Source organism: Equus asinus, chromosome 3 (genome assembly GCF_041296235.1).
Source record: "Equus asinus isolate D_3611 breed Donkey chromosome 3, EquAss-T2T_v2, whole genome shotgun sequence".
In the NCBI taxonomy this organism is placed as follows: Eukaryota; Metazoa; Chordata; class Mammalia; order Perissodactyla; family Equidae; genus Equus; species Equus asinus.
In genome coordinates this window covers 107,897,378-107,969,466 of record NC_091792.1, presented here as the reverse complement: position 1 = coordinate 107,969,466, position 72,089 = coordinate 107,897,378, and the positions used below count along the sequence as shown (strand labels likewise).

At 35.2% G+C, this 72,089-nt stretch overlaps 1 protein-coding gene across 1 annotated transcript; it reads right to left on the bottom strand.

The window, feature by feature from the left end:
- Positions 1-16,315: 16,315 nt before the first annotated feature.
- LOC106826094 (UDP-glucuronosyltransferase 2C1-like) lies at positions 16,316-46,622 on the bottom strand. The gene is made up of 6 exons (XM_014833249.3): positions 45,859-46,622; positions 39,294-39,442; positions 33,403-33,534; positions 26,656-26,743; positions 25,078-25,297; positions 16,316-20,845 (listed from the first exon to the last, which is right to left on the bottom strand). The coding sequence occupies exons 1-6, from the start codon at positions 46,577-46,579 to the stop codon at positions 20,566-20,568; spliced, it is 1,590 nt and encodes a 529-aa protein (XP_014688735.3). The 5' UTR covers positions 46,580-46,622; the 3' UTR covers positions 16,316-20,565.
- Positions 46,623-72,089: the final 25,467 nt, after the last annotated feature.

Here is a 72,089-nt window from a genome sequence, read left to right as displayed (position 1 = left end):
GATAGAATTTATACAATTAATAATTTATTAATTTCATGCTGTTAATAATCTGTTGACCTGAAATGAGAGGTGTATCTCTCTGAAAACGAATTTGAACATCGATTCTAAGCAAAACCTTACCAGCAGAATTGAAATATCCTTCGATCTTGGTAATGCCTTTTGGTGGATGTTTTAATGTGTTACCCAGATTGTCCTCTTGGCAATGTAGAAATTATTCCCCAGCTGATCTGAAGATTATCAGCTGGCACCCCTCTTCTACCTGCATTCTTTGAGGGCTGCCTATGCTGAAGAGAACTATCTAGTCTAAAGTGATGTCTCCTTCCCAGGGAAGCCCATATCCAATGCCTGGTCTCCTCATTTCAATTTGGGCCAACTCTTAAAGGTGATGTTAGCTTCAGATCTCTCAGTGGGATGGTGAGGCCCATGCTGAAGCATTATTATGTCCCTATTTTTTTCACTATCCAATCTTGTTTCCTACCCTTCACACTCATAGACTTTGTTTCCAACAACACACCTTAGTAATCTCCCTGCAAGCTCATATCCAGCTCAGACTCTGCTTCCTGGCAGCATTCAACCTCTGATAATGGATACCAAGGAGAGAGTACACCATGAGATCAGATTTCAGAGTTGGATCATTCAACACCAGCTGTAATGACCCTATCACTGGTGGTAGATGGGATACAAATAGCCTTGGAAGTGTGGTAACTGAAGTTTTTACTAGTTTCAGTGATGGTGAATTGGGACCATATAGTGTTGAAAGGGAATTCTGCCGTGGTGTGATATATAAGGTATTTGATAAATATGGGAAGAGTAGAAATTATGATGACAATGGGGCTGGATTTTTATTTTTGCTGATTTCAAATTTTGAAGACTACACTGTAAAAATGGCAGCTATTATCCTTCAAATTAAGGCTAATCATGAAAGCCAGAGAGGACTTCTTCACAGCAAGAAAGAGATTCTCATCCTTTTCAGAGGCCAAAAAATTTCTGTATCGTTCTAAAAGTAAAACATTTCCAGTTCCACTTAAATTCCCAACCTAGTCTGATCTCTTACCAAGTTCAGGACGCTAGTTGAGAAAGAGCAGAATCCCAAGAGGTCTTGTAAATAATAAATTATACATGACAATTTTGAAATCCCAGATTTGTCTGAACCCTCTGAGTCCTCAGAAGTGGCCCATTCCTCTCTGTTAAGGGAGAGCACTTCTCCATTGTTTGAGGATGGTGTAGGGTCTTCTTCGCACAGGACATCACGTGCCCCTCTCAGGATCTGCTCTTATCTCCCTTCTTGGACATAGGCCAATAACCAGTGTTTAGTCACAGTCTAATACAGGCAGATATAAGTTGTTTTAACAAGGGAGGAAAGACGTTAAAACTCAAGGAGCTGAATGATCTAGCCAATATTTAACATCAAGAACTGAGAGATTCTATAGGGAACTGTACACTGAGGAACTGAATTATGAAAAATAGAACATAGAGTTCCATAAGGAAGCATAGTTTTATTTTGGAGAAGTCTCTCAGAACATAGGCTTTAATACCAGTGTTCAGACTCCAGGAGCTTGGAGTAACAGACTACTACGATGTTGTTGAATAGTGGAAAAGTGATGGCCCATACAGAGTGAAACTGGTGGGCTGGAAGTGCCATGGCAAACAGTGGGAGAAACAATCAACAGGCTTAGCAGTGCATATGTTAAGATAGGTATGTAGACCTGGAAAATCCAAAAGGTGATTGTTTACTGAAGTTATAAGGAGTGCTCAGTGTCGCTGTCCTCTGAGAGACAGGCTTTTAGGTAGTTATAAAACTCAGCTTACTGATATTAATCATAATCAAATACAAAAATAAAAGAGACCAAATGATGGTGATCAGTCATCAGAAATTAGGTGGTCACAACAGTCACAGAGAACAATAAGATCAGGTTTGCAGCCAGCAGGCCTAACTCATGAAAAGCTATGGATATGGTTATAGAACAGGAAGCCCTAGGGAAAAAGTAAGCTGCGAAAAAAGGGCATTACACAACATATACTAGCTGCATGGAATCTCTGGCAAGCCTAATGGGAGAACGACAACACAGCAAGATGATGCTACATAGACTGAAGAATTACATGGATTTGGAAAAACAAATCCTGGCATGCTTCAGGGCCCTGTTACAGATGGAACACTTGATCATGAAACATTGTGTTAATGCTCCCCAGAGAACATCTACCAATAGGTGCTAAACAATAAAGTAGGCAAAATAACTCAGCCAGGTGACATCAGTCAGCCTCTATCATCAGCTATCCCAGTTCAGACCACAAGAGCAAATTAGCAAAGTGGCCAAGTAACAGAGAGCCAAGCTATGTAGGGGCCCAAATGTATGTCCTCTTGTTTAACAAAGGTGATCTAACTACTGCTTAAACTAACTATCAAGAGTATCAAATCTGCTAGCAATAGAACCGAACACTGTGTCCCTGATACAGCATCACTGTTTGAGTAGAACAACTGGACACTTGGGGGCCAGTTTCCCAAATTGGATCCCTTCCATCTGGCTATATACTCTGACAGGATTAGCTACATATACTGGGAATCCTGTTATGTTTCTTATGTGCATAAATCAGATATGTAGATAAGAAAGAAAAGGTCACATTCCATTAACCTAGAATTTTAGCAGTTTGGACAGTTGAGAAATCTGAGAGATATAAAATTGATCTTAAAATCAAGATAGTTTAAGGCCAGATATGAAAATTGATTTTAGTAGGACAAAACAAATGCTTCTCTGAGAAGCTAAATTTACAGTAGAAAATAACGTGGGCTATTTTGAGATTCCAAGCTATGCACATTCAATACCAAATATCTAGTTTCCTCAAATTCCACATTTTTTTTCCCATTATGCAGTGATACCCCCACTTTTTGATGGAGATTCTGTTCCTTGCAATGTAATCTGGAAACTGGCTATACTCAGAAAGCTGGAGTGATCTTAGGGTTAACCTTATCAATTTCCTGTCTCTTAGTTATGACATTCTTGTGATGCCTAACGTTCGATGTCTCAAAATAGTTGTTATATACAATTTGTCCAGTTTTCTAGTTGTTTATGGTAGAGGGCTAAACTGACCACAGTTACTCCATGAGGACCAGAAATGGAAGTCAATATCTAACTCTGAAGCAGTTCAAACATCTTGGAATATTTTTGAATAGAAAAATTAAGGCAGAAAATGAACAAACTTGTAGCAAGAAGGGAATCTTCTTAATAGACAAGTTTAGTGACTAACTGAACTTGTATCTCAGAGAAACTACACCCTCTTGTTTTTCCAAATTATTAAAATAAAGACAATAAAATAAACGCCTTTTTCTTTCTAACAAAGAGCAAAATGACTAAAACGCTGGCCAGGAAGCACCCAATAACATTCAGAGACTGCTGTTGACAATGATTGAATTTACTTGTCATGGGTCAAATGTCTTTAGCCCTTCTGTGGTTCATAACAAATATAATCCAGAAAAATGCTTGATTTAGGGGTCTTTTAAAGTAAGACAGTAGCATTATTTTAAAATAAGGAAAATGTACATAGAAAGAAATACATTGTTTTCTTCTTCTTCATTACATATAATTTTCAGATGGCACAAACTAAGACATATAAACATGAAAGAAGAAAAAGATGATTTTTTTTCTTGAATGATTTTAGCACCTTTTCCTGATAGAGGAGGCAGTACTGTATATTAATAGAGAAATAAAGTTTTTCTAACAGCAAAAAAATTATGTGAGCAAAAGCACAAAGTTGGAAAAGCAAACTAGGTGATTTGAAATGCTTCACTTGACTATTAGAGTAATAATTGTTTCACATTTTTAACCCAGTTTTAGGGCACTGTGCTATGATATGTCAGATGTGGGCTGGTCAGTAAGATACATAGTCATGGTCCTCTAGAGCTTTTCAGGTTATCTGACTAAGACAAAGAAATGCAAACCACAATATCATGTAGTGACACGTGTGTGTGTGTGTGTGTGTATGTAGTTGGACAGAGATAAATAGGGTGCTTTATTTTTTCTGAGTTTTATGCCTATTTTGTTGTCTCTAGTGTATGGAAAATCTTAGGTCAGTTATCTTTAAGTGTGAATACATCTTTCATTAAATGTGCTGGTTCCTTTGATTTTGGAGTTTATATTCTTTAATAACTTAAATAATTTTGCATATATGTCTCAATCAAAACAATTTCTTAAAGCATGGAATTGGAATTTTGCCAAATGCGTCATCACTTTAGAAAGACAAGAAATGTTAAAAGATGACTAGTTAAGATAGTCCAATGACAATTTGACATTTAGAAGACATTCTTAAGCATAATTATTGGAAAGATCTTTAATGATCTTAATTGCAAAGAAAATATTAAGAAACTGTCCTGTATATTATGGATTTTATTTTAGTTTATGTTTGAACAAAATAATTTTTACTGATAATTTTAATTAGGAAATATATCATTATATTTTTCAGTTTAAAGATGTTATTTTACTCTAAAATTATCCTATAATTTTACGATGAACTCATACAAATCCCGTTGTTAAGTTTCCAGGCTGATACATCTTGTTAGTGTTGTATTTTAAACGAATTGGGCTGTGAGATGAAGACAATTTTGCTAGTCTAGATTTTAGATTAAAAATTTCTCGATCAATTGAGATATTTACATTTTTCTCATCATAGATCTCTCTTATCATAAAATGATTTTTGTGAAGAATTGTTAAAACTTTGTGAAATGGTTCCTAATTTTTCCCAATACTGGTAATCTTCATTTATAATTTTCTGTTTTTTCATTGATTACAGATATTTGTTACCTAATCTTAAAATGTAGAGGAAAAGATATTATTAATATCACCTCTGCTGAAGGACTCAATGTTTATGTATTAAAGTCATGAGAGAGAAGAAAGAAATGTCTTTGAGAAGATATAGAAAGTACAAGAAAAGATGATCTAAAGTTGTTTATGTGGAACAATAGCTTCATATATGTCTGTCTTTCTAAAACACTTTCAGTACCACAGCCAACCTTAAAGAAGCTAGACATTTCTCTTGTTCCAGTATGGGAAGATATAAGTACACATATATTTTGAAAGAATAAGCATTCAAAGACGTTAACCTCATAAGATAAACCGCATTTCAGAACATGCACAATCAAAGGTGATGGACAGAGGGAGAACATCAAAGTAAAGGACCTTTAAAGCCATAGGAAAAATTACTTTAAGTTGTGAAACAAGTGACTTTCTCAAATAGCTCTATTTTGTTGTAAAAAGCAGCCACATATCATAATAAAATGTAAAATATAATATAAATTTTTGTAGGAGGTGATTTCTTCTTGAAACACAAAATTCTGGCCATTTCCTTTGAAGGAATTTGCAGGGATGAAGAGTGATTCTAAGGATGGATGTAGTACCATGAATCTCTCTAAACCTAATGGAAGCTGGACTCTAACACTCAAATATAGAAAATCTTCTATTTATAGATTCGATGAAACTATAGGAAGTGAAGCAAAATTAATTCAAATATCTCAAACATTTGCCAACAAATACTGTTAAACTAATTAGAGTGCTTATACTTCAATAATCAAGACAAGTTCCACCTTGAGATCCTTTCATTCATTTCTTTTTAGTTTGGTTTTTAATGCTCCAAGTGCCAACCATCCACCCTTCTGAACTCTACAATGAGCTCCCCGTGCACGCTCCTGAAGGTAAGAGTGAGAGAGATTTCTGGTAGACAAAGACTGTATGCAGAAAACAGGCCAGGGACTATGGACGAAAGAGAAACCAAAAACCTGAGCAGCAGTGCCACCTTCTGGAAAACAAAAGAGAGGTTTCACAAAGCAGGTCTTGTGAGTTTTAAGATCAATAGAATACATACAAATATCAGCTTTCTGCCACAAAAGGGAGCAAAAAGTTTGAAGCAGGTGCATCTATACAAGCTTGAGAAAGCCCCAGATCTAAGTAGGACAAATGAAAAGTATTTCCCACCTGTAGGCAGCTGTATAGATTTGAGGAGGAGACCAAAACTTCAAATGCAAAAACAGCAATACAAAACTCCAAGAAACATGAAGAATCAGGGAAACATGAGATCACTAAAAGATAACAATAATCCTCCAAGTGCAAACCAAAGACTCAGAATTCTGTGATTTACCCAATAAGGGATTCAAAATGGTTGTTTTGAGGAAACTCAGTGAGCTACAAGAATGGACAGAAAGATAATTCAGTAAAATTAGGAAAGCAAAGCATGAACAAAAAAATAAATTTAATAAAAAGGCAGAAATCATAACAAAGAACCAAACAGAAACTCTGGAGCTTAAGAATTCTATAAATAAAATGAAAAATGCAATAGAATCAAAAGTAGAATAGACCAAACATAAGACGGAATAAGTGAGTTAGAGCAAATAAATTTTGAAATAACTCCACCTGAGAAGAAGAAAGAAAAAAAATAAAAAAGAGTGAAGAAAGAGGTTGTGATCCCTGGGACATCAAGAAAACAATATCTGAATCACCAGAGTTCCAGAAAGAGAAGAGGGAAAAGGAGGTAGAAAGTTTATTTTAAGAAATAATAGCCTAGACCTTCCCAAACCTCGGGAGAAATTTGGATATCCAAATTAACAAAGCTAACAGATCACTGCAATCCTGAAATTCAAAACAATCTACTCCATAACATATTTTAAAGAAACCATCAAAAATCAAGAACAAAGCAAGAATCCTAAAAGCATCAATGGAGAAGACAATTGTAATCTACAAAGGAAGTCTCATTAGGCTCTTGGCAGATTTTTCAGCAGAAACTTTACAGTCCAGGAGAGAGTGGAATGATATATTCAGAGTGGTGAAAGAAAAACATTGCCAGCCAACAATACTCTCACTGGAAAGTTATCCTTCAGAAATGAAGGGGAAATAAAGACTTCCCTAGACAAATAAAAGCTAAGGGCATTTATTACCCCAAACCTACCTTACAAAACATTCTGAAAGGATTTCTTTTGCTGAAATAGAAAGAGACTAATTATGTGCTGGCCTGGTGGTGTACTGGTTAAGTTGGTGTGCTCTGCTCCAGTTGCCTAGGGTTCATGAGTTCCAATCCTGGGAGTGCACCTACACACTGCTCATCAAGCCACACTGTGGTGGCATTGCACATACGAAATAGAGGAGGATTGGCATAGGTGTTAGTTAGTGACAATCTTCCTATAACAAAAACCAGAAGACAGGCAGCAGATATTATCTCAGGGCCAATCTTCCTCACCAAAAAAAAAAAAAAAAAAAAACCAGAGAGAGAGAGAAAGATTAATTAGTAACATGAAATCAGTTGAAAATATACAACACTCTGGTAAATGTAACTATACAGTTAGATTTAGAAAACATCAATTCTGTAATATGATACTATGTTTACCATTTTACTATAGGATAATGTTAAAGGAAAAGAGAATTAAATAAAATACAGCTACTATAGTTTGTTAACAAGATACAATATAAAAAGAGAAATTGTGACATGAAAACATAAACGGGGGTCTAAAAGTGTAGAGACTTGTATGCAATCAAAGTCAACCTGCTATCAGTTTAGAGGAACTATTTTATCTGTAAGATATTTTATGGAAGCCTCATTGTAACAACAAAACAGAAACCTCTGGTAGATTCAGAAAACATGAAGAGAAGGGAATCAGAGCACACCATCATGTAAAATCACCAATTCACAAAGATAGAACACAAGGAAAAAAGATTCAATGGAACTAAAAAACAGTGAGAAAGCAATTAATAAGATGGCATTATGGCATTACTAAGTCTCTATATATCGAAACATCCTCTAAATGTAAATGGATTGAATTATCCAGTCAAAGACACGGAGTGGGTGGATGGATTAAAAGCAAAATAAGACCTAGGTCTATCTGCTCACAAGTGATTCACTTTAGCTTTAAGGACACATGTGGGCTCAAAGTAAAGGGATGGAAAAGATATTCAATGCAAGTGGAAACTAAAAGAGAGCAGGAGTAGCTATATATCAGACAAAATAGATTTTAAGCCAATAAGAGAAAAAGAAGGTCATTATATAGTGATAAAGGGGTTGGCTAACCCAGAAGATAAAACAATTGTAAATATATATGCCGGAACATCAGAGGACCTAAATATATTAAGTAAACACTGACAGATCTGAAGGAAGAAATGGACAACACAAAAATAGTAAGGGATTTCAATAGCCCACGTTCTGCTATGGATAGATACTTCAGACTGAAAATCAACAAGAAAACGTTGAAATTGAACTATACATTAGACCAAATGGATCTAACAAACATATATAGAACATTCCATCCAATAGCAGCAGAATACACGTTCTTAAGTGAACATGAACATTCCCAGGATAGATCATATGATTGTCCACAAAACAAGTCTTAGCAATTTAAGAAGACTGAAATAGTTCCAACCATCTTTTCTCACTACAATGGTAGGTTATAAGAAATCAGTAATAACACTTGTAAAGTTTCTCTTGGCATGGATGCAAACATGTTCACAGATTCTGAGGATTAGCACCTAGCTATATTCAACAGCCATTATTCTGCTTATAACAGTCTGTCCTCCAGGCCCCAAGATTCATGTCCATCGCCCATGCAAAATATGTTCACTACACCCTAACATCCCTCAAAGTTTCCACCATTGAAACATCTAGTCAAAGTCCAAACATCAGCTCAAAAGTCCCTATTCCGGGGGCTGGGCCCATGACCAAGCAGATAAATTCACTTGCTCCACTTCGGCAGACTGGGGTTCATCTGTTTGGATTATGGGTGCAGATCTACATACTGTTTCAGGCCATGCTGTGGCAGCATTCCGCATAGAAGAACTGGAATGACCTACAAGTAGGATATATGACTATGTACCGGGGCTTTGGGCAAGAAAAAAAACAAAAAAAGGGGAAAATTGGCAACAGATGTTAGCTCAGGGACAATCTGCCTCACCGAAAAGCATATGTAAAAAAAAAAGTCCCAAATCTCATCATCTATGTCATCTAGATCAGGTATAGGAGAAGCTATAGGTATGACGCATTTTGGAGAGAAATTTCTTTTATGCGTAACTAAAGAATAATTTGTCTGCTCCCAAAATATGATAGTGATAGATCCAGGATAACAGTTATAGACATTTTGATTCAAAAGAGGAGAAAATTTTAAAAAGAGCAGATGCATGGGCTGACCCAGTGGTATTGTGATTAAGTTTGCGTGCTCCACCTTGGCGTCCTGGGGTTTGTCAGTTTAGATCATGGATGCAGACCTAGCACAACTCATGAAGCCACGCTGTGGTGGCATCACACATAAAATAGAAGAAGATTTGCACAGATGTTAGCTCAGATGCAATCTTCCTCAATAAAAAAAGAGGAAGCTTGGCAACAGATGTTAGCTCAGAGATAATCTTCCTCAAAACAAAGCCAAAAAACAGAGTTGATGGTTCAAGTCATTGCAAAATCCACCTGGGAAAATGCTACTAGATTTCAAGAACTGAGGATGATCATTTGTACTTCATGGCACTGTTGTCTGACCTTGTGACTCTCCCTTCGGGGCTATGTTGTCTTTTTCATGGAAGATAGCAAGTATTTGCAACCAAGTAGTTTTACTAGCCCATTTCCTGCATGCAGAAATTTGGACATCAGGCAGCTTTCTTTCATTTTCTACTGTCTTATGGTTGAAGCTGAGAGTGTCTCTGTGGGCATAAAATCTTCAATAACTCTGTGGGTCTCCTGTGTAAGTCATGGAGATACACTTCCTTAGGTAACAGGCTCATTCCTTCTTAGATAGATCTTTCTTAGCTAATCCTCTCTGTCGACTTTTACTGAGATGACTGAGGAGTATCTTCCCAGGTGTTCTCTGGATCTATTGAGATGTACCCTTTGATCTCTTCCAACAGTCTTTTGTGTGACTGAATACTCTAACCTTTTGATTTTTCTGGAGTGTTAGTAAAATGTTTCAAAGTCGCACCCTTGGTTTTTCCTCTAGAGCATGTTTTTCTCACAGAGAATCTCATAAGCTTCTTTAGCAATTTGGACAGACTATGAATTTTACGTATCTTCAAGCCCATTTTCCTTTTTATTTTATAGTTCTTCCATCAATTTATCTCTCTTTTCACACTTCACTATAAGCAGCAGAAGAAATCCCAGGTAGTCTCTTGAAATTTTGCTGGGAAATATCCTCAGGTAAACATATAAGTTCATCACTTGGAAATCCTGCTTACCATGTCATCATGAGACGCAATTCCCCAAAGCTTTCTCACTCTGTAAACCAAGAATTCCTTTTCCTTCAGTTTACAATAAGATATTTCTCATTACCTTGTGAGCCTTCACTGGCAGCAACGTTACTGCCTATATTTCTGTTTACAGTCTTTTTCGTGACTTAGGTATTCTCTAAAACAGTTTAGTTTTCTAAACCACAATCCGTGCTCCTACGTTTTTTTGAAGGAAGTAAAGGATGATTTGCTTATATTTTATTATCCATGGATATTTAGCTGAAGATTTATGTCTTTCTGTGTTATGTAGTCAATAACATAATGTCAGTGACTTAGGAGTAAGAAAACTCCTAACATGTATTCTTCTTAGAGAAACAGAAAAACTTAGTTTTTGTTACACAGTTGGAGGGAAACATTGTGTCCTAGAATATTGTAGACAAAAGTCATTGACTTGAGTCTAATGCTTTTTTGACACTAGATACCTAGTCACTTGTTTTCTGTGGTTTTGATGTAGGAAGAAGAAAAGCCCATAGAAACGTCAGAAATCATAATATTATCATTTACATGTCCACAAGAAAGAGGAGCTCACATTATAGTCAATTGACCATCATTAGCTAAAATGTGAAAATTATCAGCTTCTCCTATTAGATGACCTAATTTCACTTTATAATACAGAAATATTGAGTAGATCATGACTTTAACTAGAGCTTGACTCTGTAACCATATCCATGGAATAAATTCCAAGAAATCCCAGAATTTTTTAAATGATTGGCCCCGAAATAACATCTGTTGCCAAAGTTTTTTTTTTTTTTTTTCTTCTTCATGGCCTCAAAGTCCCCAGTACATACTTGTAGGTCCTTCTAGTTCTGCTATGTGGGACGCTGCCTCAGCATGGCTTGGTGAGTCGTGCTAGATCTGCCTCCAGGATCCTAACAGGTGAAACCCTGGGCCACCGAAGCAGGGGACGTGAACTTAAACATTAGGCCATAGGGCTGGCCACTGGAATATTTTTCTTTATGGCAGGTTGTTATATGCTATATGCCAGGTCAGTTCTCCAATAACACTGTGATAAAAGTAATGTAGATTGCTCGGAAGAAGTTCTGATCAGGCATGAACCTGGGCTGTAGCTCAAAGCAATGCAGGGCTGATCATATAGTTTTAGAAAAATTTTTACAAAAGGGGATTTGCTTACTTTTTTCAAGGTTAGACTTGATTCTGCCTACTTTTTTCCCAAATTTATACTTGCCTATTCCTACCCACCTGAGAAAGTTGGAATTTTCTTAATCTGATTATTCAGAAACAATTACAGTGATTAAGTCAGATTCTGAATGGGCAAGCGAAGAGACATTAAATTTAGGAACCCATGTCACAACACTTCTGTTGCTGTTTCCAAATTGAACCTAGAAAAAGTAATAGCTAGTTTTGGAAAGGATTTTGGTCTCTCTCTTCTGCTGTAGAACCAGAGTAAAAGAGGATTCATGGTGGCCTGTGCCATCTTTCTCGGGAGATACTGTAAGTATGCTATACCCAAATTGTTCACTGTACTCAGTTGGCAAAAAGAGGGAATAAGAGAAGGGATCGGAGTTGGAGCTCATTTTTATACCTAGAGTCACATCTTGTCAACTCAACATTTTACCAATTCTATACTGAGTAGCAAGTGTTTGGAATGATAGCGTGACTCCATCTGATGCTGCTTCAGGTGCCACACCTTATTTAGAAAATGCAGTGGAATAAATCCTGGTTGATGGATGAATCTAGAAATTGTTTTATCCTTGCCCGTAATATCCAAATTTCATCCTTAATTTATATTCATATAACTTTCTGAAAGCAATGCAAAGCAAGCTTTCCAAGATTTAAGCAATGTATGAAAATAATGCAAAATGGAAACAGGAAGATCTTTGGCTACACATGTATTTTGAAATTTTATCTCCTCTTTTCGAAAGTAATTGATAAACATTATAAAGAGTTTAAAGTTTATCTAACTCTCTGTTGGATGTGGGGAAGGGCCACTGTGACCATGTTTGTATATTTTTCTGTTAGATTTTTGATGATTGATCACAATGAAAACACCAGAATACCATATTCTCCAAAGTTCTGCACAAATTCTTCCATTTCCTGTAAAGAAAAAATTTGCTCATCCAGATAAGAAATGCATTAGAGATATATTTTTTTTTAAATTGGTGCCTACAATTGAAAATGGAGATAAATTGATAATAAATTGCTGCCTTCTAACTTTCCAAACCATTGGACACCTTCAGTTGAAATGGCTGATATAAAATCTCTATCCCTTTAAATATAGATAAACATGACTAGTGGAAAAGTCAGGGAAATGAACCAGATTTACCAGGAATTGATAAAGATGAGTTCTAGGTGCTTAAAAGCAGGAACAAGAGATTGTCCAAATTCTGGCCCCTGGGTTCACTTGTATACCCTTCTATGTCTGATAGAATTATTATTACTGATTCATTTTTCTTCTGGGTAGACTTTCAGGATGCTTTTTACTGAGTAGTTCTTACCTATTTTTCCAAGTAACCAAAACCAGAGAGTTTACATAGCTTTGCTTTGCTTTAAGAAGAGAAGTAGCTTTGTTAAATCACTCTGATGCACATAAATAAGAACCTGATTCACAATGCTCTACCTTATGTTTCAAATTTCCACATTACTGGTACATGAAACACCTTGAATTTATGTCTGTTAAGAGTTCAATTCGCTAACTATTTCCTTATGACAAGACATCAATTTTCTTAAAGAGACATAAAATTTTGAAAATGATTTTTATGCAGGTGGAAGAGTTAAAAATGGATATGCTGTTTAATAACAGCTTCATATTTGGCAAACGTTTTTAACAACGCAGCAGTTTGTTTCATTCAGATCACTAATGAGATAACAACTTGACCATATATCTCAAGGCTGGTCTAATTATTACCTGGGAACTGAGACCTTTGCTTGTGGATGATTGACACATTTTGTCCATAGGTCATCAGGATGGTGGATTTTACTCCTTTGGTATCAATTACTGGGCAAATCATCTAGACAACTTTATCTGTGGACTAATATGAGTTTAGAAGACAAATTTAAAGGAAATCCATATCTTACTTCTCACTTAAGATCCACCTTTATAGTCAATGTAATATTTAACTAGACATTTCTTCCACAAAGACTATAAACATTATATGTTTCTAAGTTTGGCAGGTGAGATTGTGTAGGCTAAAGCTTAAAGAACTATTATGGATTTTACAAGCATACATGGTAATAATTTTTAATTCATGCATTTTTTCTTTTTATATTATCTTTGTTCAATTACAATTTACAAACTATAAAATACACCCATATGTGTCTACAGCTAAATAACTACTAACAAACACATTCATTGATGTTACCACCACCACAGATGTGTTCAGTACCTTGGTCTCTGGTAGTCAATTTGGATGTATGTTGGGGAGTGTGAGAAGCAGTTACAGCTGGACTAAAGGCAGTCATTTTCATATAGAGCTGTATATTTGGGTTTCTAAGTAAAAACACATCTAGTGATCTTTCTTCTTTTTAATTTTACTGTTTTTTCTTGTGCATATTACTTTGACATTCCCTATGCTCACAGGGCAATATTTGTGGTTCAGGGTTAGATTTGCAGCTTGTTGCATTAACTAGTCATACTTGGGTCCTACTAGTATTGAACAGGGCACTAGACACATGATTATCTACAGTAGAATTTTTAGCTATAGATACACATTTTGTGTAAAGGACATAAGCTCACATAGTATAGGAACGTCTTCTTCAGTATTGTCTTCTTTTCAGTACTCTGATTACAAATGTACTTAATCAAAAGTTTAATATTAATTATGTAACTATTTCTGGACATAGAAGCAGGGTTTAGGGGAATCGTCAAAAAATAATTTAGAATTTTGGGCTAGCAACAGAAAGTGCTATTACCAACCCACATCTAAAAGGCATGAGAGTTTTGTGGTTATCAGAGCCCAGTTCTTAGTGGTACTGTCCTTATTGGGTGCTGCAGCTTCTCATCGGCAAGTGCTATTGGGCCTGGTAGTATTAAGAGGCATCCCAGTGTATTTTCAGGATTTTCAAAATAGTGCTCCTTGTTCATTGCTAAGTATCATCCTAATTTCCCTTCTCTGTCCGTTAGTTCTGGCAGAAGGCAGAGAACAGGCTCAGCTTTCATTTTCACAGAATTACTTCCTGATGAATGCATTCCTTCTTAAGAAATAGGACCTGAAAACCCACTGAAACCTAATGTCATGGAGACTGGAAGCAAAAATTGCTGAAAGATTTATTTTTTGTTGTAGTATTAGGGGCTACTTTCACCTCTTGGTCCCAGACTTACATATTCTGGTTTTGGAGGTAATGGCATCCTATACTGACCCCAAGAGTGAGGTCTCAACCACTTCCTGTATGACGGGCCTCCAGAAGATGCCATATTTCCGCTTTTAACTGACCTGTCCAAGAACATATTGTCAATTGTTTTAAGGTAATGGACATATCATGGTATGTGCGTTTCAAAATATTGCAAAGATGACTCATCCTATTTGCTTGTCATCATGTATTTATAACTGCCCTATGTGAAAGATTGCTTAGAATTCAACTTAACTATATCTTAAGTTCATTTACTGATTTACATCACCCCAGGTGATCTGACTATCCCAACAAATAGATGCCCACCTCTCACTGGACATTTAAGAATACAACAAGCACAGGTGCATTTAAGAATAATGATGCAACTTTAATGAGGTAACCCAATTAAAAATTATGAACCAAAGAATGTGAGATGTTACAACAACATCCAGTGCCTAACTAGTATGAGAAGCCAATCTGACACAATATCATCAACCTGGTCCCATTGAGCGATCCGTGCACTTGGCTCCCTCTGTACCTCCAAGAACTATCAGTAAGCACAGGACACCTGGGGTCAGTCGAAGCAGAGAGAGAAATTTGGAGATTTGAGTCCTAAACCCCTACCCTGTATTTTTCATTTATTTAACAACTTAGCTTTCTAAGGAAATAAATTTTTAAACTGTTAGTGCTCATTATGTGGTTTGTGTGGTCACTTAGACCTGCTGCCTCAGGCAATTAATTGATTTTTTGCTGCAACCTGTGTAAAACTAACATTGAAACCTCAATACAATACATATATTCAGACCACCTAGTCCATTTCCATGCTTCCTTCGTTGTAAATTGTGCTACCTAATCAGAGGTGATGTGTGGTATAACATCACAAGGGAAAAGGCAGTCACTGAATTCATAAATAGTGGTTCTGGAGGAAAATCTGAAGGCAGGGAAGGGCAAATATGTAGTCTGAATATGTGTCACCCTGTGAAGACCAAAACCTGCACCTTCCGTAGTGGAAAGAGTCCTATGCATAATTTTGATACCAACTGCATTGCTCAGAAAATGATGGTTGAAACTGGGGTCTCAACATTGATCTTAATGATTAGAATATTAGACGTATGCAATGACAGCAACTTGTTCAGTCGTGAAAGGGGAAATTACATATTTTGCAGTACATGCTTCCAAGGCCATTTTATACGTGGGCCTATTCACAAGAAACAAGGAGGATGGGGAAAGAAGTCGACTAAAATGCATGGGATGGGTTTTCATGTTGTAGTCACTGAGTTTCTTTTGTAGTGGATGCCCTCTGATAAGTGTTCCATGGATCACAAATATCTTCAAACTCTGAACAGTATACAGTATCTATTGCCACAGTAAATCCAGACACTTATTCTCTTTGTTGGTAGGGATAGAGGAGAAAAGCATTTTCCAGATTAATAACTGAGTACCTGATGTCAGGGGATGTGTTGATTTGCTTCACTTAAGATATCATATCTGAACCTATGATTAGGTTTATAAATTAGTTTGTGATAAATTATAGTCATTTCTATGACCCACCTTTTAGTACTCCAAACAGATGTGTTAAATGAGGTTGTGATAGGAATCATCACCTCTGTATCTTCCAAGTCTTTGACAGTACGTGGATATCTGGAAATCCCCCAGAGTTGTGACAGTGCTTGTGATGCATTGTCTTGTTGGAAGGTGAGGAGCAGGCAATGTCAGTGGCTTCCACTTGGCCTGTTGTGAAGATCTCTAGTTTGGGTGATTGAAAGGACGCACAGACTCCATAGAGAATACTCATGAAATGGTTTTAATACAGGAAAATTAGAGCTTGTGGAGTTAAAGTAGGAGAAAGAGAGTAAAGGAGAGCACCAAGGGTCCAAATGACTTCCAGGCACAGATTCCCAGGGTACTTTCTTGTTTATACAGGTCAGACTTTGTCTCAGGAAATGAACCATCAAGATTTGTGCAATGAATTTTGATTGGTTGTAAATATAAAAATGATTAATGGGGTCCTCTGTGCTCCTCTTGTCCTTTAACTAAGCCAGCCTGTCTCATGGGTCACATCAGTTGTAAGCCATCAATAAACAAGTGGCCTTGGAGGCTAATGGGAAAAGGGGAGGAAGACTTTCAAACTTAAACACCAAATCTAAACAATTAGTTAGTCACACATCCTTCTCTTGGCCCAGAATTGATACTAGAATCTAGAGTTCCACAAAGATAACCATGAGCCTGTCACAGTCCAGGTGAGGTGATTCAAATGGAAATTCTGTCAGTTACTAAGTTATCTACATTTCGGTTTCACAGAAATAAACAAGATGAGTCTGTGATCATACTGGATGCATTGCAAGAACTGAGGGCACATCTTTACCTATAACTTGACCTTTGTGAACTCTCACTCTTACTTTTGTACCATAATGGTGTTTTGGGTCTCCAGAGATTAGTGTCAGTTCAAAGTGATTATCAAATAATATCTAGAAGATCTAGGTATTTCTCTTTCTCCTGAATACAGCTACCACTGTAAATACACTCTATGTAATTTAATCTAATAAAGAGATCTAATCTGGAATTGGAATCAGAATTAATTCTGATTTAGGTTTGAGATAAATTGCTTCATCACAAAGGAGCTAAGCAATTAGAAGAAAGATGTCAGAAGAAATGCTCAGAGGAAGAGTTCAGAATATGTGGGTCAAGATTGCATTATATTTTCGAGTAAGAAGAAAAAAATGAATAGCACTTCATAGCAACCTATCATCTGGACCCAGTAATGAGGAACAGGTCCATGATCAAGTCCATGTTCATAATTCTTCTGGGATTGTCATGACTGGGTAGTGGGACCATTGCTCTGTAATAAACTCTGGCAGAAAATGTACTCAACTAATTTCTGTGAGTCTTTAAGATTAGCAAATATACAAAAGTAACAGGTGAACTCACATTTTGAATTTTAGGATTCTCCAGGAGTATGGCATTGGGTCTTGTGAAGATCTGGAATGGAAGCTCACCACTCATTACAAAGGGATGGTGCAGAAGTCATACTAACAGAGGTGGTTTCTTCTACCTTTCACACAAGCAATATGATACCATTAAGACACGTAGAACATGAGTCTTCCTTCAATGTCAACTAGTTATTGATGCAATAGCAGTTTTATATCAATAAAGAAAGAAAGATCTAGTTTATTCTAAACTCTCCAGGATTTTTAGGACCCCCACCCTCATCATTACCTGGGTGATGAGACCTTATATCTAGCAGTTCCTGGAAAAGAGAGAGGAATTCTTAAGGAGGAATGCTAATTAGGGCCAAGGATCTCCAGGACAGTAGGGTTGTTTTGTTTTCATGGTACAATCATGATTTTATGAAATGACAATTGCTTTAAGAGTGAAAGATAGGTGGATGCATGTCGTGGTGTCATACGGATTAATTGGTATCCTATATGAGGGATTTCATCTGAATTGATGAAAGGTCCATCTCTGAATGAGGGAAATGAATGGCAGAAAATGAGAGGGCGAGATTAGGATTTCAGCTTCTTTACCTGGGTTTTCACCCAGAATCCAGAGCAATGATAGAACTGGAGTGTGATTTAGAAGTCAAGAATCATGGGGGAAAATGAAAATAGGAGTGGACGGCAGGCAGCGTTTCAGTATGCATTGCAGAACTTAGGTTCTCTGTTCCTTACGCAGAAGACTGTTCTCAGTCGCAGCTGTCTAACAGTTTAAACATCATGGATACTGTTCCATTAATTTCTGGAGTGTGGTAGATCTGGTCTGCAGGTGAATCATCATTTTTGGTAAAATACGTAAAACTTCACAGAAACAAACATTTCCCTCATTGTAAAAGGCAAGCAACTTCAAAAATCAAAACATACAACACTATGAATCACTTTTTCTTTAGAACATATAGAACATAGTGTTTTGTTCACATATATATGCATGTGAATATGTACAAAATATTTGCATCTACCTATTAGAATTTCATTTAAGCTATAGTCCAGAAGAAAATTGAGCAGATTTTCATAACACAGTCACAGATGTGTTGTAAATAGTTTTACAATAAAGTATTTTAAAATGTTATTTTAAATGAGTAACAAAGCCAGAAATCATTAAACTCCTGACAAATGTATTCTTATTGAAACTTAACCCGGAAAAAAAAAACAGTAAGTTACATATGTTTAGTCTCTGCAAACAGAAAATTATTAATGAATGTTTTATATACTTAATATAATGATATAATGATCTATAGGTGATTTGAATAGATAAATCTTTGTTTTTAAGAAAAGCAGTCGTCTCTACAAGATAGAATATATTCATCTATTTTTCAGGGTAATTCTTTTGAATAAATAGAAACTGGTGACAAAGTATCAGATCTTGAGTGTAGTTTAACAACTCATGTTACATAATATTGAAAAATGAAGAGGTATCTTAACTTTGACATAAAATGATCAAAGATTAAGCTATGCTTTTAAAGACTATGATAGGAAAGAGCATCATTTTATTGCCGGAATCAATAAATCAGCACCATTGTAAATTATTGCTCTGATTACATTAAGTAGATCTTAAACCAAGCAGCTTTAGTGTTTACATTTTTAAATTCTACATCTTAAATCATTATAATTAATTATTTCGAAATTTCATAAAATTGAGATGATATCTTTTTTCTCCTATATATCTTTTAAATTAATTTCCCCTCTAAGAATTAATTGTTTACCTTCCTCTTGTTTACTATTCCTGTAAAAAACAGATATCACCCTAATGATTTGTATTGTTCTCAAGGTCATACTTTTATGCCTCTTAAGCTTGGGTTATAAATATCAAACTCTGTGCTGAATCATTTACTAAACTTGTATAATAGACAAAGTTATCACAGTTAGGTTGAGTAATTCTTTGACCTTACGGACAAGGAATTAGCAAATATATTAGAAGAGAGACTTTTTAGAAAAGAAAAGAAGAGAAAGCCTTACTTCTATTAAAATTCAACCTACATCTTCAAGTTTACTGCAGATTTCTGGCCAATGCTAGGTAACAAGAATCTTAAGTACTTGTGCCTAGTATAGTCATCACGGTACAGTTTATGTGAGAACCAGGAGAAGTGATGGAGGAAAGGAAGAAGAAGAAATGGGCAAACTAATTGAGTTTCTGAATAGATGTAGAAATTACCCCCATAGCAAATAGCATTTCTGAGAAATGCATTGCCCACATCAAAATACCTGAAGTGTAGCTAAATAGGTTTGCCTCTTCTTTCCAAATATGGATAAGTAAAATTAACACAAGAAAGAATTTTTTTTAAAAAATTTAAATTACCTAAAGGGATCGGCATTAAATTCCAATCAGGTACTTATCTCCACCATACCACCAATCACGCAAACTTGTCAAAATCAAGTTCTCCCACTAGTTCTCTGAAGCCAGAGCATTACAATACAAATAGGTCTTATCAATATTAATTTCCAAAGCAGGACAACCCTCAAATCAAACACAAAAAATAGTCTTTGTATTGCAAGGAGGAGAAAGTCAGATGTGTCGCATGAAAGGAAACGGATGGTATAAACATGCTTCACAGAAGTGTAGAAATCCTGACAGTCTCCTGATATTTCTAATTGAAAGGGAAGCTCTGGCTATAGTGTGTTCCATCCTACTTCTTGTCTAGTAGCTTTAGAGAATATGCACTAATTATAACATACGGGAACAAAAATGATGTCAAATATTTAGAAAATGTTCAATATGATTGACACTGAATATAGAATTAATCATTATGTTCCTAAGGCCTCAAACAGCATCTCAATTTGTTGAACTGAAACAAATGAATCAACTAGAGCACTAAGATTTCAATAGTAGCAACTTCCATGTTCTTATATATTTGTCTTCTCTTTTTAAAGACTAGATTACTTAACACCTTAATTCTAAATCTTGTACCCAACTCAATGGAAGAGATTTTAATCTCTCACTTGATAAGCTGAGGGATGCACAAGAGCTTGGAAGAGTAGAAGAAGAGTCTCTTCAAATCAGTAGCTGGATTAATTGGGTGAACCCTATCAACACTTCCAGCCAAACACAAAGAAAATTATTCTCTCTTTTTCTTCTTTCCTGTCTTCCCAAACTTCCAGCAACAGAACAGGCAACATTTTGTGACCAGAAACATAATAGTTGCCACACAGGCTAGCAGGAACCCAATCACATCCAAAGAACGGTACTGGTACCAGGTGAGATCGTAGGAGGCTGGCCGCAGGTGTTTGGCTCCTTTGTGGCGCATGACAAACTCAATCCAGAAGACTGCTCGATCCAGGGGCTTCATAGGCTGATCATGGTGAATTCTTGATAACCTCATAGCATTCTCTTTATATCTAAAGATTGGATACATAGATAGCAACTTGAAAAATTCATGAAGAACATGATATGCTTAATTATGTTATGTTCTTAACAGTTACTATGTAACTATATAATAAACTTCTCGTTGATGATAGCACCAAGAACCTAGAATGCATATGACAATTTATTTTCTCATGAGAAACTTCTAGATATGGTGACCTATCAGTTGGAATTATTCAATATTTCAAAGTCTAAGTAATAATGGGAGGTAGGGGAGAAAATAATTTCTGATTGGAAACAGGATTTGAAAAGTTCCGAAATAAGAATGCAGACTATGTCTGTTAAGAATACAGAATTTTGATCTAATTTGTTAAGTGTGGTTTTAGGAACAAGACAGTGAAAGGAAGGATCACTGAGGGGCAGATCTATGATGAAGAGACTCCCTTCTCCCTCTACATGTTTGGTCTGGAGTGTAAGTGTTGACAAAAAGTTAGTCTTCAACAGTAGCAGGTAATGGTTTTTGTTTATGACCCTCCTGCCTCTGACATTTCAGACTGAACCAAAAAGCTTAATGTGACCCTATGGGCAAAAAGTAGGGCCTGAGAGTAAGTAGAGGCTGAGATCTTTGCTTCAAGCTACTGAAGTCAGTGTTGAGAAGGGACAATGGCAATAGTGAGAACACAAATCCTTCTAACTTCACTCAAGGAACAAAAGACTAGGCCAGAGTTTTGGTTTAAGATTTGGATGGCTGACCTAGAAGAAGGATTTCCTTGAATTTGTGAAGGAGTTGAAGGAAGGAGGTAATTCTTCCACACTGAAGTGCAATAATCATTTCAAGAGAATATAGAACATTAAATTGTAGAAAATACTGGAACAACATGTAGAAAGTTCTGAGGAAGAGAATGGGGAATCAGAAAAATTATGCAAAGCCCTGTTGCGCTTTGCTTTTAAAACAACAAGACAGGCTTTCCTTAAAATGCAAGAATTTAAAGCATAAGTTCCTATGGATATATGTCAGGAAAAAAAAGAAACAACAACAAAAGCTCCAAGACATGAAAGTAAAATATTTGTTAGAGAACAAATTAAGAAAACCGAAACAACTCAGGAATAGAAAGACTGAGGTAAAACACTAATGAGACTATTAACTACATATAAATACCAAACTAGGGTTAAGCAATAGTGGAAATTGTGGGCATAGACAAGATGTATATGTTGTAAGCCTTAGCAATGAAGTAATGATAATACATCAAACAAAAATTAAGATGTGAGACTTAAGAGACAAGCATGAGAGGTTGAGAAGTGACTTTAGAGTGAGCAGTCATTATATATTGACCAAATTGGAAACATTTTAAAAACATTTTTCCTAATCTTGTCAATATTAGTTCATAGGTTTATATGTAATTTTAGAGCTTAATGTGTTAAAGAATATTTATCCAAATCCTGGACATTCTTTTAATTTGATTATGGTTTCTTTCACTCTCTGAATATATTTACTGGATTTATTTCAAATAAAACAACATGATTAATGTAATCATTTATTGTTGAGAAATTATGTGTCTATTTATGAGCACAGTTACGTTTATTTGAAATTAAATAATATTACCAAGAAACATCAAAATGAAAGGATTTTTCAGCTTTACTTAGATATAATTGAAATATAACAATGTATAAGTTTAAGGTGTATGACCTGTATCTTCATACACTTATACGTTGCAATATGTTCACCACTTTAGCATTAGCTAATAACTCTATCACATCATATAATTACCGTGTTTTTTTTTTTTTTTTTGTGGTGAGAACATTTAGGATCTACTCACTTAGCCACTCTCAAGTATGTAATATGGTATTGTTAACTATAATTACCACGCTTTACAAAGATCCCTGGTACATATTCATTCTTTACACGTAAGTTTGTACCCTTTAACCTATATATCTCCACCCTCTGAATCCCTAGGCCCTGGTAAACACCAGTGTCTACTCTCTGTTTCTGTTAGTTTGGCTTTTTGGGTTACACATATAAGTGATTCCATAAAGTACCCGCCTTTCTCTGTCTAACATGTCACTTAGCATAATGCCTTGAAGATCATCCATGTTGTCACCAATGGCAGAATTCCCTTCTTTCCCATGGTTGAATAATATTCCATTGTATACATACACAACATCTGCTTTATCCATTCATCCATTCACAGCCATTTAGGTTGCATCCATATCTTGGCCATTGTGAATAATGCTGCAAAGAACATGGGAGTGCAGATAACTTTTCCATATCCTTTTTCATTTCAGTTGGATGTATACAAGGAGTGGGATTGCTGAATCATGCAGTAATTCTATTTTTCATAGTTTGAGGAAACTCCTTACTGTCTTCCATAGTGGCTGTACCAATTTACATTCCCAGCAAAAGTGAGTGTATGTTCCCTTTTCTCCACATCGTCACCAGCACTTCTTCTACCTTGTCTTTTCATGACAGCCATTCTGTCAGGTGTGAGGTGATATCTCATTGTGGTTTTGATTGCATTTCCTGATAATTAGTGATGTTGAGCCACTTTTCATGTACCTCTTGGCCATTTGTATGTCTTCTTTGGAAAAATGTCCATTCAATACTCCTCATTTTTTTATCTACTTGGTTTTCTTTGTTTTCCTATTGGGTTATATGAGTTTTTTATATTTTTTAGATATTAATGCCTTATCAGATATATAATTTGCAAATATTTTCTCCCATTCCATAAGTTGCCTTTCATTTGGGTGATGCTTTCTTTTGCATATAGAATCCTTTAAGTTTGTTGTACTTCCACTTGTTGATCTTTGCCTTTGTTCCTTGTGCTGTTGATGTCATATCCAAAAAATCATTGGCAAGACTTATATAAAGGGACCTTTCCTCTAGGTTTTCTTCTATGAATTTTATGGTTTCAGGTCTTACATTTAAGTCATTAATCCATTTCCAGTTAATTTTTGTGAGTGGTGTAAGATAGTGGTACTGTTTCATTCTCCTGCATGTGATATCCAGTTTTCCCAGCATCATTTATTGAGGAGACTGCTTTGGCTATTTGGGGTCTTTCGTGGCTCCATATAAATTTAGAATTGTTCTTTTCCATTTCTGTGCCCCAAAAGGTTTAAGGACATTATCACTTAACCCGATCTTCACCTTTCCTGATGAGGAACTATTTCTAGTTGGGAAGTTCCCTCCTGGCACTGAGCAATGCCTCGGGAGGGGATGATGCTGGCAAAAAGAAGCTCTTGCCCTTCTGTTCTTGAGCAATTGTTCTGTTTTTGTTTCACTGTGTTGCTAAAATTTGTTGAGCAGAATCTTGAGCTCTCCCAAAGCTGATTTTGTTCATGGATAACTATCTAATTATTGATTTTTGTCCGGAGATGGAAAAGCTGGGACTTCTGTGTTGCCATTTGGACCTCTCAATTTTACTTTATTTTCTTAGGCTTTCATTTATTTATTTATTTAATTTATTTGTTTTTGGAGGGAGGGAGATTAGCACTGAGCTAACAACTGTTGCCAATCTTCCTCTTTTTTTTCCTTTTTCTCCCCAACCCCAGAAGCTACTTTCATATCCTAGTTCTAATTGATTCTAGCTCATCTATGTGGGATGCCACCGCAGTATAGCTTGATGAGTGGTGTGTAGGTCCAAGCCCAGGATCCAAACCAGTGAACTCTGGGCTGCTGAAGCCGTGTGCGTGAACTTAACCACTTGACCTTGGGTGTGACCCCTGTTTCCTTTCTCTTGTTCTAAATTAAAATATTGCAATATAGAATTTTTTTTGTTAAAAACTAGCAGGATGCAATTTTACAAAATAATTTCTCTTTTTCTTTATCCTTTATAAATTAGCAAAAGAAAATATCTGAAGTAATACTTCTCTATTGGTAATTAGTTAGAGCTTCAGGAGGAGAGTTAAGTGATTTTTAATTTTTGTTTCTCTATGTTTTTGTTATATTACCTAAATTCTTTATAGCAGTAATATCTGCAATTTGTGAGAAATTAACAGTAGTTATTGCAAATAATAAATAAAGATTTGCATCTCTTTAGCAAGCTTATTTTATTTACATTAATTTAGTGTTTCTTTGAGGTTGATCTATTACCCATTAACTGTAGGTGATTCAAAATGCCACCACAGAATTTGAGTGGCATAAGATAATTGTATTTTATATTAATTATGTGCTGGTGATTATTTAAAAGTAACCAATATAAAGTTGAATAAAACAATTTATTTCTTTTAAAACACTAGATGCTTCTCAGTAAAGAATATATTCTATACTCACGACGGGTTGTTAATAACTGTCTTCAAAGCATTAAGCAGATCGGAAGTGGTCATCGCATGCAAGTCTACTTCAACAGCTGCCCCTTTGGCCTTCACACGAGCAATATTGCCAAACTGATCACCGAATACGGGAATTCCCACCATTGGTACTCCGTGGTAAATAGCTTCATAGATTCCATTTGTTCCACAGTGAGTGATAAAAGCTCTGGTTTGGGGATGACCTAACAGGAAAAAATATACCATTATTCTAATTTGAGATAGTTTCAGAAACAGAAAATCATGGTAGGTGTACAAACATTGATTCAATTAGGCAACATCTTCTATACAATTCTGTGCTATGAGGTCATATATAAAGTCCTATAAACTGTAAAGAAAGCAGCAATTAGTTATGCCAGCAATTAATCCATTCCATATACCTGTGAGAAGGTTTCGGTGGAGTCTAAATGATGGAGAATAGTTGTCAGGTCGACAATTTCTGGGGGTAAGGAATACATTAACAAAAACAATGGAAAGATTGAAGAAATGAAACTCTTGTGTGGATGGGGAAGGGGAAGCAGGATGTGCAGGGTTTCAATGGGAGAACGTTGTACTAACAGGCTAGAAAGATAGGGCGAGTTCACGAAGTACTCTGTTTAAGATAATGGAATTTTGCACTTGACTTTATAGTAATATGGAGACATTTACAATATTAGAAATGATGACTAGAATTACCAGAATTTTATTTTCAAATAGTTATAGTGCGAAAGAGAGAAGAGAGGTTGTTGAAAATGGATACAGAGACTCAGGAGATACTGCAATATTCTATGTCAAAGTTAATGAGACCCTGATTTAAAGGTGTGCTGACTCTGATTCTGAGGATGGAGAGATTGTGTCATAAATGGGAGAATTATAACTTCCATATTCATGTTGAAACCTGACAAAGACTCTCCTTGACCAAACTCTAGTCAGGCTCTTCTGAACTTTCTTACAACTAGACCCTGAATTTTGGGCTTCTGTATGTTGTCTCTGCCTTGTCTAATTTTAGCAAGAATCCAGCTAAGTCAGTTTAGTAAGACTCTCCCAGCCTCAATATCTGGTCACCATTTATATCTGATCAGTTTCCTTATCCATCAGCACACCACAGGTGATGTCTGATCACCCTGACCTGCCTTCAGCAAGAATCTGGGTAGGTCAGTTTAGCCAGGGTCTCCCCATGCCCTTGAGGTTTCCCAAGTGTAATTTTCCATCCAGTGACACCTCCTCCCCTTCCCATCTGCCCTGCTACTCTGTTCCTTGGCTATAAAATCCCTACTTTTCCTTTTTGTTCTCAGAGCTGAGTCCAGTCTCTCTGACTCACTGCAAAAGTCCACTTCAGTGATGGTCTTCAACAAAGTGTGCCTTACAGTCCTTAGCAAGTATCATGGAAAATTGTTTCTTTAAGAAACTTCAGAAAAAAATGTAAAGAAGACATGAAGTGGGTTTTTTTTTTTTTTTTTTGCTGGTTTTGAATACAAATTTGTTGTATATATCCATTGTTGAGTAATCATTCAGATTAAATCCTCATTCAACTTTGTTTAGTTTTGCTTCTCTTTGATCTTACCAAGAAGATCATTCTGTGGAATCCAGTCATATAGCTGTGTATTGGGTCCTAATGTATCTGGTTTCTTTCCTGTGTATCTCCAGAGAACCTGTTATGATAAATTCCTTTATTAGATTTTCAGAGTCACATTATTCAGTTCTTAGAATCAATCTAGTTCAATGCTTCCATGTAAAAGGTGAGCAAACTGAGGCCCTAAGTAAATAAGTAATTGGTGTTTTTAAACCTTTGAAACTGGAGCTAGCCTTCAAATGCTTGCAATAGTCCTAACAGATAGGCTGCCATCAATAGGACATTTCTCACTTGGCAGATGAGAAAAACAAAACAATCTGTATCTGAAATAATTATATATTGGTATTACTAGGCCATTCTGGTAAAGGGAAGTTTTAAATGGAGTTTTATGAAGCAAAGGGAAGGATGTTACTTAAATTCACTTTAAGAATTTGTTAGTGTTTTGAACTTTTCTTACTTATTTGGCAGTAACTAGAAGCAAGCATTGTCTTTTTTTATTATGGAAAAATATGCATAATGATATTTGTTATTTTAATCTCTTGCAAGTATACAATTTGGTGGCATTAATTATATCCACAATGTTGTGTAACTATCACCACTATCTACACCTCCACAGTTTTCATCATGCCACACTTAAACACTGCCTAATTAAACAGTAACTCCCTCTTGCCCTACGCTCCAGTCCCTGATGACATCTATTTTACTTTCTGTCTCTAAGAATGTGATTACTCCAGGTACCTCATAAAAGTGAAATCATACAGTATTTTTCTTGTTCTGACTGGTTTATTTGACCCAGCATTGTGTCCTGATGGTTCATCCATGTTACGATGTATTCGAATTTCCTTCCTTTTTAAGACTTAATAATATTGCATTGTGTGCACATTCTACATTTTGTTTATCCATTCATTTGGTTATCGTGAATGATGTTCTTATGATTATTGTGTACAAAAACTTATTCAAGTTTATGCTTTCAATTCTTTTGTATATAGCTAAAATTGGAGTTATTGCATCATAAGGTAGTTCTATGTTCTCACGTTTTAAGGAACTGCAAAACTGTTTTCCACAGTGCCTGCATCATTTTTCACTCCTACCAGCAATGCCCAACAGTTGCAATTTCTCCACATCCTACTCACACTTGTTATTTTCCATTTTTTGAAAATAATCATCCTAATGAGTGTGGAGTGGTATCTCATCGTGCTTTTGATTTGTATTTCCCTAATGATTAATGATGTTGAGTCTCTCTTTATGCACTTCTTGACCATTTGTATATCTTCTATGAACATATGTCTATTCAAGTTCATTCTCATTTTTTAACAGGGTTTTTGTTGTTGTTGAGTTATAGGAGTTATTTATGTATTGTGGACATTAATCCCTTATCAGACACATGATTTGCAAATATTTTTAACAATCTGTAGACACTGTGTTTTGCTATGTTAATAGGATCTTTTGATGCACAGAAGTTCTCTCAAGTAGTTGAAGTCCAGTTTATCTGCTGTTTCTTTTCTTGCCTGTGCTTTTGGTGTCATTGTCTGTGAAATAATAGCCAAACTCAATGTGAGAAAGATTTTTCTCCAATACTTTCTTTTGACAGTTTCATAGTTTTACCTCTACTGTTTAGGTCTTTGGTTCATTTTGAATTAATTTATGTATCTAGAATAAACTAAGGGTCCAATTTCATTCTTTTGCATGTGGCTATCAAGATTTAACCAGCACTATTTTGAAGAGACTGTTCTTTCTCCATTGAAGGGTCTTAAACCTTTGCTGAAAATCAACTGACTATATATGTGAGGGTTGATTTCTGACTCTATCTTGTATTCAATTGGTTTATATATCTGTTTATATGCCAGCACTACACTGTATAACTTATTGTAATTTCATAGTAAATTTCAAAGATAGAAAGTGTGAGTCATCTAATTTATTCTTTTTCAAGATTTTTTTTCTCTATTTGTGGCTCTTGCAGTTCCATATGATGTGGAGGATTATATTTTCCATTTCTACAAAAATTCTGTTGTAATTTTCATAGGCATTGTATTGAGTCTGTAGATTTCTTTGTTCAGTGTTGACATCTTACCCATGTTAAGTATTCCTATCCATGAATGTGTGATGGCTTTTCATTTATGTAGGTCTTTTTTAATTCCCTGAAGTAATGTTGTTTTGTAGTTTTCAGCATACAAACATTTCACCTTCTTGTTTAGATTTATTCTTAAGCATTTAATTCATTTAGTTGTTCTTTTAAATGGAATTGCTTTCTTAATTTCATGTTCAGATTGTTCATTGATGGTGCATATATGCACAACTGATTTTTGCATGTGGATCCTGTATCCTGCAACTTTGTTGAATTTGGTTACTGGTTCTGGTAGCTTTTTGCAGATTCTTGGTGATTTTCTGGAAGTAGAATTCTGATATCTGCAAATAGAAAAAGTTTTACCTTTTCTTTTCCAGTTTGGATGCCTTTTATTTCTTTTCTTGTGTAATATCCTGAGCTATAACTTCTGGTCCAATGCTAAATAGCAACAGGAAAAGCAGACATCCTTGTGTCTTTCCTTACATTAGGAGGAAAGCTTTTAGTTTCCACTACAGAGTAAGATGTTAGCTGTGGGTTTTAAAAAATATCATTTAGCATATTGAGGAATTTTCGCTCTATTTCTAGTCTTATCAAGAATGAATATTGGATTTTGTCAAATGTTGCTTTTGTGTGTAAGTGGAAATGATCATTTTTTTTACTTCATTCTATTAACGTAATATGTTACACTAATTTCACATGTTGATCCACTCTTGAATTCCTGGGATAAATTGCATTTTATTATGGTGAATACTTCTTTCAGTATTCTGTTGGATTTGATGTGCTAATACATTTTTTAGGTTTTTTTACATCTATATTTACAAGGGACCTTGTACTGTAATTTTATTTTCTTGTGAAGTCCTCATCTGGCATCTGTATCTGGGTAAAGGGTCCTCACAGAAAAATTTAGGAAGTGTTCCCTCTTCTACAAATTTTTGGAGGACTTTGAAAAGGGTTAGTTTAATTCTTTAATTCTTCTTTAAATGTTTAATATAATTTACCAGTGAAACCATCTGATTCAGGACATTTCCTTGTTGAGAGATTTTTATTAGTAATTCAATCCCTTATTTTGTTATAAGTCTGTTGATGTGTTCTATTTCTTCTCCAATCAGATTAAAAAACTTATGCGTTTCAAGGAATGTATCTATTTCTCTAGGTTGTCTAACTGTTTGGAGTACAATTGTTCATAATATCCTTCTTATAATCCTTTTTATCTCTGTAAAGTCAGCAGTGTTCTCTCCATGTTCTACTGATTTTAGTCATTCACATCTGCTTTTTTCTCTTTGCCACTCTGGTTAAAGGTTTGATAATTTTGTTGATCTTTCCCAAGAACTAACTTTTGGTTTCACTAATTTTCTCTATTGTTTTTCTGTTGTGTGTTTTATTTGTCTTTTCTCTAGTCTTCATTATTTCCTTCGTTCTGCTTGCTTTGGGTTTATTTTGGCTTCTTTTTCTAATTCTTTAAGATATAAATTAGGCTATTGATTTCATATCTTTCTTCTTTTCCAGTGTAGGCATTTACAGCTATAAATTGCCCTCTGAGAACTACTTTCACTGCATCTCATCAGTTTCAGTCTGTTCCACTTTCATTGATTTTAAAGTGTTTTTTAATTGTCCTTGTGATTTATTCTTTGACTCTCTGGTTCTTAACTTCAGTAGCATACAAAAACTCTACTCCTTTTATCGCCATCCCTCCTTCTGTTAATGATGTCACAAATTACGTATTTATACATTGTTTTCCTAATAATGTCAATTAATAATGGTTTTTATGCCTTTCTCTTTTCAGTCAGTGAGAATGTAAAAACGTGGTGTTAGCGGCTGGCCCGGTGGAACAGTAGTTAAGTTTGCACATTCTGCTTCTCGGTGGCCTGGGTTTCACCGGTTTGGATCCCAGGTGCGGACATGGCACCGCTTGGCAAAAGCCACGCTGTGGTAGGCGTCCCATGTATAAAGTAGAGGAAGATGGGTATGGATGTTAGCTCATGGTCTGTCTTCCTCAGCAAAAAGAGGAGGATTGGCAGTAGTTATCTCAGGGTTAATCTTCCTCAAAAAAAAAAAAAAAAGAACAAATCCCAAAAAGAAACAGCAACAAAAAAGTGGAGTTATATTCAAAAGTGCAGTAATCGTACCTTTTATAATTACCTTTGTAGTTACCTTTACTATAGATCTTTAGTTCTTATGTTTTGTGTTACAGTCTAGCAGCCTTTTATTTCAACCTGAAAGACTCCCTTTTTCATTTCTTGCAAGGCAGGTCTAGTGGTAATGATCTCCCCAACTGTTGTTTACCTGGGAATGTTTTAATTTATACTTCATTCTTGAGGAAATTCTTGCATGATATAAGATCTTCAGTTGAGAATTTTCAGTTTCACCACTTTGAGAATATCAACCAACTGCCGTCTGGTCTCCAAGTTTTCTCATGAGAAATTGGCTGATCATCTTATTGATCATGTATGTGATGAATGGCTTCTCTCTTGCTGTTTTCAAGATTCTCTTATTGTCTTTGCTATTCCACAGCTTGATTATAATGTGTCTTGTTGAGGGAGTTTATCTTACTTAAAGTTTGTTAATCTTCTTGGATTTATAGATTCATTTCTCCCTTGAAATTTGGGAAAGTTGCAGCCATTATTACTTCAAATATTATTTTGCCCCTTTTTTTTCTTTCTGGGGCTCCCACAGTATATGTTTTTCTCTGCTTAATGATGTCTCGCAAGTCTCTTAGGCTTTGTTCACTTTTCTTCAATTATTTTTCTTTCTGTGCCTCTGACTCAATAATGTCAATCATCCTTTCTTCAAGTTTGCCAGTTCTTTCTTCCACCTATTCATATCTGCTTTTCAGTCACTGAGATGAATTTTTCATCTCAGCTATGGTAATCCTCAGCTCCAGATTTGTTTTTGTTCTTTTTATAATTTCTGTCTCTTTGATATTTTCATTTTGTTCTTTCATTGTGTCTTCTCTTTATTAGTATCTTCTTTTAGTTCTTTGATCATCCTTAGATAATTGTTCTAAAGTTTTTTCTAGTAATTCCAACCTCTAAGATTCCTCAGGGATGCTTTCTCTCAATTTATTTTGACCCTTTGAATGAGCCATGTTTTCATCTTCTTTGTATGCCCTGTGATTTTTGTAGAGACCTGGACATTTGATTCGCATAATGTATTAACCCTGAAAATCAGATTCTCTTCTTTCCTTGTGGTTTTTCTTTTTGTCGGTTGTTGAAGGGTGTCTCTTTGCAAGAATCAAGCTGACATGAGACTTTAACTGTTCTCAAATCTTTTCTGAGCCTCTCTGTATCTCTCTCTAGATATGCACATGGCTTTCTAAATTCAACTTTATGTGCAGATGCTTTAAAGTGGACTATTTCTCCCAAGTGGAGAAAATGGATAAATGAAAAAAAAAAAAAAAGTATTGCTCCTTCAAATCTCCTGAAACTTGCTTTTTCTAGTGAGAGTTGAAACAACCGTGGCCAAATTTCATTCCTCTACCTTGGTGATTAAGCCAGCAGTCAAGAATTAGAATACAGAAGCCCAATGTCTGGAGGATATGGTCATTATTGCCAACTCTGGCTGTACAGAGTTGTACCGGAAATACAGACATTTTACCTGACAGGGGTCTGGAAGATGGAGGATTAGGCTGCTGCTCTGCTAAAGATTGAAATTGACGAATTTTAATTAATCGCTGTGTACCAGCCAAGCTTTACCCTGGAAGTTGTGAGTGCTCTGATGGACTTCAGAGTTCCAGTATAGTGACTTCAGAGAGTTTCTGCCAGCACAATTGTTTTAGGTTAAAATGCATATCCTTGGTGCTTTCTACACCATCCTGATGTCACTGTTAAGCATTTTATTTTAATGGAATATAAAAATCAATATTTTTAGGATGATCATTTTAGATTAAATATTTAAATGCATACTGCTGCCACAAACGACTTTTCAAAGAAATTTGGTTATAAATACAAGTATTGTTATGATCATTTAGAAGTTAATATGACTTTTATTTGTCTATTTTATCTAAAGCTAGAGAGGAAAAATATTCCTGGCAGTATAAAAACAACGTTACTCAATTATAATTTAGAATGATGTTAATAAATAACATCACATTTTGTAGTAACATCATAGAGTGAACTGCACAAATCTTTTACTATATTACTAACAATTTTTACTGTTTAAATAGAAGAATCATTATTTAGAAGTACTCCAGGATCGTAGCTGTCAGTTCCAGGTGCAACCTGGGTCTGATCCAAAACCATAAATTATAAGGAAATATAGTCCCAAGGGACATTGTGTATTGAGGTCGTGTTTTTGTATATCTTTTCCTTTATGTTAGTTGTACCTGATATGCATGCCTCAGATTTAAAAAACAAAGAAACACCACAAAACAGGATTAGCTTACATGGAAGTCTTAAAACCTACCCATAAAGTTGACAGATTGTTTAAGACCAGTGAATGATTTAGTTTTAGTTCATTATTTAAAGTAAATACTGCAAAATGCTTGCCTGAAAGTAATGCCAGTTTTAAAGCAAGAGAGCAGTCAAATTTTTTTAGCTAATCTCTTCTAACATCCAATATTTCTTTAAGGCTCAGTTAAATTGACAATAACAGTACCAATAGCTTTTTCTACATTTGTAAAGTACACTTTCAAGGATTTAAAAATAGCTACCCTTCAAAGAATAAGATTATCTGACCTTCTGTGGAATCTGGGCGAGGGCTGATGCAATCATGCTAGACTTTTCTTCTGTGAGGTTTTGGATCATTGACCCCAGAGTAAATACCACAACTCCATCTTTGCCTGAACTCTGGACAAACTCTTCTAACTCCTGTAAAGAAAACAGTCTTTGTAATATGAAAGTCCAGAGTTTGAAGAATAAAACAGTCACACACTTTTCTCAATGTGTCTGAATTATTAAACGGTTCTGACTTTTCATACATAAACCATTTTACAGTATGAAATATGACCTGAAATCACTGGTTATTAGGCAAATTAAAATGATTTAAATTGAAGGTTTCCATCCAGATTGTTCTAAACATTTCTGAGGTGTGTTTGTGTGTGTGTTTGTTTTAACAAATTTTTGATTACTTGTTATCTTCTGCAAGGTGCTCAGCTCTTTACAGGTCTCATTTAGCTTAAGTATATGATGATCTGAAGAGATATGTATACATATGCAGATGAGAAAGCTGTCTCAGAGACATTAAGTATTTTGTTCAAGGCTACACAGCATTGGCAGAACCAAATTTCTAAATTAAGCTTGTAGATTGTAAAGCCAATGACCATATCTAATACTCTCTACTGCCTTCTAACATCCTCTCCACAATGCTCCAAATGGAGAAGATTTGAGTGGCACTCTAAGACAGATAGCTCTGGTTCCTCAAATCATATTTAGTCTTGGATAATGTGAAGATTGTCCTTAACTTTTATGCTGTGTCAGTCAGCATAATGACATGCTAATGGTTTATTTACTTTGTTTTACTGTTTTTTAAATTTTCTTTTATTTTGGTTCCATTCATACTTTATATAAGCTTCCCCAAACACATCTAGGAATGAGGTAGCCTTACAACTTTCTGACCAAATAAGTAATATAGAAACACCTGTAATGCATGCTCTGGAGAGAACAGTAATATGGAAATGTACAGCTTTTCATTCAAAATAAAAATAGCATATTTAATCATGTTGAAGTAAAAAGAAATCTTTTCACCCTATGATTAAGTACTAATCAAACTAAAAGAACCAAATAAGACAAGAAAAAAATGTGTGAGGATCTAAAGGAGAAGACATAAATTTTGTAAACATGTAAATGACAATATTGGGGAAACAGAGATAACCAATAACCAAATCATTATAAATAATAGTTGGTCATATTCATAATCATTACACAAAAAATATTTCTTCACAATAGCAATATCCAACCTGAACTTTTAAAATGAATCATCTTTCACTGTAGTAATTGAAAATATAAACTGTTTAAGAGTAGTAACACATGTGCTTTCATTGAAAGAAGTTTCAAATTCTAGTAAATGAGATAGAAAAAGACCCTAATAGATAGATGTATTGTGTGTATTAGTGTTCTCCAGAGAAACACAATGAATAAGATGTGTATCTGTATCTATGTATCTATATCAATCAATCTATCTATCTATCTATCTATCTATCTATCTATCTGTAGAGACAGATTTATTTTAAGGAAAGGGCTCATGAGATTATGGAGCCTGACAATTCCAAAATCTGCATGGTAGGCCATCAGGCTGGAGATCCTGAGAAGAGCCAATGTTGTTCAAGTGTGAAGGCCTTCTGCTGTCAGACTTTGCTTTTACTTGGGAGAAGTAAGTCTTTTGTTTTATTCATTCTTTCATCTAACTGAGTGAGGCTCACGCACATAATGGACAGCAATTTGCTTTACTCAAAGTCCACTATTTGAATGTTAATCCCATCCAAAAACAACTGTGGAGGAACATCCAGAAATTTTTGACTAAATATCTGGGTACAAGCCAAGACAAGTTGACACATAAAATTAACCATCACATTGTGGTTGTAGATGGAGTGACTCAATACGTAAAAGCTATCAATCTTTTAAAATTAATTTTCCATTATGATATAGTTTTCTTGAGAAATTGACAAATATTTTTAAATTTATATAGAATACTCTTTTTATAAATAATTAATTAACTTTTTGAAAAAGAAAAGGAAATATTGGGAGCTTCTTAAACCAGATAATAATAAATAATACAAAATGAGTGCAACTAACCTAACAGACAAAGTGAACAACACAACAAAACAGTGAGACCAGAAAAAGAAGAATGAGTATGTAAAAGCCTGCTATATATAAAGGCGATATCACAAGACATTGATACAATCAGAAAGAAAAATTCACACTGAGTAGATTATTTACTATTAGGTGGTGCTATAAAAATATATTCACTACCTAGACAAAAGAGAAAAGTGAATCCTTACCTCATATTATACCTTAGTATAAAATTTAAATGGATTAAAAGAATCCATATTAAAGTAAAATATTATAACTTTTCAAATAAAATATAAAAGAGGAGCTTTATAATCATAGAATTGAGAAAATATTTTAAATGAGACTTTGAAAATTACAAACCATAAGGTAGAAAAGGATGGAATTGATTGCATCAAATTTAGTACTTTATGTATCCCTGAAAGAAGGAAATAAGGGATAATGTTAACAGATATACGAATTCATAAATGAAGATATTTGCAATGGCTAAAATAAGGATTAATACCCAGATATTCTAGATTATGGAAAAAATTTGTATTGCTTGACAAAAAAATAAAAGGAGGTTATCCAAAAGAAAAATATACCAAGTATGTAACTTTAACAAGGAGAAAATGAGAATAACTGGTAAGTTTCTGAAAAGATGTTCAACTTTGCTGTTAATTGAGATTACCAATAAAATATACCAATATGATACCACTTTACCTTTATTAAACTGACACATATTAGAAAATAGAATACTATTGAGGGCTAGATACGATGTGGAAGATGGGACCATTTAAGCGTTCCTGATGAAACTATATATTTGTACAGATTTTCAGTAAGATTAAGTGCACAATGAAATAAAGCATGCGTGTACCCCATGACCCTACAATCCCACTATTGGATATATAACACAAATTTATGTAAACGTCCATAAAGAAATACGTTTCAAATTTTTCTTCACAATATTCTTTGTTGCAGGATAGAGCTGGAGACAACTAATTGTCCTTTATGAAATAAACACACAAAATATGGTAAATACATACAGCAAAATTCTCCGCAACCGTCAGAATAAATGAAATATATTTAGAAATAGAAACTTGGACACATATTAAAAAATAAAGTAATAAAAGAAAGAAAACTTGAGCTATAGCATAACTCCATTTACATAATTAAACTCAAATCAATGCTATCTGTTGTTCAAAGATCCAGATGTTTCTGTAAATTGGAATGAGAGCACAAATATTATGCACACTTGACTAGGTGTCTACTGGTTGTCGAGTAATGGAAGAGAAGAGGATACGCGCTGATTATGGAATGGGGTGAGTTGAGATTACGATTAACACATTCTGAGGACCTGAGGTTCAAACAAAGCAAATGAAAACAATACATAAATTCCATATTTCCACAAACATATGTTTTAGCATTCAAAATTAAATTGACATTTTTTATCATGCTTTAGTGGGAGGGGAATTTTTCCCTCTTCTTCCCGACCTTTTCCTATTTTTTTCCTTAGAAGGAAGAGGTGAAGGTCTGTTTGAGTCTTTCTTCAGAACCCTGATTGGGTCACATTTACTAGGAGATTACTTTATTGAGCGTGATAAGAACACATAGACATGGGTTAGTGTGGCTCTTTCCCTACTTCTTCTGTAGATGAGATTAAAAGTTTAAAAAGAAAAGAACCTGTTCCAAAGACAGGCCTTGCATACTGTTTTCTTCTTTCATGTTTAAATTGATATTACTCTGACATAGCTGCCTGGTTATCTGTAGGGTTTTGACTCAAAGGAAGCAGAAGCTATGGACAGTTGAGTCTAAAAAAATGATCCAGACTAATTTACTGCATAGAGATTAAGGCACAAATACAGTTAACAAAAGGGCTCCCACTTATTAGTCATTTTTCCATTGTACGTACACTAACTCCAACACAGCACACAAATGTGGTTATTGTTTGTGGAAAGATTCAAGTTTTACCAGGTTCTCCCATCATGTTTCTGTCTATTAAAGCCTCAAACCTGATGATTACTTTAACTGTCACCCTCACTGTGGGTTACTTTGCACACTCACTTTGCCTCTTGAGGTTGTATGTAACATGTAGATTTAGTGTTCTTAATCAGATTTTTATAATTAGGAATGTTATTGAAAATCCTGAAATATTCTGATACCAAAATTTAACATGAATTATTCAAAAAATTAAATGTCATGAAACAATTTACCATATTAGAGAATCTTTACTGCCATCATAGACTCAGGAATCAATTTTTTCATGAGCACAAAAGCCTGTGCATTATTTGAATAAAGATTGTGATTGTGTTTTTGTAGTGTCCCCAAGGCCCTACTGTGGTTTGGCAGGAGGAGACAGGGGAAATAAGATTCCATGGTAAATGCTATACAATTCTGACCCTTTCTGAGTATTCTTAAAGGTCATACGAAAAACATCAGATAGATTCTTCATGAGACACTGTTGGTGAAACAAATAAATGCATAAATGTACAAATACATATAAGGGTGCTATTGGATCAATAATAATGCAATAGGAGGGTTCCAAATATATTTGAATTATTAAAATATATCAAATATGCATATATGTAAGTCTAACACTGTCCCAATTGGTGACTTCTATGTTTTTAGAATTGAATCTTTGCAGTGTATAGATCTTTCATCCAAAAGTATGAAATAATGTGAAGAAGGTCCAGAATATTTAAGTGACTATTTCTGAGCAGAAGCAATGGTTTAGAACAATGTAGAATGGATTTCCAGTATTATTTAACTTGTCAAAATTTAAATGCCCATGCAAAAAAACAATAAAGGAAAGACATACAAAGAAACATACAGCAAAGCATTCACTCTTGAAGTCTCTCTCTTAACATCCACCTCCAGCCAGTCAAAAATGCTATTGACTTTCTTTGTAAATGCCTTTTAAATCTCTGCACTTCTGCTCATAATCACTAACATCCTATACTTCGTATCTCTGTAATCTCATGCAGTAACTGTTGCAACTGTATTACCTCATTTCCCTGCTTTAAACCTGGGTCCATTCCAAAAAATTCAATAGCCAATATTTATGACAGGGTAAGCTATATCACATTACTGATTAAAAATCGTGCATTGATCCTTCATTGCCCTTAAATTTGAAGCAAAGAATACTCAGTATTACCCATTTGGTTTTTCTTAACCTATCTCCCCATTCTCTCTCTAATCTAATTACTCTCCTCTATTCAAATCAAATAGTTCATCATTACTAAACTTCTGCCAAAAATTTTTGGATAGACCGTCATATCTCTATTTGATGGATTCTCAAATTATTATAATTTCCTCACTATTGTTCATTTCTATGATGAGGAGATGCTAAATAACATGCATCTACATAATCTCAGTCGATTAAAAGAACAGTTTATTTCTTTCTTATGCCATAATACCATCTATTAAGCAGCACTTCCTACATATATTCTTTAATCGAGAATTAAGATTGGCAGAGTAGCCAATATTTGGAACACAACCTGTTGACATAACAAAGGAAAAGAGAATTCTGGAGTCTCTGGACTTGACAATTAAGTGTTGAGCCTGGAAGTGCTCCATGACACTTTAGTTCATAGTCGTTGCCCAGAGAATACTTTATGATTCCACTAACTCAGGGCTAGGGATTTCATTCCTATCAAATATGTGGCATACTTGATGAATATCACTAATTATTGTCATGATAATGTTACAAGTTACCTATGGCAGTATGACAGTCTAAGAGGATAATGACCATTAATTCCTGTGTTCAAGTTTTCACTTTGATGGCTAAATATTATAAATAAGAAACCAGAAATCATTCCAAAAGACAAATACTTGAGGAAGCAAACATGAGGACATTTAATTACCTTAGGGAGGGGCTTTGCAGGCTTGCAGTGTAGTCCTCCAGCAAATTCAAAGTGAGGTAAATAAGGGTAAGGAAATTCAAATTCCCAGGAAGTTCGAATCAACCACATTTCAGCTTTCCCCATAATCTCACATAACGTGGTGGGTTTTCCTGAAGAAAAATGAAGGATGATAGGGGAAAAGCAAAGATAGAGTAAGTGGAAAATATTTTACTATCCAATTTTCTAAGAAAATTCTTAAAGAACCAATTTTAGTCCTATGTAACACATGTGAAATCAACTGGCCTTCCCTCAACCAAGACTATACCATAGTGAGATTATGAATAACCAAACAAGGATTTCAGTCTAGACCAAGGCAAAAGCCTGCAGACAATACAGTCTCTCTGCTTGTGCTAAGCCTGAGCCCTAGTCCCTGCTCAGATTTGGCAAATGCTCCCAGCAGGAACAGGGATCTCAGGCAGTGATCCTCAGCTCACAATGGCAGTGTCTCCTCCACTTCTGGAATTCCAATTTATCTCACCCTTGTTTCTCCGAAAGACTTGATATCTTTGAAAAATGACCTTTGTAATTTTCCCATCTTTTTCTAATGTTTTCAAGTGTGCTTCCATAATTAATTACATCCTACCAGGAATGGAAATCTTTTAATAAATTTTTAAAAGGTGATTATCTACTTTGCTATGCAAAATGAAAGCTCCTGTTTCACAAGACTTTGTCCTCTTTGGTGAAGATATAGCACTGCATAACAATCTGGGGGCAAAATATTTGCTATTCTGACACTTTTAGTTGGCACACAGTACAAAACGGTTACCTTTCAACTGAAGAGGCAGCCATTAAACATTAACAGAAAGAGAACTCAAATTAGTGACTCTGAATTAAATCTTTTTCCTGTAGTTTGGAGACAGAGCCTCTTTTTAAAATTCCATTTAGTTACTATGGTACATGAAAGCTTATCCAGAGGTTTGGTGTCATTCGAAATATCCATTCAGTATTCCCGAAATAAGGAAATATAACTACTACATGGTTTTTTATATTACGGCTTTTTGCATATTCTCCTTGATGTCCTAAATGCACTAAAGTTTGTGTTGTTTTGTTTTTTTTTAAGGAAAATTAGCCCTGAGCTAACATCTGCTGCCAATCCTCCTCTTTTTGCTGAGGAAGACTCACCCTTAGCTAAAGTCCATGCCCATCGTCCTCTATTTTATGTGGGACGCCTGCCACAGCATGGCTTGCCAACCAGTGCCATGTCCTCATCCGGGATCACAAGTGGTGAACCCGGGGCTGCAGAAGTGGAACGTGCTAACTTAAGCGCCGCACCACCAGGTGGCCCCCTAAATGCACTGAGGTTTTGATCAGAATATATGAGGGATTTTGAACGGACCAGCACATTTTATCTGTATAAGACATCACAAGCAAATATCAATACTTTATGAGTTTGAATCAGGGAATTACAATGGTATGCAATTCCCAGTTTTATATGCAGAACATTTTTATGGAATTTTTATTAAGATATAATTTATATACCACACACGTCTTCCTTTTAAATACACAGTTGAGTAATTTTTAGTATGTTTGCAAAGCTATGTAGCCATCACTACTATTTAATTTTAGAATATTTTCATTACTCCCAGAAGAAATCCCATATCCATTGACAGTCATTCTCTATTTCTCCCTTTTCCCAGCACCTGAAAAGCAGTAATCTACTTTCTTTTGCTATTTGCCTATTCCAAAATAATCTTATTTCATTTCATATAAATGAAATCATACACTATATGGTCTTATGTGCTACCTTCTTTCACTTAGTCTAAGATTTTTAAAGTTCATCCATGTTGTAGTAAATATCAGCACTGTGTTACTGTTTTGTTCTTTTCTTTTGAGGAAGATTAGTCCTGAGCTACTCCTATCCTATCCTCCACTGGTCCTTCTCTTTTTGCTGAGGAAGATTGGCCCTGAGCTGACATCTGTGCCCATCTTCCTGCATTTTATATGTGGGATGCCTGCTATAGCATGGCACGATAGGCAGAGTGATGGTCTACATCCAGGATCAGATCCAGTGAACTCCAGGCAGCTGAAGCAGCATGGCTGAGCTTAACTTCTATGCTCCTGGGCCTGCCCTAGTGCTTCATTACTTTTTATTTCTGAATAATATTTCTTTGTATGGATATACTTCATTTTGTTTAGCCATACATCAGTTAGTGAACATTTGGGTTGCTTCCATTTTTTGGCTACTATGAATAATGCTCCTATGAGTATACATGTACATATATTTTCACTTATCTTTGATATATACCTAGGAGTAAAATTACAGAGTCATATGGTTGATTCACTCTCTTTCATAAAAAGATAATATCTTTTTCCTGTTAAATCTCTCCTCCTTAGATAATAATCTAGTGTGCTTAATGCACCTTATTGAAATGAAGACAATAGAGTACAAGAAGAGGGAAGAACAATGGATTTTCATAGAGATTACAAGAAAATGTTCCAAATTTGGAAATCAAAAGAAACTACAGCATGCTCTTTTGATAGCATACTGGGTTATAGTGGAATAACGAATGAAGGATTACTTAATTCTTTAGGAGAATGTGCCTATGTTTTACTTTGTTATTTATTACTGATTTACCATGGACTTTTGAGTCTAAATACAATGACATTAAGTGTTAACTTGAATATTTCTGTCTGGTAGAAAAGATCACACCCAAAACAATAATTTTATGGCCCTGTAAGACATTAACCAGTATTGTTTCTAACCTAGCAGTATTATCTTAACATTACTGTTTTATCCCCAAAGTGTTTATAAATAGTTTCTCCAAATATTTTTTGAACCAGATTTGCGATCTTAATGATTCCCTCCTGGATGATTTGAATTTATCTATAGTATGTTTCTCTTACTAATTCTATAAGAGTTGTGAGTTATATTTTTAAAAATTTGGAAAATATACTAGAACACATTATAAAATGAAGATCCTAAATTCTCAATAGCCAAATGATAATCTATAGCTAAAAGCATTTTTAAACTTATGAGAGTTAAAATAAATGTTTTCCTTCTGTTTATCAAGACTTCCTTTGTCCTAGATTATTGATATATTCTTAGAAAGAATATTTATAGGGTCCTAAGAGTGAGGAAAGACTCAGAGACAGAGTCATATCCTATCATTAATGCTTCACTATGTAAGAGGTTCCCAAAGTGACTATGAAACTGCTGGAATCAGAAGTAAATAAACAATTTAGATCCAGTGGTAGAAGAGCCACAGCCTAATCCTTGACTCAGAAAATGTCTCCAAGATGAAATTCTGTTATCTTTTCTCAGTTTTTCCTTTGCTGCTTGAACTCTGACCATGCATAAGTGATGGGTGCAAGAATTTCTGCCCACATTTTTTTTTAGGGTCAAGTCTAGAAGAAATAAGTACCTGCTTCCGTCACAGAAAATCCAGAAAAAGTCTCAATGCAATGTTTTGGCCTTCAATAGGCCATATGCCTCCCTTAACATCTGGGATCTTGGTAGGCAGCATACTTCATTACAAACACTCATAGATTTTGTGAGTTGGTGAGGAAATAGTTTCTCATAAAAAATTTAGAACAGATACCAGGAAAAAGGAAAAAGGATGTTGCTTCTTTTAAGAGATCACAAGTATAAAGGAAAATTTGATGTATTTGTTTTCTTTCTGGGAAGGATTCGCCCTGAACTAACATCTGTTCACAGTCTTCCTCTTTTTTTTCCTCCCTAAAGCCCCAGTAGACAGTGGTATGTTCTAGTTGCAAGACCTGCTAGTTCTTCTTTGTGAGCCACCAACGTAACATGGCTCCTGCCAGATGAGTGGTGTGGTTCCAAGCCAGGAACAGAACCTGGGCCAGCGAAGCACAGTGCACTGAGCTTTAACCACTAGGCAATCAGGGCTGGCTCTTTAATATTTTTTAAGAATACACTTAAACTTTAGTAATGATAAGGTATTAGAGATACTTTGTTAAATAGTAACAAGGAAAATAATCCTAAAATTCATAAGAAACCACAAAAGACTCTGAATTGCCAGAGCCAGATTGAGAAAGAATAATAAAGCTGAAGGAATCACACTTCCTGATTTCAGCTATGTTGTAAAGATATAGTAATCGAAACCATATGATACTGGCATAAAAACAGACACAGTCCAATGGAACAGAATCCAGAGCCCCCAAATAAATGCATGTATATACAGTTAACTAATAATTCACAAGTAAACCAAGAATACTCAATGGAAAAAATAATCTCTTCAGTAAATAGTGCTGGGAAAATTGGATATCAGATGCAAAAGAATGAAACTAGACCCAATCTTATTCCACTCACAAAAATTAATTCAAAATAGATTAAAGACTCAAATGTAAGACTTGAAACTATACAACACCTAGAAGTAAATATAGGGAAAAGCCTTCTTGATGTCACTCTTGACAATAATTATTTGGATATGTTGCATAAAGCAGAAGAAAGAAAAATTAAAAATCAACAAATGGGACTACATCAAACTATAAAGGTTCTGCATACCAAAACAAACGATCAACAAAATGAAAAGACAACCTAGGAAATGGGAGAAAATATTTGCAAACCACATATCTGATAAGTATTTAATATCCAAAATATAAGAAACTCATACAACTAAACAGCAAATAAAAAAGTAATCCAAATGAAAGATGAGAAAAAGATCTGAATAGATATTTATCCAAAGAAGATATTCAAATGACCAGCAAGTACATGAAAAGATTCTGAAATTACTAATCGTCAGCAAAAAGCAAACCAAAACCACAATGAGATATCACCTCACACCTGTTAGGATGGCTATCATTAAAAAGACAAAAGATAACAAATGATGAGAAGAATGAGAAGATAAAGAAACCCTTATGCAGTGTCGGTGGGAATGTAAATTGGTGCAACCACTGTGGAAAACAGTATGGAGCTTCTGCATATAATTAAACAAAGAACTACCATATGATCCAGTGATTCCATTTCTGGGTATATATCCAAAGAAAAGAGAATAACTATGATAAGGAAACAACTTAAGTGTACACTGATGGATGAATAGATAAAGAAAATGTGGTTATATATATATAATATGTATATTCTATATAATTATATATAGAATATTTATATTATGTCTAGTATTACATTTATATAATATATTATTTATATAAGATATTATATATATACCTCTAATACCTTATATATATGTGAGTGTGTGTGTGTGTGTGTGTGTATATATATATATATATATATATATATATATATATATATACATAGTGGAATGTTATTCTGCCATGAGCCAAAAGGAAATCCTGCCTTTTACCTCAATATGGGTGAACCTTGATGGAATTATGTTAAGTGCAGTAAGTAAGAAACAGAAAGACAATTACTGTTTGATATCACTTGTGTGTGGAGTCTAAAAAAAAACAATATAAACCACCCAAACTGATAGATACAGAGAAGAGATTGGTGGTTGTCAGATGTAGGGGTTGGAGTCTTAGCACAAGATGAAGTTGTTCAAAAGATACAAACTTTCATTTCTAAAATAGGTAAGTCCTGGGGATGTAATGTACAGCATGGTCACTACTTGAAAGTGGCTAAGAAAGTTGATCTTAAAAGTCCTCATCTCAAGAAAAAAATATTGTAACTCTGGTTGATGCACGTTAACTAGACTTATTGCAGTGATCGTTTCACAATATATGCAAATATTAAATCACTATGTTGTACACCTGAAATTAATGTAATGTTTTATGTCAATTATATCTCAAAAAACCCCTCTAAATAATGTAATCAGGGTACTGCTTCCTCAAAGATAAATAATATCTTATGCAGCATCATTCTTAACACAACTATATGAACAATTTTTTTAAATAAAATACCCAATTATGCAAAAGGAAAGAGTAAACATACTTGCTGAAATAATGAGACACATTACACTTGAGGTTAAAGCTCATTAGTTCATATTTGTTGCATGTTTGAGTAGAGCCAGAACAACAAAAGAGTGAGATAAGTTAAAAAATCTGGAAACAAGGTCATTCACAGAAATATCTTCCATTTTTTTCCTCTTTGGGAGAAAAGAGCAGATGAAACCAAGATATATTTATTTTCTAGTTTTGTGCTCACCATATGACAAGCCCTGCAAACGTGAAACTAAGCCTAGATAGGATGCAAACAGAAAGCCTAAGAAATAGCAAGTTAATCAGAAAGAAAACAGAGTGTATAAGAGAAGTAAACGGGAGAGAAAAAGTCCAAGGTGTTGGAAATAAAGCACACTGTTAGATGGGGGTTTTCCAGATACTCAAAAAAATTAGTAGCAGCAAGTAGGATTTATGTATAAACATAAAGAATATTCTTTCTGTGATATGTTGTAAGTATTAAATCATCTAAAACAAACAAACAAAAGAATCATATTTTTTCCACTTGCAACAACTAAGACACTGCTTAGTCACAATTTCGCTACTCCAAGACCCACAGGAATTTGGGTCCTCACTTAAAACTGCCTTTTTAAAGTTTGTATACACTCAGATAAATATTTACATTTTACATGTGAAATAAGAATCCGTATTGCAAGCAGATTTTTCTTACCTAAAACCTTGCTATAATAGTCATCCCATTCTGGAAAAAGAAAATATAAAAACATCATATCATTCATTGTGTAAAATAACCAGTTCTCCAGCCTCTGTACAAAAGTCATGTTGTCTGTCAGTCCTGTTGTGCTGCCAGGAACATATGAAGAAGGGGTGGGAAGTCCACCACACAGTCTTTCAATGACATTCCCCTCAGAAAACCGAAAAGAGTATATAAATGGAATATTGAGAAGCTCAGCCAACAACTCCCCACAAAAACTTAAAGGATCAGAAATGCAGATATCAAACTTAGCTGCCTGTAGCCTGCTGAGTAACTCCTTATTTGTGATAGCACTGTCACATACTCTTTTGAGTGTCCTGAAAAATCTCTCGTTCATTTCTGCCAGTTTTGTTAGCATCTCCCACCATGAAAGTCTTGGCAGTTCAAAAATAACTGAATAGAGATCAGTATTGAACTCTTCCATGAGAACTTCTTTAGTTACTGAAAGTTGAAGGACCTCTACATTAAAGGGAATCTTGGTATGATCCATCATAAGGCTGGGTGAAGGTACCAGGATGGTTATTTCATGCCCACGAAGATGGAGTTCTTCCAGAATGACTTTCAAATTAATCCAATGACTAAAATCCATGGGCCATACAAGTACTTTCCCAGTCCTTCCAGAGTCGAGGAAACACAGGTTAAGCATGAAAAGGACACATAAACCTTGCACAGTCTTCATGATCAGCTCCTGCTCTAACAAAACCTGGGCTTAAACCAAGTGCGTGAAGTTCACAAAGCAAAGAGCTCTTCCTTGACTATCTCAACCATTTATAGTAGCTTGGGCTGAACTTTGACCAGCGTACTTTGTATTATTCACTACAATTAAAAACAACTGCTTTGATAAAGAAAATATTGATAATGTCAATAAAATGAGTTAGGAAGGAAATATTCATAATCAATGTTTCATCACTTCTTTTAGTGGATATGAAAATAAAGAGGCTTAAAGTTAAACACAAATCTAAAATAATTTCTAAAGCATCATCATATGATGCATATTTAATTAAGATTGGGCTTTCTGTATCTTTTGCTCTGGTTTTATTTGATGTTCATTTGAACATAATTGTCTCTCTAGTATTTCTCTTATGCGTAACTTTGCTAGATATTCTAGACACGAAGAATGCTATCATCTACTGCCTGGAGATAATATGTGCACTGTAAGAGGTGTTAAGGCAGAGAGAAGATTTAAATCCAAATATACTATTGCTAAATGAGGCGCTCTTTGTGCTAAGTCACATTTATCTTACAGAGAAAAAGAAGAATTTTTTTTAAATTACTGCAGGTATGAGTTCAAGTTCTGATTCTAGCTTAGATTAATGTTATGTTGAGAAGAGGTATCTTAGAGTAGAAAAAGCAGGACATGAAGAAGATAACAATAATCTTACCTTTCTTTCCAGAATATCCATTCTATTTTCTTTGCTTTCTAAACTGAAGAGAGCTTTTATAATGTAAACTTATTTTATTTCGCTTTGATTCCCACACCTGGAAGCCACTGTCGCATGTAGAAATGGATCCAAATATATCTGCTACAATAAATTCATGTATAAACATTTGCTTAAAAGGTTGATTTTTTTCCTCAAGTAATTAATCAGTAGGAATATATGATGTTAACACTATCATTTTTATCATTATAAGAATAACTGGATAATAAAATATGGGATTAAGTAATTATTCAATTGTTCATCATATCTATAAATCCTATGCCCAAACAAAAATCAATCTGTTCTCCTTTATCAGTCTTCATTATCATGAATCAAAACCTAGCTGTTTTTTATCTAACTTAGAGTAACTGCAACAGCCTTCTGATCTTCCTGTTTTCACTTTTGCACACCTGCAACACAGATTCCACATATGAATTTTTCTGATTTTCAAAAAAGTTTACTTCAAAGAATGACATTCTTGAACAAAATACTTTAGTAACTTTCTTTTTCAGTATGTTAAAATCTACACTGCCTGACATGGCCCCCAAGATCCTGACTAGATTTCTACTCTTATGTTGTTCCAATTTCCTCCACTAATCATTATCAGGTCCCTTTGAGCTTTTTGATCATAAGAAATTCTTTTCTTGAGTGACATCAGTAGATTGCAGCCTAGGAGTTCTCTACTATCATCACCTCCAAAGAAAATTGATTTTGACAGCCACCAAGGAATGAGAGTACCTTTGGGAATCCGGGACTCCAATGGAGAAGATTCAACTGACCATGGGAAAAATAATTCCAAGAATAGATGCATCAAAGAGGGTAAAAGGAACAGTTTCATTTTGTCTGTGTTCCTCCTCCCCCAACGCAGCATAACTCAGTGCCAAGAGAGAGCAAATTGACCTGTGATTTCTACTATGGCAGGAAGAGTGATCATGTAACTGAGCATCTCGCTTCTCCAGTCATGCAGGATGCTGCCCAAGAGGCCCATTTCTTTCTGCTTTACTCAGATTACTGAGGAGATCTGTGAGGCTGAGGGGCTAGAAGAACCTAGGATCACAGCCAGAGCTCAGAACTCATCAAAGTGTTGCTACAAACCACTTCATGGTTCTTCCTACTAAACAGTTTGAATACTCCAGTAGAAAGCTTTGCCACAAGCCACTGAGGACACTTTGCCTGCAGACCACCCCCAGTGACAGAAAGATGCCCCATGCTACAGGCACTTCACTCTCATTACCCTGATGGCTCCAGATGTGCAGTCCCATTGATGGTGAGAGCGATCATTTGCAGACATCTATTGAGCAAATGTAAAATACTGGATCTAATCTGTGAGTTTAGGAGAATTCTCATAAACTGACACATTTCAAGCCTCCGCCCTAGGGAAAGCAAATGGGAGACTCTCAAAACTAAGTCTGGCTTTGTGAGATCAAGAGAAGATATATAATCTGAACAAAATTCCCTCAAGTGGGAACAAGATGTGTGGAGCAGAGATATCCTTAAAAAAGTTCTGAGAAGTTTCAGAATTCCCAGTCAGACTGACAGACAAAGCTATCTCTCTCCCAAAGCCATTCAGTAAAGACTGAAGGAGGTGATTGCTTCTTTAAATATGAACACCAATCCAAGACTTCAAGGAACATGAAAAATCAAGGAAATATGACACCACCAAAGGAACAAAATAACTTTCCAGCAACGAACAGCAAAGTAGTAAAAATCTATGAATTGTCTGAAAAGGATTTAAATTAGATTGTTTACAGGAAGCTGAGTGAGCTATCAAAGAACACAGACAAGTCAATGAAATCAGGAAAACAATATATGTACAAAATGGGAGTTCAACACAGACAGAAATCATGGAAAGAATCAAACATAAAGCTGAAAAAAAATTTAAGAAACTATTTTGTTTAGATGAGGACAACCAAAGAAACAGAATTCTTAGAGCTAAATAATACAGTGAACTAAATAAAAAATGAACAAAGATCATCAACAGCAGTTTCAATCAAGCAGGAGAAAGAACCTGTGAACTCCAAGACAAGTCGTTTGAAATTATCCAGTCAGTGGAGAAAAGAAAACTACAGACCAATAGCCCTCAACTACAGCAGCAAAATTCCCAACAAAATATGAGCAAACCAAATTCAACAGCATATTAAAAGGATCACACACTATGATCAGGTGAGTTTGTATCTGGGATACAAATATCATTCACCATAATCAAATCAATAAATTTGATACACAACATTAATAGAATGAAAGTCAAGAATCATATGATCATCTCAATAGATGCAGAAAACACATTTGAAAAATACAACATCCTTTCATGATAAAAATAGTCAATAAATTGAGTATAAAAGGAGCATTTTTCAACATAGTAAAGGCCAAATCCAAGAAGCCCACACTTAATATCATACTCAATGGTGAAAAGAAGAAAGCTTTTTCTCTAAAATCAGGAAAAAGACATCTGCTCACTCTCTCCACCTTTTTTTTTTTTTTGAGGAAGAATAATCCTAAACTAACATTTGCTGCCAATTCTCCTATTTTTGCTGAAGAAGACTGGACCTGAGCTAACATCCATGTGCATCTTCCTCTACTTTATATGTGGGATGCCTGCCACAGCACAGCTTGACAAGTGGTGTTTAGGTCCACACTCAGGATCTGAACTGGTGGACCCTGGCATGCTGAAGTGGAATGTGTGAACTTAACCGCTGCACCACTGGCCCAGCCTCACACTCTCACTGCTTTTATTTAATATAGTGTTGGAAGTTCTAGTCAGGGCAATCAGAAAAGATGAAGAAATAATAGGCATTCAAATTCGAAAGGGAGAAGTAAAATTTCCTTTATTTGCAGGTGATGTGCCTTACATATAGAAAATCCTAAATGCACCACCAAAATATGGTTAGAGTGGATAATCAGTGGATTCAGCAAGTTTCCAAAATACAAAATCAACATACAGAAATGAGTTATGTTTCTGTACACTAACAATGAAACATCTGAAAAAGAATAAAGGAAAATATTTCTATTCACAATAGTAGCAAAAACAATAAAATGCTTAGGAATAAATTTAATGAGATCCATGAGAGATCTCTATACAGTCAGGTCCACATAACGTTTTGGTCAATGAGAGACTGCATATACAATGTTGGTCATGGAAGATTACTACCATACGGCTTAGGTGTGTACTAGGATGTATCACCTATGTTTGCGTAAGAATACTGTATGATGTTCATGCAATGACAAAATTCCCTAATGATGCACTTCTCAGAATGCATCTCCATCATTAAGTGATGCATGACTCTACTGAAACGCAAGATTTTTGAGAGAAGTGGCCTATTGTTTAAGTTTGGCATAGTGTTCTTCAGTGGCCCAGGTTTGCAGGTTGATATCAGGGGCACAGACATACACCACTTGTCAGCCATGCTGTGGAGGTGACCCACATATAAAGTGGAGAAAGACTGACACAGATGTTAGCTCAGGGCTAACCTACCTCAAGCCAAAAAGAGTAAGATTGGAAAGAGATGTTAGCTCAGGGTTAATCTTCCTCAGGAAAAAGAAAAAAATAAAACAAGTACAAGACTTTAATGAAAGAAATGGAAGAACACACAAAGGATGAAATGTTATTCCATATACATGGAACAGTAGAATTAACATTGTTAGAACGTCCATACTACCCAAATGAGCTATAGTAAATATAATCCCTATAATAATTCTAAGGCATTTTCACAGAGATAGAAATAACAAAGTTAAAATTTGTATGGGGACAAAAAACACCTCAAATGGCCATGGGAATCCTGAGAAACAAGAACAAAGCTGAAGGCATCACAATTCCTCATTTCAAACTACAGTAAAAATTTATAGTGATACATAAGTATGGTACTAGCAAAATCATCCACATAAGCCAATGGAACAGAGTACAGAGCCCAGAAATAAAAGCCTCAAATATACAGTCAAGTAATATTTGGCAAGAGACCCAAGAATACTCCATGGGGAAAGGATAGTATCTTTAGTAAAAGGGGCTGGAAAAGTAGATAAACACATGCAAAACAAGGAAACTGGACACCCATACTACACCACTCACAAAAATTAATACAAAATGAATACAGATTTAAATGTAACACTAAAAATTGTAAACCTCCTACAGAATATACAGAAAAAAATCTCCTTGATATTTGTCTTGCCCATAAATTTTTGGATATGACACCAAAAGCACAAGCAAAAGAAGCAAAAACAAACAAGTGGAAGTACATCAAACAAGTAAGCTCGGCACGGCAAAAGAAATAATCAACAAAATGAAAAGGTAACACATCGAATGGGAGAAAATATTTGCAAATCATATATCTGAGAAGATGTTAATATCCAGAATATATAAAGAACTCATACAATTCAATAGGAAAAAAATTAGAATCTGATTAAAAAATGGGCTGAGGAACTGATAGATATTTTTGAAAGAATTTATAAAAATGGCCATTTGTAAAAATGAAAATGTTGTTGACATTACTAATCACAGAAATGTAAGTCAAAATCACAATGATATATCACCTCACACCTGTTAAAATGGCCATCATCAAAAGACAAGATATAACAAGTGTTAATATGGATGTGGAGAAAAGCGAACACTTGTGCACTGTTTTCAGAAATATAAATTGATACAGCAACCATGGAAAACAGTGCAAAGAGCCCTTGAGAAACTAGAAATAGAGCTACCATATGGTTCAGCAATCCCACTTCTGGGTATTTATCCAAAGGAAATGAAAACAGGATGTAGAAGAGATATCTGCACTCCCGTGTTTATTGCAGCATTATTCACAAGGGCCAAGATATGGACACAATGTAAGTTTCCATCGTCACATGAATCGGTACAGTGGATGTGGTATATTTATACAATAGAATATTAAACAGCCATGAGAAAGATAAAAATCTGGCCATTTGCCACAACTTGGCTGGCCCCTGAGGACATTACGGTTAGCGAAATAAGTCAGACAAAAAAGGATGGTTACTGTATGGTCTCACATATATGTGGAATCTAAAAAAGCCAAACTCATAGGAACAGAGATAGGATAATGGTTTCCAGGGACCAGGGTTTGAGGGAAATGAGATGTTGGTCAAGGGGGACCAACCTTCAGTTATAATATGAATAAATTCTAGGGATCAAATGTACAACATAACGGTATTTTTAATAATACTGAATTATACTTGAAAGTTGCTAAGTGAATAGATTTTAGATTTTTCTCGCCACAAAAAGAAGTGATATTTATGTGACATTATAGTGGCATTAGCTAATAATATTGTGATAATTATTTGCAATCTATAAGTGTGATAACTTCAAAATAACACAATGTTGTTTGTAGTTATATTTTAATAAAGCTGGAAAAGATTTGAAATTTTAAATTAATGCTAGAATTTTATTTTAAAAATCCCTTAAGTCAAGCAGTCTTCTGAATTATGTTTGTTATTGAGTGCAGAAGGGCTAAAGATGTTTGATACACCAGTGAATTCATCCATTGTCAGTACTACTCTCTCAATGTTATTGGGTACATTATGGCCTGAGCATCAACCATTTTGTTATTTATATTAAAAAAAAGTGCTTATTTGTGTTCTCGTAATTTTGGTAAGTCTAGAAAACTAAGAAGGTTGACTGTCTCCTAGATTTGAGTTCAGTGGTCACTACATGTCTACATTATGAAAATTCCTCTCCTTTTACAATGCTTCTCCAGTATTTGCTTTAATTTGTCAGTTCAAATAATGTTCCAAGTCATCCGAACTGCTTAAGAATTAAGGTATTGAATTCCATTGCTGACCATGATGATGTAACTAAAGCCAGACTAACCCTCTGCCATAAACAACTAGAAAACTAGACAAATTACATACATCAACTATTTTTAAATAATGAACGTTAGATATCAAAGAAATATGATAACCAAAAGAAGGGAAAATAATGATGTGAACGCTAAGATTATCCCAACTTTCTGACTATAGCCAATTTTCAGATTACATTGTAAGGAACAGGATCTCTTTCAGAAACTAGGGATATCACTGCGTGAGTAAAACAAAGTGGAGTTTGAGGAAACTATACATGGGGAATAGGATCTGCCTAATTTAGAAATTAAAATAGCCCACACTGTTTTCTACTGAAATATTAAGCTACTCAGAGGAGGCTTTGTTTTGACATGTTAAAGTCAGTCTTCACACATGGTCCTAAACTATCATCACTGTAATACTGCTTTTATATCTTTCAGGCTTGTCAACTGTCTAAACTGCTAAAATTCCAGGTTGGTAGAATGTGACCTTTTCACAGAGCCCATGCAAATAATAAGATAAGTAATACCCAGTATATGTGTCTATTTCTGTCAGAGTAAATAGGCAGGGTGAAAGGGATCCAATTGAGGAAACTGCACCCCAAGTATTCATTTGGTCTTTTCAAACAAGGGTGCCATATCAAGGAATCAGTGTTTCATTCTAGTACTAGCAGACTTGATACTCTAGATACGCAGTGTTGGGAGTAGAGTAGTAAAGTAGTAGGGCCTGCTTTCGTAAATGTCAGTCCATACATTAGGCCCATACACAGCCTCACTCTCTGCCACCATGGACATTTTCTAATTTGCTCTTAGGTCCAGAACAGGGATGACGGATGATAGAGGCTGGCTAATGTCAACTGGCTAAGTCAGTTTATTGTTATTTACTACATTATTATTTATTGCCTGTTCTGTGATGGATGTTCTCTGCTAAGTGTTAACATGGTGTCCCATGATTGAGTGTTTCATCTAACAGGGCCCCATAGTATAGCAGTATGTGTTTTTCCAAACACAGGTAATTCTTCAGTCCTGATGGCATTGTCCTTTTGAGTTGTGATTCTCTTATTATGCTTATCATGAACCCATACAGCATCATCTCTCACCTCTGACATTTCTAATATTATAAGATCTACATAGTAATATAGCCCTTCACAGGCAAGACCCACTGCATGTTCCTTACTTGCTCTAGGCCAACTCAAAGCTGGTAGTCTTTTGTGGCACCTGGTATATGAGCCAGAGTGTGGAATATATTTCTTTTGATTCCTGAAAAGGCCTACAATTCACTGTCTTCCTCCTTTGTGGAGAGACAGGCAAAATGTGCAAATCTATCCTCTATTTAGAAATGATAACCTCAAATACCCCTGATGACTGAATCTCAGTTTTATTGATGTGGCAGATACTTTAATATTCATAGAGTTTATCTCTCAATTTCTGGAGCTCATGGGTGTTACACAGTCCTACAAAATACTGACCACTTCTTGCTCATCTTTTCTGTTTTGCATAATGTCATCAACATAGTGGGTGGGCACAATATTCTGAAGGATGTCCATTGAATCTATATCTCTTTAAGCTGTCATATGAGAGAAGAGAAGAAAGTTTATTTGATATAGTCCTGAGGAACATCTGTAAATGTATGCCATTGTGTACTCTAAGAGAATGAGAACTCTCTGATTGTCTTTTCAGATAGGAATTGAAGAGAACACATTCACCAAATATGATGATATTTATGATGAGCTAATATGATGAGGCAATGGCCTCATATCACGCATGTACCTGAAGATAAGCTAATCTGCTCCAACAGAGATACCACATCTGGCACAGAAGCTGAGAGTGGAGTAACTGCTTGCTAGAGTTTTGGGGAGTCTATTAGCAGTCTCCAGGATCTTTTGAGTAGGCAGTACCCAGACTATTAATTAATGGAGATATAATAGAGTCCGTCATCCTGCATCCTTTAAATCTTTAAGACCTTTAATTTTCACTATCCTCAGAACTATGATGTTATTTCCTATTTGCACCTTGGCTGCAAAGTCAGAGGAGTGCTGAAAGGAAGCTGTTTCAGGGAAACAGTGGGTTGAATAGTGGTCCTCCCCAAAATATGCACAAGTCTTAATCCCCAGAACCTATGTAAATGACCTTATTTGGGGAAAGTGTCTTTGCAATATACTTAAGCTAAAGATACCAAGATAATTTCATTCTGGATGTAGGATGGACTCTAAACCAAATAGCAGGTCTCCTTATAAGAAGAAAGATGGAGGGAGATTAGAGACACAGAAAAGGAAAGGTGCTGTGAAGACACAGACTAAAGGGACCCCACAGACAAAGGACACCAAGGATTGTCAGCAGCCACCAGGAAGTAGGAGGAAGGCATGGAATGGATTCTTTCCTAAATCCTACAGAAGGAATGGATCCTGACAGCTTTGATTTCAGACTTCTTCCCTCCAGAACTATGAAATGATCAATTTCTACTGTGCTAAGCCACCAGGTTTGTGGTAATTTGCTACAGCAGCTCTAAGAAACTGATGCAAAGTGTGTCTGTTTGGTCTTTCCCACTATGACAGACCTTATCCCATAGGCAAAGATACGTTTTGCGGCCTGTCCCAAAGACAAAGTGTATCTCTTCAATTATATTGCTGGGGACTGAGAAAATGATCAGTTGTTTCAGGGATGCTGCTGTCTCTTTTGGAAAGAATTGAGGGAATCATAAGCAGGTACGTGTAGTGAGATGTTACAAGATTCTTCGTCCGGAGGACCTATTTTCTTTATCAGTCAGCGAGTTCCAGGTCTAAAAATGTTCAAGTCCAAAATACCTGTAAGTAGTTCTGATTTTAGGGGAGAAATTTTCCTCAACCTTCAGATGCCTATCCTTGAACTCTTCTGGTAATACAGCCTAAGCAGTGTTCTTTAAGTGGCTTATCCATTTTGTCCCTAAGGCTGCCTGCTGTATAACCTTATTCATAGCTTTTCATAGGTGTGACTTTCCTGGCTGCCGCTCTAACCTTATGGTTCATTATGACTGCTTGACTTCTGTTGATTTGAGCACCATTTTTTGGTCTCAAATTCCCAGTTATAAGGTGAATAATTTCTAGCGATCTTTGTACAGCATGTTGATTAAAGCTAATAATATATTATTAAATACTTGAAAATTGCTAAGTGAATAGATCCTAAATGTTCTCATCACAAAAAGGAAATGGTAATTATGTGAGGTGATGGAGGTATCAGCTAATGCTACAGTGCTAATCATATTGCAATACATACATGTACACATCAAATCTACACATTGAATATCTTAAACTTACACAATGTCATATTTTAATATCTCAGTAAAACTTTCATTTTGATGTTACTTTGTAATGCTGCTTTGTTTCAAATAAACATAACTGTGATCATAAATAAATATGTAAAAAAATACTCAACAATAAAGGATTACATTTATTACATTATTTCCAATAAAATGAATAAATATATTCAGGGAAAGAATTGCCAGGCTTTGGATAAATATTTCTTTAATAGATAAATGACTTACTAAAAATTACTTATAAATCCTTGAGGAGATATTTACATTAGAGATTAGAATAATTATTTCTAAATGTTTCCAATTTTGGTCAATATCGAATGAATTCTCACTATGATGTCACTTCTCAACCTCTCATTCATGTCTCTTAAACCTCACATCTTAATTTTTGTTTGGCGTATTATTGTTATTACATTGTTAAGGCTTATCACATACACATCTTATCAATGATCACAATTTCCAGTAGTGTTTAGCCTTAGTTTGATATTTGCATGGATATAGTGATGCGATTTGAGTTTTACCACTATCTTGCTATTCCTGAGTGGTTTGACTTTTATTAATTTGTTCTCTAACAAGTATTTCATTTATGTGTCTTGTAGCTTTTCTTGTTGGTGTTTCCTTGTTTACCTGAGATACATCCAGAGGAACTTATTCCTTAAATTCTTACATATTAGGAAAAGCCTGCCTTAAGAGCACAAAAATAGAAACCTAGAAATAATTCAGGTGGAGGAAGGGAGACAACTAAGGTATTAAATTAATGAAGAATTCTTCAAGAAATATCTGACTGAATTAGGAAAAGTAACATAAGATGAAGCAATCCTGAGAAAAATAACAGAGTTGGAGGTATCATACTCCCTGACTTCAAAATACACTACAAAGCCATAGTAATCAAAACAGCACAGTACTAGCAGAAAAACAGACTCACAGATTGATGGAAAAGAATTGAGAACCCAGAAATAAAGCCACACATCTATGGACAGCTAATCTTTGACAAAGAAGCCAAGAACATACAATGAAAAAAGGAAAGTCTCTTCAATAAATGGTTTTGGGAAAATTGGACAGCCAAATGCAAAGGAATGAAAGAAGAAAATTATCTTACACCATACACAATATTAACTCAAAATGGACTAAAGACTTGAATGTAAGACCTGAAACCATGAAACTCCAGAAGAAAATATAGGCAGTACACTCTTTGACATCGGACTTAGCAGTGGATTTTTGAATACCATGTCTACTTAGGCAAAGGAAACAAAAGAAAAAATTAACAAATGGGATTACATTAGACTAAAAAGCTCCTGTAAGGTAAAAGTAACCATGAGAAAAAATAGAAAACAACCTGCCAATTGGAAGAAAATAATTATAATCATATATCCCTCAGGGAGTTAATTCCTAAAATAGATTAAAAAAACTCATAACACTGAACAACAATGGACAACCCTATCAAAAATATGGGTAGAGGATTTGAACAGACATTTTTCCACAGAAGATATATAGGTGGCCAACAGGCATGTGAAAAGATATTCCACATTGCCAAATATTAGGGGAATTTAAATAAAAACTACAATGAGATACCACCTTACACACATCCAGAAAGGCTATAATGAAGAAGAATTAAGAAATGATGTGGAGGGTGTGGAGAAAAAGGAACCTTCATACACTGCTTGTGGGAATGCAAACTGATGTTGCCTATGGAAAAGAGTTTGGAGATTTCTCCAAAAATTAAAAAATAGAAATACCATATAATCCTGCTATCCCACTACTGGATATTTTTCCAAAGAATGTGAAATCAACAATTCAAAAAATTTATGCATCCCTCTGTTCATTGCAGAATTATCCACAATAGTCAAGATGTGGAAGCAACCCAAGTACCTGTCAACAGATGAATGGATAAAGAAAATGTGGTATATACACACAGAGGAATACTACTCAGCCATAAATAAGACAAAATTGTGCCATTTGCAAGAACACGGGTGGAACTTGAGGGTATTATGCTAAGCGAAATAAGCCAGACAGAGAAAGACAGATATTGTATGATTTCACTCTTACGTGGAAGATAAACAAACAAACACATAGATAAGGAGACAGATTAATGGTTACCAGAGGGGAAGAAGATGGAGGGAGGGAAAATAGGGCAAAGGGGCCCATATGTATAGTGACTGATAAAAACTACACTATTGGTGGTGAACATGATACAGTCCATGTGAAAGCTGATATATAATAGTGTACACCTGAAATTACACAATGTTATAAGCCTATATGACCTCAATAAAATAATTAAAAATTAAAAAAGAAGGAAACCATGTCACTTGCGATGACATGGAGGAACCTGGAGGGCATTATACTAAGTGAAATAAGCCAGACTTAAAAGGACAAAGACAAATGATTCTGCTTATATGAGGTACCTAGAGAAGTCAAATTCATAGAAACATCAGATATAATGGTGTTAGCCAGGGCTGGGGTGGATGGCGAAATGGAGAATTATTCAATGGTGTGGTTTCAGTTTTCCAAGATGAAAAACTTCTAGAGCTCTATTGTACAATAATGTGAATATAGTTAATACTGCTGAAATGTAAACTTAAAAATGGTTAAGATGGTAAATTTTATGTTACCTGATTTTTACCACAACAAGCAAACAAATAAATAAATAAATAAACAAAAATTGGAATATTTTTGGCCTATTATTTAGTTTAAATTTCACTAAAACATCAAAAAAAATCATTTCCTTCAAGATGCTGTGTACACCATCTACCCTTATTTTATTCCTTAATTAACTCCATATTTTTGCTTTCTCTCCTGTTTACTCACTTGCTCTGAACGCTGATGTATGTTCTAGCAAGAAATGGTTACCTTAATGTTAACCACCTATATCTGTACTCCCAAATGCACAACAATGTCTTGTTCTTATTATTGAAAAACTAATATATTTATAAATTTTAAGTTAATAGTTACTACTATTATAAGTATATGAAAGCTAAACAAGAATCTAGGATGCAATTACTCAATATAGAAATTATTTCCCAGAAAATAATGATTGAGTATGCCAAGAATTACTGACGGACTTTTCTCAAATGACAAGATTGATAAGCACACCTAACTTGTTATATCTATATTATCTTCCAAATCATGCATAATCCTCCTTTCATACATTAATACAAACTTGACACTCTCAAAATTCATTGCATATACCACATCAACATTCACGATTCAAATTTATTCCTATATATCGCTGTATAAGTTTGCCAGGGCTGCCATAACAAAGCACTACAAACTGTGTAGCATAAACAACAGAAATGTATTACCTCATAATTCTGGAGTCTAAAACTCCAAGATCAAGGTGTCAACAAAATCAGTTTCTTCTAAGATCTCTCTTCTCAGATTATAAATGACCATCTTCTGGTGTCTTCACATGGTCTCCTGGCATGTGTCTATGGCCTAATCTCCATACAGGGTGCCCCTATATGACCTCCTTTTAAATTAATTATCTCTTTGAATGCCCAGTCTCCAAATATATTCCCGTTCTGAGGTACTGGTGGTTAGGATATTTTGGGAGGAACACACTTCGGCCCACAACAACCACCATTTAAGATTTCAAAATTATATATATACATATACACGTTTTTTATTTTTGAGGAAGATTAGCACTGAGCTAACATCTGCCACCAGTCTTCCCATTTTTACTGAGGAAGATTGGCCATGAGCTCACATCTGCGCCCATCTTCCTCTACTTTATATGTGGGACGCTCACCACAGCATGGATTGATAAGTGTTGCAGAGGTCTGAACCTGGGATCTGAAGGGGCAAATTTCAGGAGTTTGCCACTATACACTTGTATATATACATACTCATATATATCTCTCAGAAGGAATAACTCCATATGCTGGTGAGACTACTTAAAGCTTCAAATAGATTTTAACATTTTCATCTGCTTACTTTGTTTTCTAAACTGAATTCATTTTGTTAAAAGAGTCACTAATCAAATTGAAATCACAATAGCTAATATTTATTAAGCATTATGTGGTTGGCACTGTGTAAGGGCTTTGCATATTTACTTGATTCTCATTATTCCCAACAGTTGTGTTCTGTGAAGTTGCTGCAAACTCATCATTGCTGAATACTGAATCATTGCTCCCAGTGGAAACACGAGGTTGGGCTCCCACAAGTCTCTCTTTACAGCATTTTATTCAACCGATCTACACAGTACCTTGTTTTATGTGTATTTCTGCTTAAAGACACCTTGTTTAATATATATTGTTGATTCCTTAGCATTGAGCTCATAGTCAACAGCTAGAACTCACAGAACTGAATGAAGCTTGTCTAACAAACGTATTTTCTCCCTAAGCCATGTCATAGTCATCTTGCTTCCTCTGAAGACCACTAGAAAGCACTTCAGCACCATCCTTGGGGGCCATTCTAAACAGTGCAATCACCAGAGAAACCACAAAAATGCAAAAAATGTGGCATTTGATAGACTGGGAAAGGGACACTTTTCAGTTTGAGAGCTGTACAACAAGGCAGAGACCCTTGTGAGACATCGACCAGGAGCATGCCTGTCAGGTGAATCCATGTTTTTGCTTCTTGGTACACATCTATAGATGAAGATGAAAGCACTGAAAGTATTAATTTTGAGATTACAAATAAATTTTAGTGATTTGGCAAATTCAAAATACAGTCAGAAAATACTAAAGAATGTTTAAGAACTTTTTATTCTCAGACCAATTCAATGAGATAGGTAAGTAAAACATCCATATTTTATGAAAAAACGGTATTACTGGCAGGAATGGGGCCTTTGTATATTTTCTGGCTATCATGATAGCATACATTCCAAGGCCTTTGATTACTGACACATGTTTTCACTTTTAATATATCATTATCAGAATTTAATTATTTTAAATACCTGATTGCAATTTTGTTGAATAAAATACAAGCAAAGAGCTCCCATATCACCTCAATTTTACTTATAACATGATTTGTATTTTATTATAAATAATTGCATATACTTGTTTACCATTTATCATTTTTCTGACCAACTAGTCTATAAGCTCCCCATGGGGTGCAACTGTGTTTATCTCAGTCACCTCTTCTTCTTCAGTACAGAGTACAGAATCTGGCATCTAGTAGACAGAAAATACTTACTGAAAAAATTATCCTTTCTTATGTGTTGGACACTGAAAGAATATTTTATAGTGACTATATCCCACATGATCCTGTATTTCGCACATCCTTGTAACAACTGTTGTGTAGCCCAGAAACTTCAGTGATAATGAAAGATGAAATACATAATATATGCAAGAATTCTGTGAAGAAGTTTTGATATTACCTCATGTATTTCTATAAGACAGTCTTTGGAATGGCAAAGAAAAACCCTTTTCCAGAGACCAGTGTTTTATCTTAGGCAAAGATTTGGCAGGTTTGCACTGGAGTCCTCCAACAAACTCAAAATTAGGTAAGAGTGGATGAGGGAATTCAAAATCCCATTAAATTCATGTCAGACATATATGAGGTTTCTCCATCAATTCATACAATGTAGTAGGACTTCCTGCTAAGAAATTAGGAAAAGAAAAATACATAAATTTGTGAAATGACATAGTTTTTTTCTTTGAAAATATAGGAATAAAGTTTCAGGTCTCTGTAGGTCAAGTTGTTCAAAATATACCAGTGTTTTAAAATTTAAACAAGCATTTAAACAACAATCCCCTCAAAACTGAAAAAACACCGATGTATGTGAGAGAGTTAAGTAGTTAATTAATAAATTATTCTCACCTCTGCAGCCTTTCTAAGTTCAAAAATTCATTAGAGATTCAATCCTCTTTTCATGTACTGTAAATTCAAGATACTGATACATTATATTTCTACGTGAATGTATCTCTGTAATCATTTAATTATATAGGATGGATATTACATTTTAAATGACCATATTCTCATTTTCCATCTTCATAGTATTAGATTTGTTCCTCTTTTATGATATTATTGACAGTTTCACTGAATCCTAGGGCATTTTAAACATGTTTTATTTTCTTTGCTAACTGATGATCCCCAGTCTCAAGGGAAAACCCATGTGACAGGGTTTCACATGGGACATGGGCCAGGCTCAGGACCCATTTTGTGCTCATTGAAATGAAGACATGCCCCAAGGTGAATGAAAGTGGTTGAATAAGAAATTGTTTTCTAAACATCATAATGGTCTTCTGCGTTAAATACGGATCTCTAGCATGAAGATTTGCATTGTCCACACTTGTCTCAATCTCCTCTCCAGTTGCACCAGAGAATAACTAGGTTACCCATGGGGCGTTGAATATCCTTTAGGAATCTAGAGAATGGGAAGCAGAGAAACCTCAGTTGCTCAAGAGTCCTCCTTAGTGATGCTGACCTCAGCAGGAAACAACAAGCCTTCACTTCCATAGCTTAAAGACTCACTGTCCCTTGTGTGTTTTATAGAAGAAACCATGTTACAGGACCAAAGTCCTGGAACATCCGTGATCAGGAAAATGCATGATGAATGAGATGTACTAAACAAAAGCATGTCTTTCATCTCCATCTCTATGTTATCTGTTTTTTTCTTTCTGAAGAAACCAGAAACCTCCTGATATGTTTCTTTTTTTGATTACTGATTATTACAATTTAATGTAAAGAGATTGTTGCTTGATAACTGTATGAAAGAATGGGAGCCTGAGGCACTATCCCACATTTCAGTCTGTCAAGTGTTTTCCCATACTTAATTTGTGTCTGTAGGCTACAGAAAAGTTATACATATGGGAAACTAAAGCAAGCATTAACAACATGTAGGAATTGGTGATAAGGGAGCTTCACCTGCAAAAATGCTGAAAATTCTCCCTTTTAGGATTTAAAACTTGGCCAAGGGATCTCCTTTGTCAGTTTCTATCCCTAGAATAAATCAACAGTACTGTGATGGGTGTCTCTTCAAGGAATGACATAAACTTTCTGGAAAATCAGGATAGAAAATGATTTTTTTTGTAAAAGTCTGCTTGGATCAATCTCTTGCATTTGTATTCCCTTATTTACCTAAAATATCTCCTGAGCTTCTTTGTGGATTATTTGCTTATTCTTACATTCCCACAGACCCTCCAACACACTTGTCCTCCCATTTACCACTCAGCTTTCTACTCCGATTGTTTGCTATTTGATCCCTGTTTTCCTTCACATTCTCTGTGTGCCCCTACTATGGAATCTCGTCTAAGAGCTTATTTTCTGTGACTTATGATTCTTGATTAATTTTTAGCAGATTAATCATAGAAACTTTGGTCTTTAGACTACTTGTTTAGTCTTTTATTATGGGCAGACCTACCCACTCTCACACCCACTTACCAACCAGTTTTCTTCTTTGATTGTTTGCCATTTGATTCCTGTTTTCCTTCTCATTACATTGCACACCTTTGCTCTTGAATCTCATCAAAAAGTTTATTTTCTATGACTTGTGATTCTTGATTAATTTTCAGCAAATTTGTTTTTTGAGAGTTTAGACTTTGGTTTTATTCTCCAAGCCACTGCCTCCTATATCCTCATACAATATACAAATAGTCAAAGTTTAGAGATTTAAAACCTAGATCTTTAATTGCTTTGTAACCTTAGATTATCCTTATATACCTTCTTATCCATTGAGAATAATTATTACAGTTATGCTAAGTATGGTTAAGTTTCATTTGAAAGCTATTTCTCTTTTTAGATTTCAAAATATTTACAATAGTTCCCAACAAAAACATGCTTTATATGTGAGTAAAAGGTGATGAGGGAACACCCATCCTGGCAAAGCTAAATTTGGATAGTTGAAAGATATATACTGGCAATGGAAAATGTCTGTTAAAGAGACCACCAAGATCAAGAAAGACTAACTTTCTTGTTCTTCTATTTTGTAGTATACTTGGTACTTAGCACAATGTCTCTCTAAGATATGCGTGGATTTTTGAAGTCAGTGTGTCTCTCTTTTCTCTTAGTTAATGCAATACACCAAGGAGTTAGATCCAGGGGCCAGACTGCTGTGTTTCAACCCTATTCACAACATTTCTTCCTCACAAGAACTTGGGTAAGTTATCTGAACTTTCTATACTTCAGTTTTCACATCTGTAAAATGAGGATAATAATAGTATGTATACAAATGATTTCTATGTGTGTCTTCTATGATTCAATAAATTTAAAGGATGTAGAAGGTTTACTGGAAGATTAAATTCTCAATAAATGTTGACTAATTTCCTTCTGCCTACTGGAGACAAAAAATCATAGCAGAAGCTCAATAAATGTTTGTTATTGAGTGAATGTGCTCACCGAATCATAATTAGGAGCTATTAAGGTATGAAAAGTACATTAGACCCTCATATTTTGCTTTATTTTTTAAACTGAAGGGAAGCAGTAACTGTAGAACAAGAAAACAGTTGTTGATAACTGTAAAGTAATTCCAAAAGTTTCAGATTTCCTTAGCAGATGACTTTTAACCCACTGAGAAGAAAGAAGTAATACTAGATAATGCTCAGAGACAACTTATCCATAACTAAGAATTTTCCTCTTAATAGAAATATTAGATGATTAGACCACAGAAGCAATTCAGAAATAATAATCAATGAATTCAATCTAGAAGGCAAATATCAGACACATTGATTCTGAAAACTGAAAGAAAACTTAGCTGTGAGGTCATAGAAATATTTAACTAGAAAACAAGTAAACACAAACTTACACAAAGTTGGCATACTTTCTTATACATAAAGTAAACTTTTTGCTAGAACCAGATTGGTAAAATATATTTCCTCATGGCTGACCTCTTGATTTTTAAATATAATTAATGAAGTTCCTTACTTTAGTATATTAAAAAGGGCTATGTATTCTTTTCAACTTCTCTTATTAAGAAGTGAAGGCTATTTATTTGACTTTGGACTTGCCTCATGACCTTTTCAGCAGTGGAAGGTAGCAAAAATGGCATTCATGTTCTAGGCCTATAACATTTATGCAAGCTGTTATGGAATTCCGCTACCATCTTCAAAAGGACAAACTTGCCTATTGGAGAGGCTACATGGAGGAGACAAAGTGTCCAGCTAGTCTGTTAAACCCCAGCCAAGTGAGTGACACTTTCTTGGACCATTCTGCTCCAGCTAACTTGATAGCTACCTGCAGCCTAATGAGTGAGACAAAGCAAGGCCCAAAGAAGTAACATTTCACTGAGCCCAACCCAAATTGCTAGTCCACAGGATCATGAGGAGTAATGTGGTTGCTCTTTTAAACTCTAGGTTTTAGTATGGTTTGTTATACAGCAACAAATAAGAGAGACATTGTGATTTATGAAAAATGTTGTACATATGTAGCTCTTTAAATAAAGAAGCCCTAAGAGTGTTAATATGGGAGACCAATGTCAGATGGATTTACAGCTCCAGGGCTACAAATTCGAGAACAATTTGCACAAGCTTTCTTGGATGATTGATAAATTTTGACTGAAAAATTATCATATGTCCATTTTTACACTAAATCTAAGAAAACATAAATTCTCCTTAATTTTATATATCTATATACATACATGTAAATCTATATGTAAAATTATGTAATACAACATATTTGCCATCCTCTCTATAAATGTCATTTTGTCACTAAGGTCTGATATGACAACAGTTACATAGGAAGGAGGTAATGTAAGCCCTTCACAGAGTTTTTGGTATTGTCAGTGTTAAATCGAAGACTGTAGACTAAACATAGGTTAAGCATTTCAGATGACATATCACCACAAGGAGAAAGACATTTTCAAAAACATTAGGGTTGGAATCTTGTAGTTTTTTCATTAGTTTCTTTTTCAAAACTGCATCCTCATAGAGCTTTTGAATAGATCAGAATATTCATAATTAATATTTTGCATCTTTGAATCATATGCCCACAAGATGCTCTTTGGTAACTCAGATGACCACATCTTGATCTATTGCAGGAAAAGAAAATCAAGTTCATTCTTAGTAAAGGATGTAGAATAAACATCAAATTTAAGAGCAGATTATTTGTTGGGATCCACAAGGATGGAGCTGAAGATACCAGAACAGTCACCTCATGGCCTCTCTAAGCAAGTGCGTCCAGGATCATCTTTAAATTCATCCAATGATTGTATCTCATTGCCTACATGAGCACCTTTCCACAGAACCCACAGCTCAAATAACAAAACAGCACAAGAAGAAAGGTCCATTTCTTAGACATCCTGGTAAAATTCAATCTCTCTATAAACTTCTGTTAAGTTTGATGTGGCTGTCATTTATATCCAGGAAAGAATCAATTTAGTAGTTAAAATATAACTGCTACATATCAAGTTCACAATGATTAAAATAGCTCAGAGCAGAGCTTTTGGAAAGCAAATAAATAAAGAATGGGTAAATAATCTTGTAGTTGTCTGTGCTTATAATAAATCCCAGGATCACTGTAAACACCAATGCCTCTAGGCTAAGAGGACATTACTTGTCATGTAGCGAGTCTCTTGATAAGAAATCAGCATTGTGTCAAAACAAACCTATTTTGATTTATTTGAGCATTTCCAAGCAGGCTTTCTGAATTTCCTCCTCCATATTTTCACACCTTTTATATTAGTTCCATTTCCTTTCTCTTGCCTTTGTTTTTCTGACTGTAGATACTCCCTGCATTTTTTTTCATTTATATCCAAATGTGGGTGATTGTCAAATGCTGCTTTACTTTCTTTCTTTTATTTGAAAATATTGGCTCTAAATTATGACCTTTTTCTTTTCTGAACATTTGCAACATTCCTTGTTACTCTTCCTTACTCAACACTTACTCGTAGACAGCATTTATCTTCTAAGTATCTTACTTTGATCTTTGTTGTTTAGATTGCTTTTGTAATACAGGTAAATTATATTTAGAAAAAAAATCTCAACAATAATTCCCATCAAATTAAAAGTAGGAAGTGAGAGATGCATGTCATGGGATATATTTGATAGAATTAATACTTTATTAATTTCATGCAAGTAATAACCTGTTGACCTGAAGTGAGAGGTGAATCTCCCTGAAAAATAATTTAAACATAGATTTTAAGCAAAATATTACCAAGAGTTGAAATATACTTTGATCTTGATAACGTCTTTTGGTGGACAGCTTGATATGTTACCCAGATTCTCCTTTTTGGAACATAGGTATTATTCCCCAGCTGCGAAGAAATTTATCAGCTGACAATGCTCTTCTACCTGCTTTCTTTGAGGATTGCCACTGATGAAGAGGACTATCTAGTCTAAAATGATGTCTCCTTCCTAGGGAAGTCCATTTTCAATACCTAGTCACTTAACTTCAATTTCTTAAAGTTGATCTTAGCTTCAGAACTCCCAGTGCGTTGGTGTAGATCTATGCTGAAACTTTATTATGTCCCTACCTTTTAAACTGTCCAACTTTGTTTCCTAACCTTCACACTCACAGACTTTGTTTCAAAGAACATCCCTTGGTAACCTACCTGCAAGCTTATATCCAGCTCAGAGTCACCTTTCTGGGAGTACTCAACATTTGATAATAGATACCTAGCGTGCAATAAGAGAGTAGACACTAAGATCAAATTTTGGAGCTGATCATTCACCACCACTTGGAATGAGGACTCTATCGCTGATGGTAGGTGGGATACAAATGTCTTGTAACTGTGATAACTGTGAAATTTTTACTATTTTCAGCAATGGTGAATTGGCACCATATACTATTGAAAAGAAAGTCTGTGGTGGTTATGATATATCAAGTGTTTGATACATATGGGACAGATAGAAATTATGAGGACAATGGAGCTGGATAATTGTTTCTGCTGAATTCAAGTTTTGAAGACTGTAATGGAAAAATAGCAGCTATCATCCTTCAAATTAAGGCTAATGGTGAAAGTGAGAGAGGCCTCCTTCGCAGTAAGAAGATTCTCATCTTTTTCAGAAGGCCAAAAGAATATCTGATGTCATTCTAAAAATGAAACATTTCCAGTTCCACTTAAATTCCCAACCTAGTCTTATCTTTTATCAAGGTCAGGACCCTAGTTGAGAAAGAGCAGAATCACAATACATCTGATAAATGGTTAATTGTACATGAAGATTTTGAAATCCCAGATTCCCTTGAACCCTCTGAGTCCTCAGAAGTGGCCCACTCCCCTCTGTTAAAGTATAGCACTTCTCTATTGTTTGAGGATGATGTAGTGTCTTCTACCCACACGACATCATGTGCCCCTCTCAGGATCTGCTCTTATCTCCATTCTTGGCCATGGGCCAATAAGTAGGTTTGAGTCACATAGTAATACATCCAGGTATAGCTGCACTACCAAAGGAGGAAAGATGTTATAACTCAAAGAACTGAATGATCTAGCCAATTTTTACCAACAAGAACTGGGAGATTATATAGGGAACTGTATGCTAAGCAACTGGTTATGGAAAACAGAACATACAGTTGCATAAGGAAGCATAGTTTCATTTTGGAGCACTCTCTCAGGACATAGGATTTAATACCAGTATTCAGACTTCTGGAGCTGGTGGTAACAGACAACTAGGGTGCCGTTGAATCATGAAAAAGTGATGGCCCACATAGAGTGAAACTGATGTGCTGGAAGTGCCATGGCAAACAGTGGGAGAAAGAATCAACAGGTTTAGCAGTACATATGTTAAGATAGATATGTAGGTCTGGAAAATCCACCAGATGATTGTTTACTGAAGTTATAAGGCAGGCTCAGTGTGGCTGTCCTCTGAAGGACATGTTCTTTGGTCGTTATAAAATTTAACTCACTAATATTAAACATAATCAAATCCAAAAATAAAAGAGACCAAGCGAGGGTGCTCATTCATCAGAATCCAGGTGGTCAAAATGGTCATTGTGAACAATAAGAACAGATTTGCAGCCAGCAGGCCTAACCAAAGAAAAGCTATGGATACGTTTATAGAGCAGACAGCCCAAAGAAAAAAATAGGCCACCAAAAAGGGATTGCACAACCCATACTAGCTGTGTGGAATCTCTGGCAAGTCTAACGGGAGAACCACAACAAAGCAAGACGATGCCATCTAGACTGAAGACTTACATGCATTTGGAAAAACAAGTCCTGGTCTGCTATAGGGCCCTGTTAGAGATTGTACGTTTGACTATGAAACACCAAGTTAATGCTCCCCAGAGAACATCCTTCATGGAATAAGTGCTAAACAATAAAGTGGGCAAAATTACTCAGCCAGGTGACATCAGTCAGTCTCTATCATCAGCCATCCCAGTTCAGGTCCTAAGAGCAAATTAGCAAAGTGGCTATAGTGGCAGAGAGCCAAGCTATGCATGGGCCCACATGTTTATGCTCTTGTTTAACAAAGATAATCTAACTACTCTTTAAACTGAATGTCAAGACTATCAAATCTGCTAGAAGTAGAATTAAGCACTGTGTACCTGCTATGGCACCATTGTTTGACTAGAATAACTGGACACTTAGGGCCAGTATTCTAAATTGGATCCCTTCCATCTGGCTATTTACTCTGACAGGATTAGCCACATATACTGGGAATCTATCTATCTTATCTGCATAAATCAGAAATGTAGATAAGAAAGAAAAGCTCATAATCCATTAATCTGGAATTTTAGCAGTTTGAACAGTTCACAAAGCTGAGAGACATAAAAGTGGTATTCAAATCAAGATAGTTTAAGCCCAGATGTGAAAATTGATTTTAGCAGGAAGACACAAAGCTTTCTCTGAGTAGCTTAATTTTCAGGAGAAAATAGTGTAGGCCATTTTGAATTTCTAAACTATGCAAATTCGATACTACATGCCTAGTTTCCTCAACTCCACCTTCTATTTCTTTCCTTATGCAATGATACCTCCAGTTTCTGATGGAGATCCTGTTCCTTGCAATGTAATCTAGAAAGTGACTACACTCAGAAAGCTGGAGTGTCCTTAGAGTTCACCTTGTCAATTTCCTGTCTCTTAGTTATCATGTTCTTCTGATGCCTAATATTCAATGTCTGAAAATAGTTGTTATATATAGTTATATATAATTTGACCAATTTTTTAGTTGATAATGGTAGAGGGTTAGTCTGGCCACAATTACACCATGAGGACCAGAAATGGAAGCCAATATCTAATTCTAAAGCAGTCCAAACACCTTGGAATATTCTTGAGTAGGAAAATTAAAGCAGAAGCTGAGGAAGCTTGTAGCAAGGAGGAAATCTTCTTAATATAGCCTTTTGTCACTAAAAGAACTTATATCTTAGAGAAAGTATATCCTCTTGTTTGTCCAAACTTACTAAAATTAAGAGAATAAAAAATGCACCTTTTTGTTCCTAATAAAGGGCAAATGATTAACACTCAGGCCAGGAAGCACCCAATAACATTGAGAGACTATTATTAATAATGGATGAATTTATTGGCTTTGGTCAAAGGTCTTTAGCTCTTCTGTGGTTCATAACAAATATAATTCAGAATTACACTTGATTTAAGAGATTTTTTAAATAAGACACTGGCATTATTTTAAGATAAGGAAAATGCTTGTAGAAAGAAATACATTGATTTCTTGTCCTTCATTACATTTTTTTCTTTTTTTTGAGGAAGATTAACCCTGAGCTAATATCTGTCACCAATCCTGTTCTTTTTGCTGAGGAAGACAGACCCAGAGCTGACATCCAAGCCCTTCTTCCTCTACTTTATATGTGGGACAGCTGCCACAGCATGGCTTGACAAGCGGTGTGTAGGTCCACACGAGGGATCCAAACTGGCGAACCCCAGGCCTGCAAAGGAGAATGTGTGAACTTAACACCTGTATCACTGGGCCAGCCCCCATTTAAGTTTTAGATGGCTGAAACTAAGACATATAAACGTGAAAGAAGAAAGAGAAGATTTTTTTTCTTGAATGATTTTAGCACCTTTTCCTGATAGAGGATGCAATATTGTATATTAGTAGGGAAATAAACTTATTTCTAGCAACAAAAATTGTGTGAGCAAAAGCACAAAGTTGGAAAAGTAAAATATGTGATTTGAAATGCTTCGCATGATTGTTAGAGTAATAGCTGTTTCAGATTTTTAACCCCAGTTTTAGGGCATGGTGCTATGATATGTCTGATGGGGCCTGGTCAGTCAGATACATGGCCATGGTCCTCTAGAGCTCTTCAATTTATCTGACTAAGAGAAAGAAATCAAAGCCACAACATTATTCAGTGATGTGTGTGCGTGTGTGTGTGTATGTGTGTGTGTGGTTGAGCAGAGGTAGACAGAGTGCTTTATTTTTTTCTGTGTTTTATTCCTACTTTGTTGTCTCCAATGTATGGAAAATCTTAGGTTAGCTATATTCAAGTGTGGGCACATTTTTTATTAAATGTGGTGTTTCCTTTGATTTTGGAGTTTATATTCCTTAACATGATAAACAATTTTGTATATACTTCTCATTCAAAACTATTTCTTAAATGTGGAATTGTGTAATTCACAACTTTAGAAGCACAACAAATGTTAAATGATGACTGGTTTAGAAATAATCTAATGACAAATTGATATTTAGAAGATATTCTTAAGGATAAACATTGGAAAGACCTTTAATGATCTTAATTGCAAAGAAAATATTAATAAACTGTTCTCTATCTTATAGACTTTATTATTGTTTATGTTTGAACAAAATAATTTTTACTGATAATTTTAATTAGGAAATATAGCAAAGATATTTTCCAGTTTAAAGATGTTATTTTTCTCTAAAAATATGCTATCTTATTTGGATGAACTAATACAAATCCTTTTGTTAAGTTTCCCAGAAA

What these genes read in the sequence shown, in the direction of transcription:
- LOC106826094 (XM_014833249.3), bottom strand. Translation starts at nt 46,579, where the DNA reads ATGAAGACTGTGCAAGGTTTATGTGTCCTTTTCATGCTTAACCTGTGT. An exon ending in CTATTATAGCAAGGTTTTAG is followed by an intron (nt 39,443 to 45,858) that starts GTAAGAAAAATC and finishes ATTTTTCTTCAG; the next exon opens with GAAAACCCACCACGTTATGT. An exon ending in ACAGTTATTAACAACCCGTC is followed by an intron (nt 20,846 to 25,077) that starts GTGAGTATAGAA and finishes TCCAATCTTTAG; the next exon opens with ATATAAAGAGAATGCTATGA.